A 57,685-nucleotide genomic window follows, 5' to 3' on the forward strand; every position below is an offset into this window, starting at 1 on the left:
AACATATTAACACCTAAAATTGAATAAATTATATAATAATTGATTTTTTTATGTGATTCATGTAAAATTGTAAAAATCATATTGGGATTCAAATGTTAAACTTGTAAACTATAATAATAGATTTAAAATTTGAAGTCGGAACTTGGAAGATTGAAACTGAATTGAGTACTTTATTAAATTGTATGTTTTTGTTCTCGTTTGTTGATTATAATATGTTTTTTCATAAAACCTATTAAAACATATGATTTTTATGTATAAATAGCTCATTTAGGTCTTATATTTAGTGATATTGATGTTTATTTATGATTTATTAGAGTATTTATAAGATTTTCACGTGTTTTTATGTGTATTCAAGGCATATCCCAAAACATCTCTTAAATTTACTTTTCTTAAACACACAACATTTATGTCTTTCTGATGCTTTGAACCCTGGATAAGACCAAGGCATTGGGTTTGTGTTGGCCCTGGCCGGGGCCCAGTCTGGTCCCTAAACATAGTATTCCCTTTGGAAGAAGATGGATACAATAAGGTTGGGGGGCCAGGGCAGGAGGGAGAATTGGGAGCGCCTCTCTCGCCCTGCTCAAACGCTTTCCCCGGCCAAGGCGGCAATGAAGGCATTATATAGAAGTGGGTTCTGGCCCCGACCGGGAGACAAGCTGGTGCTATATATGATTTGATAAAAAGATGGGATGGGACCGCTGCGTGGCCAAACTGGCTATAAAGTTTGAGACGTAGAACAACCCACCAGGCCACCACCATCCCTCCACCCATTCTACGTACCAAAACCAAACCGCTCCATGTGAATTGTACGGGTAGCTGAGTCCTTCTCAACCAGACACTGTGGTCCTAGGTATCAGAGTTCGGGGTCTGTATGTCTGATTAGCTAAACTGAACTTCATCCAACCAAATAAATTGCAATCAATTAGATTTAGCAGAAATTCAAATAGGGGGTATATCTACCTAAGAATCCAGAATATTCAAATTCTATTTGATATCCGACCGTATATATATTCAAATTCGATCCATATACTTATTAGGATTAGGGTGTGTAAAAAAACCGAAAAACCAAACTGAAAATTTGGTTAACTAAATCGGTTGGTTTAGTCTCGGTTCAGTATTTAAAAAAAAAAATCAAAAGTATCAGTTTGGTTTCAGTTAACCAAAATAGAAAATTGACGATTAACTGAAACAACCGATGTACATAAATTTATATATATTTTTTATGTATATTTATATTATATATATTATATTTTCTATACATAATGAATTAATAAATATGCAATATATAATATATTATTTATCATTTAAAATATAATATTATATATTTTTTAATATTTTATTATATATTTAAATATTTTTTCTACAATAAAAATTGTAAATAATATAAAACCGACAAACTAAACCGGCAGTTAACCAAACAGGTCAATCAGTTAATCAATCGGCTTCGGTTCGGTTTCGATTATCAATTTTCCAAAAATCAATAACCTAAATTTGGTTTCAAAAATTAGCTCATTGTTCCGTTAACCAAACCGTGAGCACCCATAATTATGATATCCTATATGATTGGAATGTCAATAAATCTGTACAATAATTAGATATTAAACAGTTAAAAATTTAGGTTTATCAAGTCCAAATTCCATTTAATTCTAAAAGAATTTTAATACTAAAAAATGTTGTTTGTACATATATAGTTGGATTGGATTCCAATGAATTGAATGAAGTAATATCCAAATTCAGATCAATTCATATAAATGGATCATATTTTCAAATCCGATTCTGTCTTCATTAAATTCATATTCAAATCGTCTGCTGCTAATCACAACACATTGATGGTCACATTCATCCAGCCACATATACGGAATATCAATTGTATTGTGGTCACCGATATTCTCAATGCATAGTTGGAGCCTGAATGAGCATAGCCAGCAATGTGTTGTAGTCAGCATATCCGAATTCATCCAAATCCAACTTAAATGAATCAGATTAAGTCCAAAGGACACCAGCACGTGGCTTTTAGGGCTATACAACTGGCAATATGAAATAGATGGTGCGGTGTTGAATTTGCCCCACCCTGGCCATTCCTATGTGTAAACATCTTTTATATATATATATATATATATATATATATATATAATAAAAAACGGATATTCTATCCGTGCAGCAAATAGAATCTAGTCGTGCGAGTAGATTCCCACGTGAGAGCATTCGTTTTTTATTAATTACTGTTATTATATAATTAGTGATAATTACAGTAATTACAGTAATTATTGATTATTCCAGTAATTACAGTAATTAATGGATAATTAATTATATAATTAGTGATTAATTATATAATCAGTAATTAATGGAATCTACTGATTATTACAGTAATTAATTACTGCAATTTACTGATTATTACATAAATTTAATAAATATATAATTAATAATTATTGTTATTATAAATATTCTTAATAACTAGATATTTACTTTAAAATTATAAATATTGTTATTAAAAAATACTGTTAATAAATTACTGATTATTACAGTAATTTAATAAATATATAACTAGTGATTATAATTAATAATTGCTGTTATTATAAATATTGCTATAAATAAATATTTACTTTAAATTAAAATTATAAACATTGTTATTAATAAATACTGTTAATAAATTTAGTAATTATTGTTATATTAAAACTAGTAAAAAATGTTATTAAAATTATTGTTATTGATTATTTAATAAAATATTATAATTACTGACTATTACTGATTAATAAATACTATTAATAAATTTAGTAATTATTGTTATATTAAAACTAATTAAAAATGTTATTAAAATTATTGTTATTGATTATCTAATAAAATATTATAATTTCTGACTATTACTGATAAATACTATTAATTTAATTTAATTTTGGTAATTATTAATTTAATGAATATTGTTAATAAATCTTATTCATAAATTTAATATTTACTGCTATATTAAAAATGACTAAATAATACTATAAAAACTATCATTAATGATTATTTAATTAAATAGTATAATTACTCATTATTATTGATAAATGTTGTTAATAACGTTCTGACAATTGAGGGTTCGACCGTCCGGTTCGAACAGATGGCCCGTTCTGACAATAAAAATTACAAGCAAAAAATTACAAAATCGTTCTGACCACCGATTTTTGAATCAACGGTTCAATTATCTGGATCAAACAGATGATCCGATCTGACAACAAAAATTATAGGCAAAAAATTGAGTTTGTGAGGTCCATTAAGTAGTATCATACGTGTTATGTCATTCGAGCATTGACTCATACAACTCAAAAACAAAATTGTTTTGGCCATCAGTTTTTTGGTCGACGGTTCGACCGTTCAATTCGAACGGACAACCCATTTTGACAATAAAAAAGTATAGAACCGTTTTGGCCATCGGTTTTTGGGTTGACGGTTCGATTGTCTAGTTGGAATGGATGTTCCATTCTAACAACAAAAATTACAAGCAAAAAATTGAGTATGTGAGGTCCATTAAGTAGTATCATACATGTTATGTCATTCAAGCGTGTGACTCATATGACCCGAAAATGGAACCATTCTAGCCACCGGTTTTTGGGTTGACAGTTTGACCGTCTGGTTCGAATGGATGGCCCATTTCTGACAACAAAAATAAAAATAAAAATAAAAAATGGCCATAAACCATTGAACAGGTTAATGTGTTAACGATTTGACCACTCGGGTCAATGGATTGTTGATCGATTCAACGGTTTTTAGCAAGGGACCGAGATTGGGGTAAAATGGAACTGGTTGCTTGGATGGTTCCCAATTAAATAAATAAAAGCACGGATGACTCGTCTAACAAAACAAATTATAGGCTAAATTTTGAGTGTTTAAAGGTCCATTAAGTAATACCATACGTGTTATGTCATTCGAGTTTATGACTCATACAACTTGAAAACGAAACAGTTCTGGCCACCGGTTTTTGGGTTGATGGTTCGACTGTTTAGTTTGAATGGATGGCCCGTTCTAACAACAAAATTAAAAAATAAAATAAAATATGACAAAAAACCATTAAATGGGTCAATGGTTCAACCGTTTGGGTCACGTTGAACAATTCAACAAATTTTGGCCAATGACCGAGATTAGGATAAAATGGAACCAGTTGTCTGGATGGTTCCCAAATAAAAAAAAAGGCCAAAAACCATTAAATAGCTCAACAAGTCGACGATTCAATCACTCGGGTCAATAGGTCATTGACCAATTCAATAGTTTTTTGTTAGGAACCAAGTCAATGGGTCAATGGGTCAATAGGTCAACGGTTCCATTCCAGGCCCCGCAAAGTAGGGCCCTTCAGCTAGTGATTTTTTTTTTTTTTAAGAACATATCATAAATATATGTCAAATTTATTTTATATATTATACAATATAAAAATATAAAAATATGTATTATGGGTTATGGGCCAGGCTTGGGGCAGAGTGGACAAATACTACCCTCACCCCATCCCCAATCTCCAATCATTAAAGTTTAGAGTATACCCACCCCGAACCTGATCGACATTTAAAAAACCACCCAATCAGAGTGGGGCAGATTAGGCTGTCATTTCTATGTATGTACGCATGTGAAAAGTTAATATTAACATGACAATTCCAATGGTTATAAAATCCTTCAAATAAACAAAGAAAAACAAGAGTTTTATGTATTTAATGATAATTCATTTTTTTTCATTTGCTTTTCTAAAATAGATTGCTAAACCCAAACGAAAATAGAAAATTAAAATATGTGCAACAAAACCCTCAAGTCCAAGCTCAACCTAAGTGGTTTTAGGGTTTAGTTAGCACTTTAGCTAAGGCTAGACTACATGGGCTGGGCCGGGTTTGGAATAGGGTCAATTCTTAAGGTTGGGTTTGATTTGGCACTCGATAGGATACGAAGGATAGATAGGGGTAGCCGCCGGGTAGGACGGGAGAAGTTTGTGTTGGGCCTGCGGGTCTGTCAAGTTAATGTTCTCTGCCATTGGGCTAAGCTGGCCAAACCCAAACGTACTAGACAGCTTATGTAGTAATGGGAATTGGGCCGTAAACAAGATTAATGGCCCAGGGTGAGCATTTGGATCTGGCAATAATGCCATGCCTCGGCCCATCAATCAGGGAGACCTTTACTGTCAAGTGTCACCCGTTGACGATCCATCCATTCAAATCAGATGGTATCTGTAGGAAATTTCCCCCAAGTGATAGAGAACTCATACACCGTTGGATCAATTGCATGGAGCTGGATGCGCGACACGTATTTAATAGATCAATGGTGAAGGAAACAGACACATGGTAAATGGTCATATCTCAATTTTGGCGGGTGAAGAGCAGCCATTTGTTTTGGGCCTTCGAACGGCCACCGCTTGTTCCATTAGAGAAGAAAGGAGGATAGATAGAATTAAGACTCACAGTCCATAGCAGACGCAGAGAAAAGGAGAAAGCAAATCAGAGAGAGAGAGAGAGAGAGAGAGAGATGGTAATGAAGATAGCAGCAGCAGAAGCATTTGGAGGGGGAACTCTCCTGTGCTCGTACCGATTCGGAATCCGTGACCGTCGATACCTGATCTCTCTGGATTGGCCTCCGACAACAACAACAACAACAACAGCAGCAGCAGCAATTCGTCTTCCTACCCGTTTAAGGACGAGAAGCTTCCTCGGCCATGCTTCTGCCTCTTTGAAGCCCCATCAGCCTAGACTTGTATTTGTCGCCAGAGCGGTTGATTCAACCCAGCCTTCCTCGGCAGCTGCGTCCAATAAGGCAGTTGTACCCGATAACGAGTTCTCGCTTGCTAAGGTCTCTTTTTCAATCCCACATGTAAATAGCTCAATTAAATTCCATTGAATTTGTTTAGTCTTGGGCTCTTGATATGTTATCAAGTTTGGACATTGAAGCAATTAAAACTTAGAAGCATCATTAAAGAGGACTTGGCCTGTTGATATTCTATTTGACTGGGCATTTGTGTATGAAAGTAGTAAGCGGCACCTGATACTGGATTTCGGCTTTTTAACAACACTGGGTTTTTAGTTGTGGTGATGAATTAAAAGACTATATGCGTAGTTCTTTGCGGCTTTCTTACCATTTTAGGAGTTTTGTATTTATTTACTATTCATACATATTTCAGAAAAAAAAAAGAGCCCTAGTGGTAGTACAGTAGTATGCATCTGCTGAAAACATTGTATATATTCACATTTTAAACTATTGGTTCGTAATAGTCTCACGTTTTTCTTTTATTTATTTATTTTTTACTTGATAAAATAGTGATGGGTGTTTGATGACATGATAATCGGTGCTGCAAATAGAACTTTGACAAAACTTTTTTTTTTTTTCTATAGGTTAGGTTTGTTTCATTCAATTATGCTGTGAAAGGGGAATAACCGTTTAGTGTTGGAATTATTCGTACATCAGACGACACAACTCTTTTTGGATTTCTTTTGGAATTATCCCGAATGAAAGCATTGTGTAGTTTTTCATTCTTTCATGCATATGTAACCCTTCCCTTTTTGGCTTCTGTTTTTAGCATTGTAATCCTCATCCCAGTATTTCTCCTTATGTACTCTTTATTGGCTTACATTATTTTTCAGAGAATTTCTTGGTAATTTCTTACATAAATGTTTGTAAATTAAGTGATAGAATTTGAAATCTCTGTGAAGTCTCACTTTCTTTTGTTTTAATTAAGGGATAAAGATACTTTGATCATGACAGTGAATATTAAGTCCATCTCCGTCAACTTTTCCATGCACTTCAAAAACATTTGTGCTCCTTACTCTGTTAATTGATGTTGCAGATTTGTCAATGTTGCAGGTCTCATTTGGTGTTATTGGACTAGCTTTTGGAATTGCACTTCTTTCGTAAGTTGTTATTTTACTTGTGTCATTTCGTTTCCTTTTGCTTATCTAGATACACTAAACAATGTTTAAGCATTTATATATTGGTTCACATGCAATATTTCAGATATGGATTTGGAGCATATTTCAATATTCTCCCCGGTTCTGAGTGGTCAGCATTAATGCTAACATATGGCTTTCCTCTTGCAATAACTGGTATGGCTCTTAAGGTAAAATTCTTTTTCTCCCCATTTTTGGAATTATATGTTGAGAATCACAGAAACAACATATGCTGTAGGTTTGAAATTTTGTGGTTAATCATTTTTTGTTCTCTTTGGAAGATGTATTCTTTGAAATGCTTTACAGTGAACTCCAAGTTGTATATAGTTATGTCTTCTTCTTATTAATTTTTGCATCATGGACATCATTAGGGTAGCTACATTTCTTGTAATAGATGAATATATGGTCAATGATATTGTACTAGATTGCAGTCATCTATAATATTCTACGCTGTCCATATTTTCGTAAATATTAATGTTCAGACCCAAACACTCCTTCCAGAACCCACTAGGGGAGTGGAGCAGGCCACCACCCATCAGCCATTCACAAGGAGACAAAGAAGACAGGCAACAGAGCCCCAGAATTAGTTACACTCAGAGTTGGTTACTCTGCCACCACAGGACATTCCATCCATGTTATCTGCCAGAGTTAGTTACCCAGAAATCAGAGGATATTCCCTCTGATATTACACCTGTAGGCCAGCTATATAAGGCCATCATCATATAATGAAAGCAATGAATGATTCTCCTTTAATTTTCTTCTCCCTGAGTCCAGTTTATTCCTTCCTTCCCTTCTCTTTTTCTCTCCATCTTCTGTTTTAGGAGGTCAAGCCTCCCTCGAAGAGGCTTCCGAGGTGAGCGGAAACCCACCAAGTTGGTATCAGAGCCAAGTCGCAGACCAGCTATGCCGCAGACAAGATCCTCTACCATGGAAGATAGAGTCGACCAACTTGAGATTGGGTTCCACCAGGTACTGAACGAACTCAGGGATCTCAAGGTGGTCATCTCTAACCTCGCCTCTCAACAACAGTCCGGCGAGACCAGTCATCCAACAGGGGCTGACGCCTCTACTTCCGGTAGCCAAGGAACTGGGTATTACCCCGCCGGAAAGGTCACTAAAATCAATTTTCCCAACTATTCCGATGGAGATCCCATTCCTTGGATTTTTAGAGCAGAGAGATTCTTCGAGTACCATGAAACCCTTGCACACCAGCACGTCGCCATCGCCTCCATTCACCTAGAAGGAGACGCTATTCTCTGGCTCCAGTGGTATCGACAAACCCATCCTCAGGTAACTTGGGCGGAGTTCATGGAAGCTCTGTGCATCCATTTTGGGCCGACGGCGTTCGTGGATTACGACGAACTCCTCACTCGACTAAAACAGACTGGGACGGTAGTAGACTACCATCTCAAGTTCAAAAGAATGGCGACCAGGGTACATGGATGGCCGGAGAAGGCCTTGGCAATTGTGATGACAAGTTTGGACCAGGCCATAAGTGCAGAGTCCAACGAGTGTTTCTCCTTCAGACAGAGGAAGAACTGGAAGGGACCGTCCCAGAACATGTAGAAGGCTGTGAACTAGTCTCAGATGAACCTGAACCTATTGGAGCCGAGATCTCCTTACACGCCCTCATGGGCCTCAACCCTCTTTAATCCATGCGAGTAGAAGGAAGGTTGGTGGGCCGATCTGTGATGATCTTGATTGACAGTGGCTCTACCCTGAATTTCATCACTTGCCGATTAGCAAGGCAACTAGGTATGACTATACAACCCACTCCACTCTTTTCAATCTATGTGGCTAATGGAAGTCAGATGTTATGTGATGGTGTGTGCAAGAAGGAAAAGATCCTTATACAAGGCCACTATTTCGTGGTAGATCTCCACCCATTGGATTTCTCAAGGGCTGATATTATTTTGAGAATTCATTGCTTACGTGGTCTAGGGCCTGCATTTTGTGATTGGGCCAAAATGACAATGGACTTTTATCAGGATGGTCAGACTTGCCATCTACAAGGGGTGCGGCCTCCGAGCCCCCAAGGTGATACTGTAGCTTCCATGTTACGGGCCTCCAAGGATACTGGACAACCCTTATTTATGCACTTAGGCATGCAGCCCACAGTTCCAACTTTAAATAATCAAGGCTATGACCAACCCACAGAAGCCCAACACGAGGCACTACGATCGATACTCGATCAGTTTGGTGATGTGTTCAAGGAACCAAGCCAGTTACCTCCCCCTCGGGCCCATGACCATCAGATACCCCTCTTACTAGATTCTAAACCGGCCAATGTGAGGCCATATAGATACCCCTATTTCCAAAAGCTAGAAATTGAGAAGGCCGTAAGAGAGCTAATGAACAAGGGGCATATACAGACCAGCACCAACCCATTTTCATCCCCTGTACTCCTAGTAAAAAAGAATGATGGTAGTTGGCGGTTTTGTGTAGATTACCGGGCCCTGAATCAGATTACAGTGAAGGACAAATTCCCGATACCCCTCATTGATGAACTGCTAGACGAGTTAGGAGAAGCATAGGTGTTCTCCAAACTTGACCTGTGATCCGGGTATCATTAGATCCGGGCTCACCAGGCCGACATCCACAAGACAGCTTTCAGAACCCACGATGGCCATTATGAGTTTCTGGTTATGCCGTTTGGACTCACAAACGCCCCCTCCACCTTCTAGGCCCTCATGGATGACATTTTCAAGCCATTCCTAAGGCAATTTATTTTAGTATTCTTCGATGGCATTCTGGTTTACAACAAGGATTGGGACACCCATATGGAACATCTGAAACTTACCCTCACCACTCTAAGGGAACATCAGTTACATGCCAAAATGACCAAGTGTTCTTTTGGACAAAAACAGATACAATACTTAGGCCATGTGGTTGCAGCAGGGCGGGTCATGGCAGACCCAGAAAAGAAAGATGCCATCCAAAAATGGCCCAAGCCCACTACTATAAAGGCTCTCAAGGGTTTCCTTGGGCTTACCGGGTATTATAGGTGCTTCATTAAGGGGTATGGGCTTATGGTCGCCCCTCTAACGCATCTGTTGAAGAAGGATTCTTTCAGCTGGGCTGATGAGGCCCAACGGGCCTTTGAAGACTTGAAGACAGTAGTTTCGAGCCCTCCAGTCCTTACTCTTCCGAACTTCACCCAACCCTTTGAGATAGAGTGTGATGCCTTAGGTGCAGGGGTAGGGGCCGTCCTGTTGCAGAAGGGACAACCCAGTCCACTTACTTTAGCAAGGCCCTATTAGTCGCTCACCAGAACCAGTCCACTTATGTCAAGGAGATGGTGGCAGTGGTAATGGTAGTCCAGAAATGGCGTAAATACCTATTGGGACGCCAATTTATCATAAGATCAGACCAGCGAAGTCTGAAGTATATAGCAGAACAAAGAGTGCACACCCCGGAGCAGCAAAAGTGGCTTAGTAAACTGATGGACTTCGACTACCGAATAGAGTATAAACCTGGGTCCGCCAACAGGGTAGCTAATGCCTTATCGCGGGTATAGGAGCTGGCCCAACTAACCTACTCTCAGCCCAGTTTTCCCTTGTTTGAAGCTATACGACAAGAGGCAAGGTCTAACCCGCAGCTACAGGACATTAGGGAAAAATTGAGGTAGGACCCTTCCCAGGTTGCGGGTTACCAAATTGTAGGACCAGATCTCTTCTTTAAGGGCAGGTTCGTGATTGCTCCAAATTCCAGCCACAAAACTAAACTATTGAAGTTGTTTCATGATTCCACTTTGGGGGGACATTTAGGAGTGCTAAGGACTCTAAAGAGGCTCAGCAGCCACTACCATTGGGTAGGAATGTGCAAGGACATGTTACACTATGTATGCGAATGCCAAACCTGTCAACAGCAGAAATACTCCTCACAGTCTCCCGCGGGCCTTCTACAACCCCTCAAGATTCCAGAGCAATTATGGGAAGACCTCTCCATGGACTTCATCACCGGACTTCCCCGTTCTTCAGGGAAGGAGGTTATCATTGGTAGTAGTTGACCGTCTCACCGAGTATAGCCATTTCTCTGCCCTGCCTCACCCTTACACCGCAGCAACGATAGCTGACATCTTCATACGGGACGTCGCAAAATTGCATGGGACACCAAGATCCATTGTCTCAGACCGTGACCTTGCCTTCCTAAGTTCATTCTGGAAGGAATACTTCCGATTGCAAGGAACCCAACTGCACCCATCCACAAGTTACCACCCCCAGACGGATGGACAGACTGAAGTTCTTAATCAGTGCTTAGAAGCCTACCTGAGATGCTTCATAGGGGAGAAAGCCCAAACAGTGGGCCCACTGGCTTCCATGGGCAGAATACTGGTACAACACGACTTATCAATCAACGACAGGAATGACACCTTCAAGGCTCTATATGGCAGAGAACCTCCTCCCATATTACCTTATGAATTTGGGTCGGCTGAGGTGGCAGAAGTAGAGACTCACCTACTAGCAAGAGACGAGATCCTTAGGCTGCTCAAGGCCAATTTTATTAAAGCCCAGCAACGGATGAAGGTCTACTATGACTCTCACCACTGCCCACTAGAGTTTCAGGTAGGTGATTTTGTCTACCTTAAGCTCCAACCTTACCGCCAGGTCTCAATGATGAGACGGGCTTGGCACAAGCTAGCTCCCAGATATTATGGGCCCTATAAGGTGCTGGAGAGAGTGGGCCTTGTTGCTTACAGATTGGACCTCCCTACTACCTCGAAGCTTCACCCGGTGTTTCACATCTCACTTCTCAGGAAAGCTGTGGGGAATCATACCCCTATCTCACCCAACCTACCCCAATTTACAGAGGAGGGGACATTTACACGGAGCCTATCAAGATTGTGGATTTCCGATGGGTTCGGCGAGGAGGGCAGGTTGTGCCAGAAGCCAAGGTGGAATGGGCCAGACTGCCTCCAGAAGAGGCCACTTGGGAACCTTATCTAAGGCTGAATGAGAGGTTTCCCAACCTAAACCTTGAGGGCAAGGTCAGTGCTAAGGGGGGAGGGGCTGTTGAGACCCAAACACTCCTTCCAGAACCCACTAGGGGAGTGGAGCAGGCCACCACCCATCAGCCATTCACAAGGAGACAGAGAAGACAGGCGACAAAGCCCTAGAATTAGTTACACTCAGAGTTGGTTACTCTGCCGCTAGAGGATATTCCATCCATGTTATCTGCCAGAGTTAGTTACCCAGAAATCAGAGGATATTCCCTCTGATATTACACCTGTAGGCAGCTATATAAGGCCATCATCATATAATGAAAGCAATGAATGATTCTCCTTTAATTTTCTTCTCCCCGAGTCCAGTTTATTCCTTCCTTCCCTTCTCTTTTTCTCTCCATCTTCTGTTTCAGGAGGTCAAGCCTCCCTCGAAGAGGCTTCCGAGGTGAGTGGAAACCCACCAATTAATCTATGAAAATATTTGTTAATCTTTTAAATTATAAAAGGATACTCTTTTTGAATTATTATATTATTATAAAGTGATAAAAAAATATACTTTTAAAATGATTACACCATTTTAAGATGGTTTCTTCCTCTACCTAGAATAAATTTGTATATAGTACCAACTCTTGATATTTTAGTTATAAATACTATTTTATTAGTCTTGTTTAAAATAAAAGTTATGGTTTACATATGAATATTCTTGTTATGCTATTATGTTATTCATCCTTTCCTAAGAGTTTAAAATATTGAAATGTTGATTATACATTATTAAAGTATGTAAATTTAAAAATATTTCATAAAGGAAAATATGAAGGAAAAAGTCATCTATAATGCTATTCTTGAAAAAAAAATAATGGGTTTAAAGAGAAAAGAATCATTAAAACAAATTATTTGGATGGTATGTAAATTGAAAACCTTGCATTAATATTATCAACAAAGTAAAGGTTGTTAAAAATAATATAAAAGACAAAATACTGGTGAATATATTCAGTAACATTTCATGTAAACAGTCGTGGAAATTGAAATATTTCATGTAAATATTAGAAAACGTTTGAACATTTTAAATCATGCTAGTTGGCATGGCATAAAGGTCATATGGCATGTGTAATGTGTTCTAGAAGACCATATGAAAAAATGTTTCTTAACAGTAGAATAGAACTTCTCTCTATTACATTTATGTAGCCTTTATCTATTTTGCAGTATGCAGAACTCAAACCAGTGCCATGCGTAAGCTATTCAGATTCTCAAAAGTTGAGGGAAGCATGTGCTACTCCAATTCTGAAACAGGTAATATAAAATTTATCTTATTCTAATTATGAACCTCTATTGAATGGTCTGCAAAATGTAATCTTGTTTAAATCGTAAAGAGTGTTGTATCAAAGCAAATTCTGAATCATATCTTAAATATTGAGATTGTTTCTGCTTTCTGGAAATTTGTTAAAAGCAATTAAGAATATGTGTACAAAAGACTTAAAATATAGAAAGTAAATTTATTTGAATTTCAATTGATATCCACCATTTAAGTAAACAATAAAACAAAATTTGCTACTTGTACACTATAAGCACGATATGATATAATTAACTTTGGTTTCAAAGTCAATTGCCAATGTATAATTCTTCTTTAACCTGCATATGATGGAAAATAAATGTAAAAGAGTCGACAGGTTTTAACTCAAAAGTCTCATTTTAGTAAGGGTTTTAAAGCAAAAGCCCATTGAAAAAAAAAATTGATAAAGAGGTAAAAATATACAGAGCTGGTTCACAATCAAATTGATGTGAATTGTAAGATTTTGACAACTACACTTTTATTACTCCTTGTTAAATTATACTTTGTTACTATTTGTTTCTTTTAGAAAATTGTGTGCACCTTTGATCTATTTTCATAGCTTGGGAAATCAAAAAATGTGTCTAGGAACCACATTAAGTTTAATAATTTTGTATATGGCCAATATATTCTTTCTGCAACACCCCTGTTTGGATTTGATTTAGAGTTGGAATGGTTGAATGGTTCAATTCAGCAAAATTAGATTGAATTGTGTCACAATGGTATTTAACAATTAGCTTAGCCATTGTACTCGGTCATGGAATTGTTGAGTAATTCATCTGTTATTGAAGTAGATGTGAGCTATCCAGAAGTCTTTCATGTCAAGATTAGGGTTGAAGAAATAAGGAAGAGAAGAGGAAAGAGATGGGAGTTATAGCCTTAAGGGGAGGGCATATACATTCATATGTTGGCTTAAATATTCACGAAGTGGGATTTAGAGAAAATAGCAGGTTTTCAATATGCACAAGGTAGGATTTGGAGGGCCACTGAACATAGGAGAAATAACAATAAATATGAGCAAGTTCCAACAGAGGAAGCTAGGTTTAAATAAACTAGAGAGAAATAGGACATGCATGGACCTATGGGGTAAGAGTTTCCTGATTGTCAGCCAGTATAGTAAAAATCAGAAAAGCTATAGACTGGGATGGGTTTTAGGGTTTAAATAGAAAGTAGTAAATCATGTATATATTTTATGTTTTTATATCTGTGAAGTTTCAGAGTGCTTTTAAGGTTTCCATAAGGAGAAGAAAAAACAGATATAGATGAATTAGTGGCTTACCTAATGAAAAGGGGAGTGAGAGGTATAAATATGGAACAAGAGTAAGAATTATAGAAAATAATGCCCAACAGAAAATAGTGTTAACAATATATGAAAAGAAGAGGTAAAAAAGTGAAGTAACTTGTTTTCTTTCTTTTTTTTTTTTAAGAAGGGAATGTAAACTGTGTTTTTTTCTTTATCTTTATCTAGAATAAATCTCGAGTTGACTTCTCAAGAGGAAAATCCACACTGGTCAAGGATTCATAATTTTTGCCTTAAATTTCTTTAGAAGCCTTAAATCTGTCCTTGCTTTCAAACTTTGGCTAAGTAAATATAAAGAGAATGGAAATATCTTAAAGATTCCTAAACATGAATTTAGTACCTTATTTTTTTTATCAACTGTACTAAAAATCACTAGTTTGAGGTAACTCCATATCTTAATTTTATGTACACGGCTTTAACTGTCATTATGCCCATTGTAAGATAAACTTTACAGAAAAACAATTCCTCTCTTTTACTCAAAATGGGAACTCAGTCCAAGACTAATGAGACACATAGTAGATATGTAGTTGTATCTAGTATTCTAGTCCACTGTTTAGGCAGCATTGCACTTGGTCTTGTAAGACCCTCTCATGCCTGTACTCAAACCCCACTGTCCCACACAAATGTTTTTTTTATCTTCCTTATTGGTTTTTCAAATTATGTTCCCCTCCTTCTGGTCTAGATCTCAATTCTCATAATGAGTTTGCTGCAAAGTTACTTCCACTAGCAGGTTGGATTCATGTTTTTGAAAGCTTCTTGTTATGTTATAATTTAATTTCGTGTTCAATGTATTGAATGTTCTCCTAGGTCAGAAATGATGTTACAAGATTCCGTTATGGAGATGAACAACATTTGGATGAGGCCTTAAAACGAATTTTCCAATATGGTCAGGTATGCTTGCTAATGGTATTTTTTACCCCTTTTTTCTTGTTTTATTTTCTTATCCTATAATTAAGTGTGATTGCAAGTTCTAGACATTCCAGGTCCTAATAGTGTACATTTTACTTGTATCAGCTGGTTCCTGCTTCTACGTTTGCCTGCCCTTTTTAGCACCTTCAATGATCTTCAAAGCAAAATTTCTTATGATGCTGTTATGCTTTTCCTACATTGCAAAAAGGAAAATGAACAATTGATGCAGGAGTAAACAAGAAAATTTGAATTTTCTAAATTTTATATGTATTATTAGGGGTATCTTCATCATTTTAGAAATTGTGTGTGGAATCCAGCCTTTCTATCTGATTTGCCTAGTTATTGTTTAGTTGTTTTAAAATGTCAGTCATTGGTTAAGTAGTTTATGTGTAAATGATTTACTTAAGAAAATTATTAAGATTACAAAAAAAAAATCATAAGACATGCTAAACATGATGTGTAAGAAAATATTTCCTTGAAATATCAAATTATAGAACAGAATTCTATGTCAATGTCACTAAGTATCAAGAATTGATATTTTTATCTTATAGAAATACTTATTTGAAATTTATGAGATACAAGATCACTTTGAATATTTTGTTTGATTTATTCTAACAGCACTCATTATGCTTTTTGACTTTAGGGTGGAGGAATTCCACGGAGAAGTGCACCAATTCTACAAATGATTCGAGAAGAAGTATGCTTTTATCACTTTGATTTATTATCACTTGTTTAAGTTAGTTTTTGCTTTTCTTTTATTAAATAAAGGCCTATTTGCATTTATAATAGTCTAAATTGAACAATAGGGAAATCTTAACCCTGCTGGTAAATCTATTAAGTGTTAGCCCCAACATTCAACACTTTAAAAAGAACCTAATGTTTCTTTCCTTCTTTCTACTTATTCAAAGCATATATTTTTACCCAAAAAATATTCGAATGATAACAATGACATCTAAGAATAAATATAATAATAAAAACAGTAATGATAATGGAACACCAACCTTGGGGAAAAGGATAATTGGTTATGGCACTGAACAATGTTGACTCTCCTGAATGGATGACCTGCTCACTGAATCAGCTTCCAACATGCCACAGATTCTTCAGGGATGATTTTACATATTTTTCTTTTTTCCCATTGCTTATTTTACATAAATGAACATCTAATGCACATGATGAAACATCATCCTTTCCTACAGAACATTATTAGGTAATAAAGACAAACTTTGATTTGTTTGCACCCATTTTTATGGGATGATCTTGGAACTCACAAAATATGGCTTCTTTAATTTAGTATTCGATGTATCCCCTACTACATATTTTTGCATCCTTCCAAGTCAGACGTCTGTACACATTTTAGGAATCCTACTCTTGTATTTATGTCTATGAACAACTGCCTCTGAATGGGACCCTAACCTAAGTTGGTAATGTAATATGTAGAGTTCTCAAGGTTACTAACATCCTTTTCAACACTATCCAAAATATATGCAATTCATATGATGTTAATTACTTAATTGAGTGTGTATTGGGCTACCAGTATTGCTATTTTTCTAATTTCTCTTCACCTCGACAAGTTATTCTTTCTCTTTATTTATTTATTTATTTTTTGTTAATGTTGCAACCATTGAAAATTAAGTACATTTTTTATGTTCCTGGTTAAGTGCACGAAGAGCTTTCACTGGAGTTCAGCTTTTTCCTTTTTTGCAAGCTGAACCTTTCTTTATCTGATTTCTCAGATCTTTTGTAAATTCCCAATGTAAAGGTCCTCATTGTACACGGCCCGGTGTATTTGGTTTCCTTTTGCAATACAATACATTAGCTTCTTCAAAATAAAAAGTTAAGCATATTTTACTGGGTAATAAAGGTATTTTGTGTGGGAAGGTGGTAATGCATGTTGTAATGTGGTGCATCTGGGAGGAACAGAAAAAGAGAAATCTTCTGTTAAACAATCTGTGGATGAGATCCAACAAGCTGTTTAAGGGTACTTGTTTTGGGGATATGGAGAGAAAAATCTATTTCAGATTCTGAACTCTTCTTGTTTAACTCCTGTTAGACCCAGCCTTCCTCAGTTCCTCCTCAGTTCCTTCAAGACCTCAGGTTGAATTTATCCTTAAGTTTGATGGTAGCTGTAGAAGTTTGACGAACCACAGGGGTCAGGCTAAGATTGGGGGTTGAATTGTTAAATCCAATGGCGACCTGATCTGGGCCTTCAGTGGGCCAATTGATGTGATAGATGCTGCAGAAGCAGAAATCTGTACATTGTTGGTAGGTCTGAGGTCTGCAGTGGCTCTCAGACTTACAGAGTTGGTAGTGGAAGGGAAACCCAAAAATGTGATATGCTGGATGAAGAACTTAAAGGAAGCTCCTTGGAGATTTAACTGCATATTTAATGAGATTAAAGAAACCTTGTCTTTTATGACATTTATGACTTGTTAATAAATTTTCTTTTTATTGATTACCAAAAAAATGACTTTTATGACATTATTTTAAATGGACTCCTAGAGAGCTGAAGTGTAGCCGACAGTTTGGTTAAATTTATTAACAAGTGTACCAACTCCTCAATGCCTCTGTAAATTCCAGGGCGGTCTTTTTTGGTTTTGGTTTTTGTAGTTTTGTGCTTGTACATCTCCTCATGTACATCCTCTCCTCTTTTTTGGCAATGAAAGTTACCCTTTTCTCAAAAAAAAAACACATTTTCCTGCTGCCCAATGGATGTAACCTTAGAAGTGAAGAAATAAGTACCAAAAAAGCTACAAGGACATATCTTTTGCATGTCAAAGATATTTTTATATGTTTATCATGCCATAAGCATTCCTAGGCTACCACTTTCTTACTTTACCATTGAATTCTTCCCAGGTCACTGAAGATGGAAAGTATTGTTTAGTTCTGGTATTTGAGGCAAAAGCGTTACAGCTATCAGATTTTGAACAAAGACAGGTGAAGAAAATATTTTATATTTCGAAACTGTACATTCAGTGTTGTCAGTTTGCCTTCATTAAGGAATGAGGAATCATACTAAGACATAATTATCAAAAAAACAATGGAATCATGCTTATTTATCAACAAGATCCTATGCTGGAAACTTGTATGTTGTTGGGAAGGCGTAATATAGTTCTTTTTTCTTGGCAAGTAGAATCTTTTCTTGCCCATTTAGTGTTGTCAGTTTGCCTTCATTAAGGAATGAGGAATCATACTAAGACATAATTATCAAAAAACAAGGGAATCATGCTTATTTATCAACAAGATTCTATGCTGGAAACTTGTATGTTGTTGGGAAGGCATAATATAGTTCTTTTTTCTTGGCAAGTAGAATCTTTTCTTGCCCTATCATCTCAAATTTTAATAATTGACCAGAAAATAGAGATATATATTAATTTTCTTATAATGACTTTTCAGGCAAAATTTGCATCATTCTTTGGACCCGGAATCACAGCAGAAATTGGTGAGTATGACTTGTGAAATGTGTTGATGTACAAAGTCAAGTCAAGCTGATCCAGCTAAGCTCAGGTTCACCATTCACCAACTAATGCTCGAGTTGGGCTTGTGACAAGCCTTAGGTGATGTGCTTAGAGGTGTAAAGTGGGCTGTGCCGCCCTCCCCGGTGAAAAATTTGGGGGTCGGACCGGCATGGCCCACGGCCTAGGCTTGTGCGGGCCTGTGCCATGCCACGGGCCGGGCTGTCCCGTGGGCCGAGCTTTGGGCCAAGTCGGGCTGTGCATCGGGCCAAAGCTATTTATTTAAAAAAATTACAAAAAACTTAAAATTTTAATTTTATATGAATTGTGTATACAATTTCTTATATATACAATAATTAAATAAATTAGTATAATAAAATTATAATTATTTATTTTATTAATAAAATATTATATAATTATAATTTATATAATATTATATAATATATAAATATATATAAATAATATATATGGACCGGGCTGCGGGCTGGGCTGTGCCAGCCGGTGGACCTAAAACCCCAGGCACAGCACTGCCCGCATGATCGTGCCGGGCCTGGCACAGCCTGATTTACACCTCTAGATGTGCTAGGTCTAGGCTTATGAAGTATTTGAGATGCTCAGGCTCAGCTAAGGTGTGGTAACCAAATTTTAAGAGGCGAGATGGGAAAACATTATAAATGTGATGGTAATAGAATTTAGAATCAATTATATATTATAAAATTTGATGGTAAAGGAATTGAATGCACTATTTACTTGGAGGGAAAACTGTGTAAAATATAAGATTGTTTTCTGTAATACTATTGAATGGAATAGAGTACTGTTACTCAAAAAAACAGGATGCAGCCTTTTCCCTTTTTTGATTAAAGTATTTAGATATATTTAGTACTATCACAAGGAGCTGAGGTCAAACTTAACTAAGCTTAGGGAGGCTGATTTCAAGATCATTTAGCTAACACAAAGTTAGGTTAATGTTTGGGCCGGCTTGCAAACTTGAAATTTGAGCTCAGGCTCTGCCACGCGAGCCTTCACAAACAAGCAAATATAGCTAAGTGGCCTAACTTGAAATGCTGAGAACGGTTAATATAGTTTTGGATATTTTTTTGTGCGTTTAAATAATACTTTGTCGATATGTGGATGCAGTGAAGGGCGAGAATGATCTATATGAAGTCCGTCTTATTTCCAACACAACATTATAAAAGGGTATGATAATTTTGTCTTACATTTGCTGTTCGAATTGCTCCTTCCTGAACATGTCCACTTAGTTTACCTTGTAAAACCATATGATGTTAAAATTGGTAGGCATTATGTTAGTACCTCTTTAAAAATCCTTAAAATGTTCAGCATTGATTGAGTAGAGCATTAAGCATTGATTTCTTTCCCCTTTTGTCAGAAATATTGTCCATTCTTGCCAAGCATCCTTTAGCTAATAACTTGTGAATGTTTGGGTGCAGGGAAGGACAATAATGGCCTCCGAAGTTTGGACTCTCTTCAACGCAATTCATGGCTGAACCGCTGAAGCATATAATTATTTCTTTGCACTTTCCACTTGGGTTACTCCATGATTTTGTCACTCATACTGTGGTTGTATAATGTATAAATTTAGTTCCACAGGTACTATGATGCCAAATCTGTAAGAAGCCCTATAATGTTTATTTGGAAAAAAAATGGGTTCAAGGTAGACAACGAAGAGCAATTTTTCTCTTCGTTTCTTTAGTGTTCATCAGCAAGATTTCTTCTATTTTTTCTTTGATCAGCAGAAACAATCATCCTTACATGTATTTTTTGTCAATTGCATAGACTGGTGAAATGGTAGGTGGTTAACTATGAGCATCTAGTGAGTGGGCATGGCAGAAGCCATCTTTTGCCTTGATATTTGTGCGTGGCAAGAGAAGGGGAATAATTATGTCAATAAGCGTGAAATACTGCTTTGTGTATGGTTTGGCCTGAGATTAGGGGTGCACCTTGGGCGGGCCCAGCCCGAGCTTGATCGGCCCAACCTAAAATTTTATAGACTGGGTTTGGATTTTTGGTTTTTGGGCCAGACTTGGGCTCAAGAAGTTGGGCTTTTAAATTTTTTGGTCAAGGCCCAGGCCTAGTCATTATGTAGTCTGAACTCGGCCTGATTCCAGCCCAATTATACACATTCGTACATACATGCTTTTATATATATATATATATAGTGGTTTTATTGGCCAACCCGGGCCCTAGCCCAATCCGTATCAAATTACATTGCGGGTTGGGCTCAGGTTGGGAAGACCGGGCTTGACCTCAGGCTCAGGCCTTAAGCCCAAACTTTAAGATCGGGCCCGGGTTGAGCATAAACCCAATAAAACCTGCCCAATTTGCACCCCCCACCTGAGATGGATACGCTTCACCACAGTTAGGGTATCATGGCACATTGGATTTGTACCAGGGAAGAGTTCAGGGACTACAAAACATAGATCATTATTAGTTGGTTCTATATATCTAGATCCTTGACAAGCAGATGGGTTGTATAAATGGCTAATTTTTATTCAATGCTAGAGGTAGATGTGGATTCTGCGAATCCAAGACGTTCAAGCTTTGAATTTGATGGATGATTTCCTGGTAATTTGAGCAGCTCAGAAGCTGAAGTGCATTCAAAAGAGCAAGGGAGTGACCATTCTTGTATTCTCAAGTCCAATGGGTCATGGGACGTTTCTGAGGCTGATGCATTCTCATGGATTTTTCTAATAAATATGGATAAATTAAAACTCGGAGTAAATAAATATATGGGTCTAAACTTTGATGATGGTCTCAGTCTCACCTAACAAAAGCCTCACCAAGAAGTCTAGCTTACCCAATTAAGCAAACTATGTCCAGGTTGGCCAGAATAAGATCACCAAGTATCCTGGTTCCTGAGTTATTATCTATCCAAGTTGTAGAGTCCACTACATACAAAAGTTAGAGCACGAAAGAGAATTCTCTGTTTGCAGTGCAAATCTAAACCAGATGTACATTTTGCACCTGGTTCAGTTTTGCATCCATTTGTTTGCAACCATGATTTGCGCTCTTATATGATACCAAGTTTGTACTGTCTCATTTGCACTCATGGCAACGCAAATTTTATATTCCAAAAACTGATGCAAAAGTTGCACCACCTTCCTCCTACCTTAATTCTCTCTTACATAAAAGTGGAAACCACATCATCTTGCTTCCAACACTAAAAGAAATAACCCCCTTACCTCCATTATCTTTCATATAAGATGAGGGCAACTGTATTTTACTTCAAATCTGAAGCAAAAGTAAACCAGAATTTGCGCTCAACATATTTCTGCTCAGGCATTTACACAGTGTGAATGAAGTTTGCACTGCAAACAAATTGAGCATTGAAGTACAAAAGTTATTACAGCATGAAAGAGGAATAAGAATCTAATTTGCATTTGAATTGGAATTTGTTTTTCCACCAAAAAAAATAAAAAAAAAATTGATTCAAATTAGGACAATATTCTGAATGAAGCCCAAAGCACCAAGTGATCTGAAAAACCACCGATTTGATCTTCAGTTATACAGCTTAGCATTGTGTGCCAACATCCATATTTACATATAAAAAATTGGGAGGTCAACTTTTTGTAAGGCAAGTTGGTTAGAAAAATGTAACAGTAGAAGCATACACCATTCGTCATGTCCTTTATACCTCTTCACTGTCTGCTTCATGACAAGCCAGAAAATACAAAACAGTGTTACTATAAGAAATCAGATTTCAACGTTAACCAGACAGTAGAATTCTATAAATCAGGCATCTCCTTCTTGGATGATCAGAAAGTTTATCCCAATCACAATACAAAAACAGACCACTCTTTCTCAGTGACTGAATATTCACAAATTAGAAGGAAAATATTCCCAACTTCAAAACATAAAGGCATGATACTGAAAAGTAAAAATATCTACCCAAATGTAAAAACAAGGAAATGCCATATACATCAAGTTGGAAGAAAACCGGTGCTGTGGGCTTCAAATTGCCAATTGGATTAGTGGGATTTCTTTGTTCAAGGAAAAAATTGAAATGTTTGTTATCAGACTAATTAGTTTGTTATCAGACTTTTCACCATACCTTCTCAATACCACAGTGGGACTCTATGATGACACTGAATCATGCAAACACTCCCAGCCACAGAAGATGGTTAGCATGAACCCAACTTGGCAACTTGGGCCAGGTTAGCATGAACCTAACTTACTTCATATTTGTATGAATAAATATTATTATAAATATTTTTTATGTAAGCACATACATACATACATATTTTATATGTATGTCAACAATTTAAGTTTAAAGACCTCAACCCTTGAGTCTGAGAAATAAGAAATAGAGAAGTTGAGCCAACCGGAACCCAACCCGAAATTTTTGGGTTGGGATATTGGGTTAGGGTTAGGGTTGGGGGTTCAACAGCTTGGGTTGACCGCAACCCAACTTAACCCAGCCCAAGTTGCACCCCTAATTTTCACCAGTTAGCATGCCTTTCTCTTACCTTCAACACCATATTCTTCTATTGTTGGCTGCTTTCCCATCATAGATTTTCTACATCATAATTCAACTTTTAGTTTTAGTTTTTATCTCCCTGTACTGATTTGCCATTTATCAGCAATATTCTACTCTCAAGTAGAGCAGTTCATCAGAAGAAAGAGTTTTCCACAAGGTTTTACACATAATTATTAGCCATTTTTTATTTCTTGGTGACATTCAAATCATCATCATCAGCCATGCCTTATCCCAACTATATGGCTCAGGTACATGAATACTGTTTCGCCACTCCGTTCTATTTAAAACCATATCCACTGTTAAATTATCAGTGCTTAAATCACTTCTACCCCTAGCTCTTCTAGCCCCTTTCCACTTGTAACAAATCACTTCTAATTGAAGCTGTTGGTGGTCTTATATGCATGTAACCAAACCATCTTAAGATTCTTAACCTACTCTCTCTTTTTATCACTTATTGGAGCTACTTCTAAGTTTCTATGGATGGCTTCATTCCTGATCCTATCCTTTCTAGTTTTTCCACTCATCCACCTTAGGGTTTGCATTTCTACCACTCATTTTCTGAACATATTGTTTTCTTGACTGCCCAACACTCTGCTCCATACAACATAACTGGCCTTGCAACTGTTTTATATAATTTTTTCCTTTTAATCTAAGTGGTATTCTCCTATCACACAAAAGTCCATATGCATCCCTCCATTTTTCCCAACCTGCTCTAATTCTCTGGGTGACATCATCCTCAATCTCTCCCTTGTTATGAATTATTGAACCAAGGTACTCTTGGTGACACTCAAATAAGCATTAAAAATGTACTTTCCATTTTAAGAAGTTCATACAACTAACAGATAAAAAGTAGTGTAACAAGTCATAGGTGCCTTTGTTTTAGAAAGGGTGAGGATTTTATTTATAAAAGGATAACAGGCTGTTGAGGGAGAGATTTCTTCCACAGCCAAGTACAACAGCATTAAGTTAATACTTTGCTACAGGAACTCCTTTGAAAAAGACAACTTCTCTTTATCTAGCAAAATTAAATATTGTAACCAAGTTCTAAAAAGATAAAAGCTGGGAAAGATCCATTTATATAACCATCTTGTAAAAGAAATGATCATGTACTACCTGCAACTACAAGATATGGTGAATCATCTAAAATCTCATGCTTTGGCTCGGCTTCACCACTGCCAGGTGGAAATACATTAGAACTCGTCTTTGTCCTAAGCCTTTTGCATCTACAACCAAATAAGAAAAAAAATGTATTAAAGATCCAACTGCAACAAAAAACCAGGAAAAAAAAAGATACAAAAATATAGAATCCAACATTTCTTGTCTTCTAGCATCAAGAGCATTAAGTCTATCTATATCCATAACAACTGAAGCATGTTTATTTAGTTTTATTAATCATAATATGAGATTTTGTAGCTTGAAGACATTCTACAATTTAATGTATATATGGACTTGTAAAGATCACCACAGTAAATGAACTCTCAGCAACATTTGGTGAAAATTATCACATCTCAGATTCTGACCATCATAAGGTTTCTACTAGGGGTGCAACTTGGGTGTGCTCAGGTTGGGGCTTCGTTAGAATTTGAATGAGCCCAGCCCAAAACCTGCGCCTGATGCAGTGAATCTTCAATCAGGTACCCAAGTTGCACTCCTATTCTACACAGTTCATAACTTTTTTGATAATAAAAGAAAATTGTTATTGAAACAAAGAAGAGTATAATTGGAAGGTGATGATAAATCACCAACAGTAAACCATACTCAAAAAAGCCTAACCCTTATATCCAACCGAAACACCATTCACTGTCTACTTGAAGACCTTTCTACTCCATTTTTTGGCAACTTAACAAGCTACAAAAACACACTTCAAGATATAACTCAAATCTCCTACCCATACTAATGACTAAAAACTACTTGCATTTATAGCCAACAACACTCTACAAACCTTATAGCAACCAATAACACTCCAGGGTTCCTCAGGCGGTCAGGCCCTACCACCTCACCAAACACGATCACACAATCATAGAAAATTCTCTTACAAAATAATATCTGCTAAACAATTAATATAATATCATTGTACAAGATTCTATGCAGTTTATAATGCATAATATGATCACTGTACAAGTTTTTCAAGGTTAGAACAAACCAAGTTTGAAAAATAACGATCCTTTCTTCTATTCTCTCAAATTGCACTTTTAAGGCTTGTGTAAAAGTAATCTTACTTGTATGCCAGTATAGCACAAATATGCAACTCAGCTTCATGGAAAAATGAAAAATATTGACCGAAGCATTAGAGATAATCATCCAAAATTAACAGCCATTAAATACAAAGATGGAAAGTGTATTAATTGCATATAGTGAAGATCCGGTTATCCACAAATTTCTGCAATCCCATTCCCCATGACAATAAAGCTACAGTAAATAGGCATCCTTAACTGGTAGCAAAAAAAGGGCATCCTTAAGTACCCCTAAAGCTGAAAAGAACCTGAGAAACACTAAGTGAGAACCAAACCAATCAAATTTACCTTACAGAAATATATTTTTCAACCACTTTCATCTGTTCATCATCATAAGCAAGCCACTTTTCTTTAAGTGCAGCAGAATCCAGGTTTCCAATATCTGAACATGAAAATAAATGAGAGGAAGAAGTGGCAACCCAAAGCCATAAACTACTATAAACATTAACAACTGCAGTTGACAGACCTTGTAGTAAAAGGTTCGGTTCATCACAATAGCCTTTTAATCTCCAAAGCACATGACCTTTTTCATTCCAAAAAATAGTCTGTGTCCTAACAGCATCTGGTATTTGTTTCTCTGAAAATTGTAGAAGGTTCAATAAATTACTCTTCAGGGAGAACTTTGTTCTAATTATGAGGACCCTAGAAAAACATTTCAGATAAATATAGCATCCAAACAAATTTCCCACTGCTAGAAAGTTTGTTAGAATGAGACAAGTTAGCTCACACCATGACAGCCCACTCCTGGTTAATGCAGCAGATTTACAATTTAAAATGTGTATTTGTATTTTAAAATCAAATGCTAAATAAAAGTTAGGTAAATGCTATGGTTCAGAAACTGCACCATGAAGCAAAAACACAAACCAATGAAAACTAAGGCGTCACATGTGACATCTTGAACATTTTTTAACATCTATGACACAAAGTCACAAACCAATGAAAAGGTAAGCAGACGTGATATCTTTAACATGATTGTTTCACGTTTTTGCTGCACGATGTAGTTTCTGCACTGTAGTTAAACTCTAGAAGATATTAGCTATGCATGAAAATAAGGGCAAGAAGTGAACAAATTATCCAATGAACAAACAGTACATACTGTTGGATGCCATCTTCATTGCTTCCAGTGTCTCAGAATGAGCTTTCGCTACCTCAATTCTCATATTTGCAACAATATCATCATGCTCAGAAATAGAAATAGGAGCACCATTTTTCAAGAGAATAGCTTTTGTTATCTCATCCCGTAACTTTTGCTTCATGCCTTTCTCCTATTTAACACAAATAAAAAGAGAAAACCACTTTAAGAATGCTTGTTAAAGATAAAAATATCAGATACTCTCAGAAGCAGTTACCTTATTCTTGGCAGCAATAACTTTCTCCTTTGCTTCCTTCTCGCTTTCAATAAATTTTGAATTTTGTTCATCAATCCAACTCCTTACTTCTCTGAGATGCAAAATAACAAAATCATATATGAAATTCCTGCCGAGGAGAGGGGGGACTGTAGGTCCACGAAACTTATCACTTACACAGTTTCAAGAACTTCATCGCATAGAAAATTCAATACTCTCAACTTTTCCGAGGCATCTAACTTATCATATCCATCACCACCTCTGTCAAAACAATCTGAAGGGAAACACTTCAATGCACACTGGGAATCAGAAATGCATTTAGCAAGAGCTTTCAACCAAGAATCTCCACCACTTGTTGGACTTAAGAGGGACCTGTCAACAAAAATAATACAGGTAATTGACTCATCTCTTAAAATGATATGCAGAACTTGTCCCTTCATGAAATCATTTCAGGAAAACTACATACTCTTCTCCTGCATCTTTAAGTATCAAAGAGAGCAATTGGATGTGAAACCGAACAATTGAAGAGTACATTCCTCCACGCCCACTGCGCCCACGCATTAGTTCTCGAAGAATAGACTCAGCCTGCCCTTTCTTCAGATCAAGAACCTAAAGAGAAATAAAAACAACTCAGAAGATAAAACTGCAATGAAATAGATAATAGTAACACGAAACAAGAAAAAGAACTCAGAGTGCAAATTAAGCAGCTTGATCTGAACTAAGCATGAAGCAGTTATCATAGAATGAAATAAGAAAAGTCCAAAGCTTAATAACTTCATGGTGCAATTGAGAAAAATGCAAAATATGAGCCTTGCTTGTTATATAGCTAGAAGACCACCAAGTTAAATGGCAGTTGGAAGCAAGCACAGTTAAAAGTGCACAAGTACATATTTATGGTAAAAACCCAAGCTTCAACTGTCATTTAACTGGGTTCACTGCCTAGAGTCAGTAATTCATCTTGTTAATTTCAATGCCATGCACGGGTTTGATATGATATGAGTTCCCTCTCAAACCAAATTTGTGTTTACCTGTCCAAAAGCTGCACAGAATTCTAGAAACTGCAAAGCATGTCCAACATCCTCAGGAGGCAGATCAATGCCAGCTACAGTTGTCACATCAACACCATTAGGCAATGGGATATCAGCATCAGCATCAGCATCATTTTTGTGGAATATTTTAGCTTTATTCTTGAGTTTTTGAGATTCAGGTAGCATCTTAGGCTTAATTCTTACATTATCAGCAATTCCAACATTTGTAATTTCCGTCTTATTGCAAACTGGCAATGAAACATTTCTTTTATCTGTCTTCTCTTCCTTCACAACAGGTTGTGGAGGGCCCTGATCACACTTCAGCACTTGAAAATTCTTTTTCTCATGCAACTGATTTTCTTCACTATCACTTCCGGTTTTTCCTTCTATCTTGATTGGAGTGATAGATACTTCCTTGGAAACTCGAGATTTCTTACTGATCTTCTCCTCAGCAGGAGCAACATCATCCCTGACTTCCTCATGCATATTGTCACTGCTGTCATTCTGTGACATATTTTTTCGTTTGTTTTTCCCTATTTCCTTTTCATTACCATCTGATGTCAAAGGGGTAGGTTGCAAGTTCAAATCAAATTTTCCAACAAAATTATTTTCCTTCCCCACATTTTTTGGTGAAGCTACATCAGTTTCCTATCAAAAAAGAGTATGGGCTTATCACCAAATTTACAGACCAAAAATTCCAGAAGCAAATTTTAAATCAGCCAATGCATGGGAAATGGGTTACCATCAGTACCTTGTTTGCAGCGTCCTGCTTCTTTGGAGAGGCAACCACATTTTTAAGGATCTTCTCAGAGACCAAGTTTTCAGGGCCTTTCACTTTCAGCATTTCCGAAACAGAAGAAAACCCGGTTGCCTTGGCTGTGTGCACAAGGATCCCAGTAGGTTGGTGGCCCCTTTTCTTCCTGCAAAAGCATACTATCGATCCATCAAGAAGCATTGACATACTAAACAGGAAAAACCAATTTTGGGAATCTCAGCCTTGGAAAAATAACAAACACTTACATGCAGAAACTGCAGTTGCAAATGCCTCTGCACTTGGGACACTTCCATTCATCCAACACCTCCATCTCTTCTGCCTTCTCTCCATATCTAAAATATCAAGATAGACGGTAGACCAGGTTAAGTGGGGAAGTAAAAAAAGAATATCCGGTGAACCATAAGCAATAGTAGGTATGTATGTTGTTACCTGTTCAAGAGGCATTTGTGACAGAACTTAATGGTGCACGGCTTGTTCTCTCTTTTATTCTTGCAAGAGGCCACGAAGTCCATAGTCTTCTGCCGACACTGCAACCATCTTTCACTTGTCAAAATTTGATCAATGAAACGAGACCATCTTCCTTACTGGGATTTCTGGGTAATTCGACCTCACCTGGTGACAAGACTTCCCGTTCTCGGAATCGTAAAGTCGACCGTGGAGGAGACGAACGCCAGGGGATTTCGTGCGCTTCGACGGTGAAGAAGAGGGAGGCTGAGGATATGATAGTTGCTCTTGCTGTTGCTGGTCACCGGCCCACCGTGCCACCTTCTTCTTGACCTCGCTGTTGGTAGAAACTATGGGTTTGGAAGTAGAGGTCTGGGAGACCGCCATGGCCATTGACCAGAGTTGAACCGAACCGACAAGTGAAACGAACTGAAAGGGGGGAAAACGGTTTCGGTTATTCTCTGTGTCGAGATTATGAGATAATTTGATTTGAAAAAAAAAATCACAGAGTTTTCATGCGTGTGGATTGGCGGGAGAAGGGAAAATTAAAGAGGAAAGCAGATGAGGGTTTGATTCTGTCTGTACTTTGGAGGGGTTTCTGGGGCGCCAAGACAACAATGTTGATTTGGGGGGGATTGATTTCAGAATTCAGATTTGGGGGTTCCTAATCCCATAGCCCATTCCCTTTCTTTTCAGTTATCGGTTTTTGGAGTTTAAACTAAAAACAAAATGAATTGGACCATCTGCTGCCTTACTGCGCATAAGACGTGGAATATCAATTTTTTTTTTACTTTTAAAACGTTGAAACGTCAAACGTCAACCTTCCGAATTGGGATCTGCTCCTTACATAGGGCGCCTCACAACAATCTCAAAGGCATTCCTTCCCAATGCACGGTGGGATGTGCCTGGGTGTGAGGCGCCATGTGTGAGGAACAGTTCCGGTCCCAACCTTCCTCATTACACCACACCTGCCATTTGTCAAGTTGCCTATCAAACAACCAACATGAAGGAAGTTACCAGGAAGCTCAGATATGCCATCAACACTGTTCTAACAAGTTATTACAATCGTACATTGGTAACATCTCTTCAAATCAATTGTGAGCGTTCTGTTGTTGGCAGTAGATTACTGGCTACAGAAATCAGGAAATTAGGTTTTTTCCCTTTTTTTGTGTGTTTATAAGGTCGTTAAGGGTTGAACATGCTATGTGAAGAGTCCGGATCTGCTCCTCAGAGAGTATGCCTCACAATATGTCCTGGCCATACATCGGAAACATCTCCAGTAGAGGGTGGAGATGTGGCTTTGAGGTCGGTGTGAGGGGTGCTCTATGAGGAGCAGATCTCAATTCTTCTGTGAAGCATCGAACATATATAATTCAATATGGCAATGTGCTAACTAGATTCCTAAGTGGAGACATGTTGGACTAGAGGTGTTTGACAGAGAATCCAGATTGGCTCCCCACTGAGCGCATCCCATGCATGTATGCATGGCTGCTGCTCATGGTACATTTAATCCCAAATACATCTGGGCTAACAAAAAACAACAAGTTTCTGAAGGAAATAGGGTATAAATTAATCCCAAGTGAGCTCACTTGGACAAATAAAAGGGAAGGTAAAGAAAATGTGCAGGAAGGAATATACATGGCCCTAGCTAATGTTGAATAGCTTGATTTGTTTCAAGAAGCAAGAGTCATGCACCTTTCTATGGGAGGTTCAATCATATTCCTATAGCCTTGGATTCCTCTCTTGGATTGCACTTATGAGGACTGTCAAAAAGTAATCAAGCAAATTTGGGAGTAGAATAATGAAGGGGAGGGTCAGAGTGTGGTGTTAAACAATTGTAAAAAGCTTATGATAGAATTGTCTAAATGGAATAAGCAAGTTTTTGGTAAAGTTCAAGATAAAATCAAGGCTTTACAGATGGAATTAAGTTGGGAAAGAAGTAGTCCTGCATGTTCATTCAATTAGTCAAAGGTTAAGCAGATGGAGCAACAGTTAGATGAGGGAGCTGAAGATAGAAGAATTTTATGGGCCTAGAAATCAAGACAAAATTGGCTAAAATTAGGAGATAAGAATACTAGGTTCTTTCACCAAGCTACTTTGAGGAGGAGAGAGCAAGGAATTGAATCTTTTCATTAAAAGGTGACAATGGGATTTGGGTTTCAGGTCAGGATCAGATTAGTAAAATCTTAGTTAACTTGTTTTTAGGGCCTATTTAGGTCTTCTAACCCAGGGGTGAATCAAGAAATTCTAAGGCATGCCAACACAGTGGTTAACCAAGAGGATAACAATTGGCTCCGAAGAGATGTAGATGAGGCATAAATAAAAGAGGCCTTATTTCAGATGTATCCTCATAAGGCCCCAGGCCCGGATGGATACCTAAACTCTTTTTTTCCAAAAATATTGGGATATAATTGGGCCAAGCTTTGTTAAGGCAGTGTTAGAGTTTTTTCAGCATGGTGTCTTCCATAAAGACACTAACAAGACCTTCATAGTCCTCATCCCAAAGTGCAGAAACCCTGAAGATGCAACCCAATTTCAACCTATAAGCTTGTTCAATACTTTGAACAAAACAACAGCCAAGCTTATGGTAAACATGCTCGAGCCCATTCTTTCAAAAATTACAAGTAAAAACCAGAATGCTTTTGTTCCTAGAAGAATGATTTTTGACATTGTGTTAATTTCCCATGAATTAATACATTTTATGAAGTCTACAAAACATAAACAGAAATTTATGGCCATAAAATTGGATATAAATAAGGCTTATGACAGGGTGGAATGGGAGTTTGCGAAAAATACTTTTGGGTAGAATGGAGTTTGGTGTTAAATTCATTAGTTGGGATATATAATGTACTTCCTCAGTCTCCTACTAGTTGCTTATAAAGGGGATCCCTCTTCCCCATACTTGTTCCTCATTGCCTTTGAAGTCCTTTTTTTGGCTCTCCATCACGAGCACTCTGTAGGGGCTATTTTTGGAATTAAGATAAATCACAACAGTCCTGCTATTATTCATTTGTTTTTTTGCAGATAACTCCTATATTATCTCAAGAGCCAACATTGCGGAAGTAGGTGCGATAATGGACATCCTGAAGCAGTATAGGGAGGCCTTCGGTCATAAGGTGAATTTCTCTAAATCTGAAATCTTTTTTAGCCCAAATTTACACCAAAATTTTCAAAATTCCTGACAAGTCGTGGGCATTAAAAAAGTAGAGAACCCTTATAAGTATCTGGGGCTTCTTTCATCCCTAGGTAGATCAAAAAACAGCATTTTCAATTATTTATGTGGGAAAATGGATAACAGATCCAATGGGTAGAAGACTACTTTTTTATCCTCTGCAGGGAAGGAGGTTTTGTTAAAAGCTATGCTGACTGCCATTCCTGCTTATGCAATGCCATGTTTCATGATCCCAAAATCCATCTGCAATCAATTAAAAATAACCCAAAAATATTTTATGTGGGGGAGCTCAAAAAACAAAAAGAAGGTGAACTGGATTAGTTGGTCCAAGATGTGTCAAAGTAATCCTTGGGTGGGCTAGGTTTTAGAGGCCCCCATCTGTTTAACCTGACCTTGTTGGCTGAGTTAGCATGGAGGTTTTGCATAGAGAAAGAAGGTTTTTGGGTGAAATTAGTGCAAGGTAGGTATTTGAAACGTAGGAGCTTTTGGAATATTGCTGCTCGACAAAAGTGCTATTGGGGATTTAGAAGTCTTTTAGCAGGAAAGAACATCTTAAAGGAAGGGGCTTGTTCGAGCATAGCCAAAGAGGAAAACATTCAGATTTTGGATGATCCATGGATCCTGGGTCTGCCAAATTTTAAACATTTGGGTCCTAGACTCAGAAATGGGTATGTCAATAGGGTCAATGATCTTATTAACTCCCAATGAAACTGCTGGGATATGAGGAAAATTCAGAGTTTGTTGATCGGGCCATTTCCAACATTATTAGTAAGATGGACCTTCCAAGATTGGGAAGGGAAGACAAATTGATCTGGACCCCAAATTCCAAAGTTAGATTCTCTGCAAAATCTGCATTCCAAGTGGGTTGTTAGATCTAAAGATGAGGAACTTGGTACTCTTGGCTCGTATACCTTGACCCCCTCACTTTGGAAGAAAACTTGGGCTTTAAAGGTCCCTCCAAAGTTAAAACATTTCATATGGAAATGTTGGTATAATAGTATAGCTGCAAAGCAAGTGCTTTTTGAGAAGAAAAAATTTAAATAATGCAATCTGTACCTTATGTCAGAGAGAGGAGGAAAGCATACTGCATGCTCTTTTGTTGTGTGACCATGTGAGGGCAGCATGGTTTGGAAGTTCCCTGAATGTTGTTTGTTCAAATTTTGAGTCCTTTGGTTCTTTTGCAAAATGGTGATCTTGGTGGTCGAGTCAGAAGGATTTGCTTACTAAATGCCATGAGTATGCTTTTGAATTATCTGTTATTATATTGTGGTCTATTTGGAAGGCAAGAAATGGCTTCACTTTTGAAGATATCCAACATAATCCGTATGTTTCATTATTTCATGTGAACAGACGGATGAGGCAAGTGTGGAAAGCTTCCCACCAAGAATCAATGGATTCTTCTCCGAATGATGCCCCAGCTGTAAAAAACCAAAAAAAAAAAAAACTTTTTGGTTTCTAGTTTAAACCCTGTGTTGTAAAGCTAGAACAGATGGGAGTTTTTGTTCCTCTAAATCCAATGAATTTGGCTTTTGGATTGTTGATGTTTCTAGGTCTTTTTTGGTTGCTAAATGTGGAGGTTGTAGAGGTGTTTCTGCTGAATATGTTGAATCGATAGCTATTTTGGAATGTTATTGTACTGCTAAAGAATTGGGTTTATCTTTTCTAAGTATAAAGAACGACTCTCTTAATTCGGTTACTGTGTTAAATCAGAAATCTTATGCTTGCTCTCCTGTAGTCTGGACTCTGTTGCAGGATCTGTACTCCCTCTTTGATTTCTCCGTGACCTTCAGGTTTATTAGTAGGTCAATTAATGGTGCAGCTCACAAGATGGCCTCTAAATGAAGTTTGGGTAGGTCAATTAAGCACTTGCTTTTCAAATAAGCACTCCAAACCTCGGCATAAGCATCATCCCTAGAATCATATATATAGGACTAGCAGGGTATCCTGTTTAGTTTTAAAGTCTATATATAAAAATTTTATTTAAGAAAAAAAAAAAGTCTATATATAAACAGGCTGGCATCATCAGGGCCATTAAGCAAGGGCTACCAGGTCAGATGTCCAAATTTAAGGGCCTGTTTGAAAGGGCTGAGCTGAAAATTCAGTTAAATTCATTCAATTGCTTTGAGAGCTCTCTGGATAAGCTATTCAAAGAGGCTGAAACTGGGAGTCAATTTGGACACTCTGGATTTTTATGAAATATAAAGCTTATAGGCTGTCAGTATGGGGACCACCTCAGCAATACAGAACAGAAGCCTCTGTGCTTCAGAGGTTTGTGAATTGCGACTTCTGAGGGCTTTCATGTAGTAATTCGTGGCTTTAAAAGTTGGGCCCCACCTGAACAGCCTATGGTAAGTCCAAAATATGACCTTCCACTGAAGTTTCTTTTAGTGGTGGCTTCTCTGTCTATAGCAGCTCAATCAAAGCTTTCAGCCGTTCCAACTCCCAAATGGGCTCTAAATATGCACTTCTGCAAAATGCCTAAACCTTCAACTCAATGAGCCCATGTAACATGCGTTTTGGGTTTTCGGTTGAAGAAAGTGATGTCTCCGTGCCTGAATCGGCTGGGCCAACCTTAGCCCATTTAGTTTGGAGGCATGTGTGCTTATTGCTTAGGCTGAGTGGCCACTGGCCTGGCCAACCTAAGTCCGAACTGGAACCCTCTTCAATTCCATTTCTACCCTCACAGAAAACATTTACACCCCACCGTAGCAATGCTTTCACTTTTGACACCTCATTATATGAAACTAGCGTTTTGAGACCCAGCTTTGAGTTTGAACTTTGAACCATTTTTCCTTCCAGGTTGGAAATTCAACTAATGTTAATCAACCCTCACTCCCTCAGGCATTAATGCTTTCAACGTGTACCCTCGTAAGAAAGCGATCAGAATCAGACCAAAGAAAAAATAATTATAGGAAATTGAATTGGGAATTGGGATTTGGGAATTTGGAGTTGGGAGTTGGGAGTTGGGAGTTGGGACCCTTCATAAGTTATAACCTTGTTGTGAATCCTCCACATTAGGACAATTGGCATGGATGTGGAGGGAATGAAACAAAGTTTGGACGTGTTGCTAAAATAAATGCTGTGCAGTTAGGTGAAGTCAATAATAGACTTTTGTGACTATGGCTGTATAGCAGTTGTTATCATCATCATCATCATTTCCCATGCATCAATTTTATCCTCTTTATGAAAATTTAAAATAGGGCAATTTGGTTGTTTGTTATCATGCTCGTCTTGTACCATCTAGCTATCTTATGTGAAATTGTCTATCATCAGCCATCCGTGTATGTTAATGGTTTAGTATCATCTCGACCCCCTCTCTTAATGGGTTATGTTGAGGATGAGTTATACATACTTCATTAGAAAGTGTGAATGTGCCTTGGAAATTTTCAATGAAATTGATGTTAGTTTTGATTAGGGGTATTAATGTTATTCGAAAATTCAAGATTTGAATTAATCAAATTGAATTTAGAGAATTCAAATATCATAATTAGTTAAATTTGGATATCTTATTCATACTATTTAAGTAATTTAATCAAATTTGGCTATGATGTGATTCAATTTGATAAATATCTGAATTCAATTGTTTATTTAATTCTTATATGTAATATATAAAATATTTAAATATTTTATATATAATATAAACTATATAAATAATTTATTTATTTTATATATTTATTAATTACCTAAAATAATTAATCGGTCAAATTCAAATTGAATTTGGACATTGCCTAATTCAAATTGAGTTTGATCCATTTATATGTCATTTTATTACTGGTTTATGTTTTTCTTTTTTTTACTTCACAATGTAATTCATGCACCATAGATTGATTACCCTCATTTTATTTTATTGTGATAGTAGAATTGCAAATTTGCAATTACTCATGTTTTGTTGTAGTGAAATTATAGGAGTGCAAATGAATAGAATGCAAAATTTGGTTTAATTTTGCTTTGGGTTTTACTTTATTCTGCTTCAGGTCTTACTTTACTTTATTTATATTCCAAACAAACAAAATAAGTCAAATTTCCAAACAAAAATAAATCAGAATTTACACCCAAATCATTTACAGTACCATAATTTTGTATTACTTCAAATAAATTTATACTGCAATCAAACACAGCTATGTTGAAAGAGTACAAATACAAATATGCATAGTGTAAGAACATATATTTTGTATTTCTAAATCTTATTTTGCACTGTACATATTTGTATTTATATTCCCTTCCAAACTGAGCCTTACTTTCAATGCAATGGGAATGTGGTAGAGAGTTCACCCAAGCAATGGGAACAAAAATATGTATGTGAACCCCCACCCCCACCCCACCCCCCACCCCACCCCACCCCACCCCATTTGTGTTTGTATCATGGAAAAGCCAATTTATAGTAACTATGGGATTCAAAGAAGAGCACAAGAAGCTAAAAAGCTTCAAAAGCAATGACAAAAAATCACTTTAATTAAGAGTATTAATATGGGCACGTGTTGGGTATCTACACACATGAGTAAATAAATATAAAAAGACTGAAACACCCTTGAAAAAAGCTTTTGAGTCAAACTTAAAAATTGATACAAAATGGCGAATACAATGTTCCAAGTGGATCCCACATATTGGAAAATAGGTTGCTTAAAATGTTAACCAACCATGTGTCAAATTTGGACTGGATCCAGGAGTCTGGGCCTAATTAAATTTATTGAAGCCTTATCATATCCTGATCCAGACACGGCAGACACTGCATGCAAATCCATATCTGATCCAATTTAAAATACCAAATCTTATCATATATAATCCTAAGCTTGCAAGTTGAGTTGCTCTATTTGAAAGTTTTCAATTACATTGGGCTTGCATTAGGGTTTGGGCCTGTTAAAAATTTAAGAAACTCTCGACCAAAAGTGCATCCAACCTCTTATATAACCAATCAGGTGTTATTCAGGAGATTTTGATTGATCAAAACTTCCCAGCATCATCGATTTACCCAAAAGCTAACAACATTAAAACATTAAATGGTATTACATGATTTACAAATTGCAGGTAAACATATGTAAAGCATTAGGCAAATAGGCACCCATATTTAATCCGGATCTGGACAAAATCCAGGAAAGCAAACCCATGATAAGTCCATTCGTGTTTCTTTCTCTCGCCGATTGTCTGCATCTTGCCTTCTAACCTGAGCATTTATCGTTGAATTTACCTTGTAAGGTATAAAAAAAAGAAGAAATTTTTTATTATTTTATTCTCATATTATTATTCTTCAAGATTATGGAGTAAAAAAATTATAAATAGCTTGAATAAGGGCACTCTTTTTTTTTGGTATTCGGTGCTATACACCATTAATTACTTCCCTGACTCTTTTTTCTACAAAGTGTTAATTGTGGGATTTAACAAATCAGCTAACACACTAATGAGCCAGCCCTCGATAAAGGACACTCTTATTTGAGGCTTACAAACAGTCTAACACTTCATGGTCTCCATATTTTGATGAGAGAGATCCACCAACGATGAATTTGCCTTGAAGGGGTTACCTCAGTGTTTTCAATCCATTGTTGATCCAGTGGATTGGCCAGTGGTGCAGTCACAATTCCACTTTGGCTCAATGCCTAACCCATTTTGTCCCTAAAACTTGTCAACCCGATCAACAGTCTGCCCTACCTGAATGGTTGAACCCATCTGATCCATTTGTATATTATTTTTATTTTTGAAATTTTCATATCTATGACATCATGGCTTGAGGGGGAAGCAGTTGAGCCTCCGGACCAGCCAGGTTTTAAAACACCAGTGATGAAGGAAGATTTGGTCCGACCTCATAGTTATGTAACACGTGGCAAACGCAACAGCTCGGCACAAAAACATGCCTAAGGCACGAGCACCAAGGGGAGGAACCAGCGGACCGAACTCCCCTACCAGCAGTCCAAACTCCCTACTAGGAGCCCGAACTCTCCCTTAGGCCCCAAGCCACTCAAAGGACAGTAACCCGAATTGGTCTGCCTTATAGTAGTTCGGGACACACCTCGCCGAACTGGCTCGCCTTAAAGTAGTTCGAGACACACCTCGCCGAACTGGCCTGCCTTATAGCAGTTTGGGACTCACCTCACCGAACTAGTCTGCACTATGGCAATACAGGACATACCTCCTAACTCAAGACTTCATCTCGCTCACCACTCCAGCACTTCGCCTCCAGGGCGCCAAAATGAACAAACTGCACCATGCCTGACACCGAAGAAGTTCGTACCCAGGGGTGGCGCACCTGACTGACTTGGGATTTGACGCTTGACGGCCGCACTCCAAATGGCCACCTGCCACCGCCACCTGACACTGCCATCTCCAGTTACAAAGACGACTCCAACAAGGAGCAATGGCGGTTCTGTCCCAGCAGAAAGGACGACACCTGAACTGGCAGAAACAGAGGTAATTATACCCGACCTAACAGAGGCCTCAGAGTGAGTACGCGAAATGGTTATAAAAAGCCCCCTACCCCCAACAACAAGGTATGTGAACTTTGCGCCATCTGGTCTTTACTTTGCCTTTGAGAGAATACTAACTTGAGCTTCGGAGTTATCTCACCGGGTTCCCCCCGGAGTTCCCTCATCTTCTCTGTTTCAAGCTCCCCGTTGCTCCAGTCAGAGGCGAAATCATTGACAGCTAAGACCGGCCGAATTGCGCTCCATCAATTGGTGTCGTCTGTGGGAACGCTTCTAAAAGCCTCCCTCTAAATCTCTCTTACATCTCTTACCTCTCTTACCTACCCTTCTTTCAAAAACTCCAACACCCATGGCCTCCTCCAACAATGCCGGATGTGGAACAGAAACGACCACCACCGGAGAGCATCTCCAAGTTCCCGTGGTGTGCATTGGGCAGTTCACCATCCCCCTTTCAGTAGATGGGATTCCCAATTTGAATGTGCCACAAGAAGTGGCACCCCTGAAGCCTCCTTCGTTGAACACCCCTCTTCCACTCCCTATTGAAACAAACTTCGCTGAACCAACTGTTGTCCCACTGGCAACCCGCCAGAACCAGCTGGACGACCTAATGCAAGCCCAAATGCAACAATTCCAGCAGCACCAACTCCAGCAACACCAAGTACTGCACCAGCCACTGCTTCCCCCCTCGACACCCTGTTTCGAAGCCGGTTAAGGCCTCCCCTCAAGGTGGACGACCTCACCGAGGAGAAGTTTCCCAACCTTGGAACCCCCCTAATAGCCAGGCCTCATCCCCGGGCCGAAAGGAAAGAAAAATTACCCCCGCCTCGTAGCTCGCAGGTGGGTCAGGAACTTCACCCACAAAGTCACCTCGGTGCTCCAAGCCCGAGTTCCCACTCATGGAAAACTGGTTCAGCGCCCTAGCAGCAGACCAATGTTCCGGGCCCATCAAGCTCGGCAAAACGGAGGCCAGCAGTGCTAGCACCAGGCTTGCTCAAAGAAGGCACCGGCGAAGTCGCCGAACTGCTACCCGTGTCCTACCCGAGCTCAGAGGCAAGGAAGAGATGAACTCAGACAAGGTAAAAACTGTCTCAATTCTCTCAGTTCCTTCCCCCCTTTCATCAAAACTTCTGGCAGTCCCCTTGCCCAGAGACTTCAAACTTCCATCGCTGGACAAGTATGATGGGTCCTTTGACCCCAACGACTACGTTGACACATTCCAGTCACAAATGCACCTCACTAGGGCCAGTGAGTCATGCATGTGCGTGGCCTTCACCACCACCTTCAGGGGGTGGCCCGCACTTGGTACTAGAACCTAGCTCACGGCTCCCGGGTCAATAAGAAGCTGGACCCAGTTCGTGCAGATCTTCACCGCACACTTTGTTACCAGCAAGCGGTGCCCCAGAACCGAGGAAAGTATCTTCGGGGTAATCTAGAGGGAAGGAGAATCCATCCGAAGCTACATCAAGCGGTTCAATGAAGCATGCTTGCAGATACCACGGTTAGACCACGCGGTACAGCTCACAGCGGCCAAAAGAGGGGTAACGCACAAAGAATTCAAATGGCACATGGTGGTCAGCCAGCCAACAACTGTGGCCGATTTCCTCAAGCTCGCGGACAAGTTCATGAGAACAGAGGAAGAAATCAACCAAAGAACCGAAGGTCGGGTCGAAAAAAGAAAAAGAGAAGGCGAGCCCTCCAACCTAGGTGACAAAAGAAGCCAGGTCCGAGAGGCGAAGCCAAGCCAGCCGTCCTGAGCTCCCTTAGCAATTCGGATGGATTACACGCCATTGAACACAAGGTGGACCAATATCTTGATGACGATCAAAGACGCCCCCTACATAAAGTGGCCACCTCGCCTAAAGAGTAATCCAAACGAGAGAAATAAAAATATATACTGTAGTTTTCATAAAGATCATGGTCATAGTACTGAACAATGTAATAATCTCCGGGATGAGATAGAGGGACTCATCCGTCGCGGATACTTGAGAAATTTTGTACATAATGACAATAATAATAAAGCAGGTCGGCAAGAGGAACACGAAAAGGATGCCCCTGAGTCCAGCAGCAGACCGGTCGAAGCCTTGCAGCGACCTCCCCTAGAAGAGAAGCCAGTTTGGGGAACCATCCATGTAATAGTGGGCAGTTCGGTGGTAGCAGGTTGCACTTCGACAGCAGCACAAACGTCAGTTCGCGAGGCGGCCCGAGAAGAGCAGAACCCTCCAAAGAGGCCGAAGACGGAAGAACCGATCTTTTTCACAGAAGACGACATGCAAGGTGTTCACTATCCCCACGATGACGCGCTCGTCATAAAACTAAGGATTAGCAACTTCGAAGTTCGACACGTACTTGTGGACTCAGGCAGTTCAGCGGACATCCTCTTCAAATCGGTGTTCGACCAATTATAGTTGCAGAGAAGCAAGTTGAAGCCCACGCACACTCCTCTGGTGGGCTTCAGCAAAGAGGAAGTCAGGCCCCTGGGGAAGATAACAGTACCTGTGGAAATCAGCACATGGCCATGCGCGGTAAGACTCAACCACGATTTCCTGGTGGTCGTGACCCCCTCCCCATACAACGCCATAATAGGGCGGCCAATTACGCATATTCTGCGGGCAGTGGTCTCCACCTATTATCTGAAAATGAAGTTCCCCATGGACTTCGGTGTGGGGGTAGCGCGGGGCGACTAGCTTGAGTCCCACAAATGCTATGTTGCCGCCCTAAAGGGAAAAACCAAGGCAACCGATGACCTCAAACTGGAGCAACCTAAGGAGCACGACGAGGAACGAGCTTCGCCCACTGAGGAAACAGTAATGGTCCCAACCTCGGCTATAGATCCAGCGTGAATGCTACAGATCGGCGCTTCCATCAAAGAGCCTCTACGAACTGTACTGGTGAGTTTCTTACTTCAAAATTTAGATATGTTTGCATGGTCTGCGGCGGATATGCCTGATATTGGCCATGGCCTTATAACTCACGAACTTAACATTGACCCTGTAGTCAGACCCATTAGACAGAAGAAACGCAACTTAGCCCTAGAGCGCTGGAGGGCGGTCGACGAAGAAGTCGAAAAGATTCTCGCAGCGGACTTCATAAGGGAAGTTCATTACCCGAGCTGGGTAGCCAACCTAGTGCTGGTGAAAAAAGCAAATGGCAAGTGGCGCATGTGCGTCGACTACACCAACCTAAACCGAGCTTGCTCAAAAGAATGCTTCCCCTGCCCTGAATTGACCGCCTAGTGGACGCGACCTCGGGACATGAGTTGCTAAGCTTCCTGGACGCCTACTCAAGCTACAACCAAATCAAGATGGACCAGTCCGATGAGGAAAAAACCAGCTTCATAACTGAGTTCAGCCTGTACTGTTACAAGGCCATGCCCTTCGGACTAAAGAATGTTGGGGCGACCTTCCAAAGACTTGTAAATAAGCTTTTTCGGCCCTTAATTGGCACGAAAATAGAATGTTATGTAGACGACATGGTCGTCAAAACACAATTCTCACTGAAATTAATAAAAGACTTAAATTTTGTCTTGCAAATTCTGCGTCAATATAGAATGAGACTGAACCCAAACAAGTGTCTTCGGTGTCACCTCGGGTAAGTTCCTAGGGTACATTGTCAACCGGCGCGGTATTCAGGCCAACCCGAACAAAATAAAGGCCATCTTAGATATGAGACCACCCCGAAAAGTAAAAGAGGTTCAGAGGCTAAACGGCCGCATAGCCGCTCTGAGCCGCTTCATGTCCAAATCGACAGACCATTGCCTGCCTTTCTTTAAGGCAATCAAAGGAAAATGGTTCAAATGGACCCGAGATTGTCAGCTCGCGTTCGACGAGCTAAAAACCTACCTCGCCACTGTGCCAACCTTAGCCAGACCTGAGGAGGGCAAGATCTTAGAACTATACCTCTCGGCGAGCGACGAGGTGGTTAGTTCGGTACTAATAAAGGAAGTAGGTCGGGTCCAGCGGCCCGTCTATTATGTTAGTAAAATTCTGCAGGGAGCAGAGACGAGATACCCGCAAATAGAAAAAATAGTGTACGCACTGGTGATTTCAGCTCAAAAGCTCCACCCGTTCTTCCAAGCTCACACCGTCGTCGTCTTGACTGACAAACCTCTGAACAAGTCTTGCTCAAGCCTAAGGTTTCCGGTCGGCTGACAAAGTGGGCCATCGAGCTCAGCGAGTACGACCTCCAGTACAAACCACAGACCGCCATTAAGGCCCAAGCCTTAGCAGATTTTATCGCCGAGTGCACATTCAGCCTCGAATCCCCTGAGCAGGTTGAGCCCGAGATTCCCAATTTGGGTGAACCCGGAGCTCCCAAGCCAATAGAGTCTGAACCCCATGAAGTAGCAACCAGTGTGACATCTCTCCTGGTCAGGCCAAGCGCGAATTGGGATGAGGAGCCCTGGATCCTTCACGTAGATGGTTCCTCAAACCAGCAGGGCAGCGGGGCTGGAATAGTCTTATGTGGCCCGGGTGGCACAAAATTAGAATACACACTATGCTTTGAGTTCGCGACATCCAACAACGAGGCAGAGTATGAAGCACTGATAGCCAGGCTGAACCTAGCGCAAAAGGTAAGAGCAAAGCACATAGTCATCTACAGTGATTCCCAACTCATGGTCAACCAAGTTACGGGCGAGTACGAAGCACGTGAGCTCTCCATGATCGCATACTTAGCGAAAGTAAAAGAGGCCCTGCTCAACTTCCAGTCACACTTCATCAGGCAAATCCCGAGGACAAACACTAAGGCTGACGCTCTATCCCGGTTAGCCAGCATGAGAACCGTGTACATAGAGGACTTACCTCGGCCTAGCATTCTTGGTGGGGCAGAAGAGGTCGCTCCCGTCCTTGAAGCAGAGCCGAGTTGGATTGACCCGCTCGCGAGCTTCTTGCTAGATGGAACCCTCCCTGCAGAACGAAATGCAGCCAAGAGGGTGCAGCGCCAGGCAGCCAAATACGTCATAATAGACGAACGGTTGTACCAACGGTCCTACACGCTCCCCTACTTGCGTTGCCTACGACCTGCCGAAGCCGAGCTCGTACTCCGCGACACTCATGAAGGTCTGTGCGGCGGACACCTGGGGGGCAAAGCACTCGCCCAAAAGGCACTTTGACAATGATACTACTGGCCAACAATGAAGGCAGAAGCCATCGAGCTTGTTAGAAAATGCAACAAGTGTCAGAAGCACGCTAATATCCACCATCAGCCTGCTTCCGACCTCAAACACCTCACCAGCCCATGGCCCTTCGCACAATGGAGCATCGACCTCCTGGGGCCATTTCCACCAGCAACAAGTGAGAGAAAGTTCCTAGTGATGGTAGTAGATTACTTCACAAAGTGGGTAGAAGCTGAACATCTGACAACAATTATATCCTGAAACATACAGAACTTCTTTTGAAAGAACATAGTGTGTCACTTCGGGTTACCTCGGGTACTGATCTCCGACAATGGCAAGCAGTTCGAGGATATCAAGTTCCAAGAATGGTGCCAGAGTATGGGAATTCGGCAGAACTTCACATCAGTTGCGCACCCGCAGGCAAACGGTCAGACAGAAGTAATGAACAGAGCCATCCTACGCGGGATGAAGACGCGTCTAGACCAAGCTAAAGGGTTGTGGGCGGACGAGCTACCAAGTGTTTTATGGGCTCACCGAACTACAAAAAAAATCGCCACTGGAGAGACCCCCTTCAACCTCACCTACGGCACTGAAGCGATAATCCTAGCGGAAATCGAAGTACCTACACTGCGACTAGAAACATATGACGATCAGACAAACGAAGACAAGTTACGTACCAACCTCGACCTACTAGACGAGGTAAGAGACCTCGCGCACAACCAGACTGCGGCCTATCAGCAGCAGGTAGCTCGGTACTACAACGCCAGAGTAAAGAAGCGAAGCTTCCGAGTCAGTGACCTGATTCTCCGTAAGATTATGGTGCCCGAACCCAACGTGGGCAAACTTGGTCCAAATTGGGAAGGTCCCTATAGAGTAAAGAGAGCAAATCAGGTACCCCGAGCGTGGGGGGGCATACGAACTCGAAACCTTAGAAGGCAAACAAGTACCCCGATCATGGAACATCGTCAACTTAAGGCGATACTACCTATAGACCGCCAAGCGAAGTGGACGAAATCTCTATAAGAGCCTAAGGGCCAGGATGCCGAGCTAACAAGAGGAACCTCGGCATAGGCAAGCAAAGAAAAGTCGGGCCTATTATCAGTTCGGCAAAATATCAGTCAAGACTAAAGCGAAGTAGAGACTAAGTATTAAACACCGAAACAGGTCGCGCAAGTGCAATAACCCGGGCAAGAAACAGATCAGGCATATTATCAGTTCGGCAAAATACCAGTTCGGAAAAAAGAACAACACTTAACTAAAAAGATTGTCTATTTCATTGCAAGAAAAGGAAGAGTACATTCAAAAAAAATTACAAGCCCGGAGCTACTTCTTCCCCATCCGAAGGCACTTCAACGACTCCCGAAAGCCCTGCCTTGCCCTTGGAATTCGGCTCGCCATCAGCAGTGTTGGCCATCTCCTGGGTTATATGCAAAGTGGATATGGCGCTAATATCGAGGTCGAGGTACGTGTTCCAGATCATCCACCGGCTCAGTTTGAACCCCCTTCTGTAAGAATCCACCATCAGATCGTCAAAACGCGGCGAGGTAATGTAGTCCTCAACGGCCTTCTTCTTGGCATCTTCGATACCTTGGGAAAAGATCTGCGTTTTCTCCCTAATGTCCTCCTGAAGATATTCGACATGATGCTGTAGGTTCAACCTCAGATCCGCCATATGCTTCACGACTACCCCCATGGCCTCGGCATCCCGCTGATACATCGCCTGCCTGGCCATAGCAAAGCGAGTAGCCTCTTCGACAGCATGAGCGGCCGCCTCAGCAGCTCGGGTATTCACCTCGGTAGCACGAAAAGCCTCTTCAGCAGCTCGTGCCTGCCTCGAGCTCCTCTCCACCTGGGCCGCTAAGGCATGAATAGAAGAGTTCACCTACCAAAAGGAACAAAGGATTAACGACAACAAGAAGGATAAAAAACAAAGAGGGCAGACGAAATTTGACTCACCACCATAGCATGAGTTACGACATGACAAGCAATTTGGTTCAAGGGAAGATCGGTCCACGCCGCGATCTCCTCGGGGAAAGTGGCCTCCCTACTCTTCTGAAGAGTGTAGTTCGGTGACAACATGCTCTTGAACTCCCCTTGAGCTCCCGAGCCCGAGGGCCCAGTTCGTGCATGAGCAGACCCAGAGTAAGCAGGAGCACCCGTGTGAGTGGTCTCGGCGTAAGGGGGCCTTGCCGCTTCCTGCATTGAAGGAGCCACCTCAGGCTCCCGAGGCAGATCCTCCGGCATGTGGTCTGAAACTTGTGGCTCCTTATCCTGAAGCAGCTCGGTACGAGTTCGCTTGGCGACCCGCTTCCTCCTCTTCATGCCTTGGAACAGGCCCCCCCACGAGTCCTCTCTAAGTCCATCACACCTGCAGAAATGAGTTTGACATCAGAAAAAATGAAGGAACAAAGCGAACAAGAAACCTCTGAGCAAGAAACCTACCCGAACTCAGGTCGGCCGCAATAAGCTTGGCCTCTGTTAGGTATTGATGGCATTTTAACCCTTGTTGTGCCCATTGCCGGAGGCCCTTCACTGTCTCTTTATCGAGAGTGACACCAGAATCAGGAGCGGCCTCCCCCCACCCGGTCTGAAAAGGCCACTCTTGTGCACTTTGCACCCCGAAGTAGTCCCGCTTCCATGTCGGGACCTCGTTGGGAAGTCTGTGCAGAAGCTTAAAACCCAGACGAGGAGATAGGTAATATGACCGCCTTCCCCCGGGAAGAGAACCCGCTTGTTTCTTGAGTACTAAAATAGAGGATAATATCTCCAAGTCTAAAGGGAAGCCCTGTTCGCAAAAAAGGGAAGCTCTCCCCACCAATTTTCGAATAGACTTCGGATGAAGCTGGCCAACGGTAACGTCGAAGTGGTTTATGACCTCGACGAGAAAGGAAATCGCAGCCCCGCAGCGAGCTGCTCCCGAAATATCACGATCTCATCAGGATCGTGTTCCCAAGGAAAACTACCCGAAGGAATGAAATAGGCGTACCCGCCAGACAAATTGTAAGAAATAATAAGAGATTGAAGCTCCTCGGGCGTCATGGTCGAAGGACCAAACCTATCTAGCATCCGACCTCGACGAGAGGTAGGCGCCAAATTGCCCAAAGTGGCTCGGCCTATGGGTTCGAAGTTGTCCTCAACTTCCACCTCAGGATCACTAAGGCCATCGGGGGATGAGACTCGGTTCATAGAACCTACATCAGACCTACTCGAAAAATCGTCTGAGCTATCCATGCTAGACATCGAGGAGAAAAGGTGGATTCAAGAAAGTACTCACTCGAAAAAATGGTTCGAAGGCTCCGGAAACTGAAACAAGCAAGAAGACCTTAGAGGCGAAATAACAAGCCTAGACGCGAACTGAAAGGCCTGGGCGCGAGTTGAAAAATTGGACGCGAGCTCAAGAAGCAAACCGCAGAAGTGACAAATCGACTGGGCTCCCCTATTATTTATAGCTACAGTAACCAAGAACCAATAGTGCAGATCAAAGCCAATCCGGCAGCCTGCATTCACGCTGACCCAGACCGAGAAGTGATTGGCACACGTCTCTCTGAAATGGACGAAACATCAGTGCATGTCTTTTTGAAATCGACGATGCACCGGCGCACGTCTTTCTGAAACTAACAATGCGTCACACACGTCTTTCTGCAATTGACAACTGCTAGCGCACGTCTCCTCAAAACGGCAGTGGCGCACTTTTTTCAAAATCAAAAGACCCGATGTCACGTCTCCCAACGGTGTGATTTTTTGAAATTTAAAATAAACGCGCTCCGCCACGTCTGTCAACATTTATAAGCAGGTAGGCGCGTCTACCGCCTTTTTGGACACTCCAAAAAACCGAAGAACCCTGACAAAGCACCTCGTGCTATCAAGATTCGAAGAACGGGACAAATCCACCTACCACATCGCAAGCTCCCTGCGCCAGGGCAAGACCCTTGGCGCGAGGAGTGGGGGGTAATTGATGAAGGAAGATTTGGCCCGACCTCATAGTTACGCAACACATGGCAAAGGCAACAGCTCGACACAAAAATACGCCTAAGGCGTGAGCACCAAGGGGAGGAACCAGCGGACCGAACTCCCCTACCAGTAGTCCGAACTCCCTACTAGGAGCCCGAACTCTCCCTTAGGCCCCAAGCCACTCAAAGGACAGTAACCCGAACTAGCCTGTCTTATAGCAGTTCGGGACACACCTCGCCGAACTGACCCGCCTTAAAGTAGTTCAGGACACACCTCGCCGAACTGGCCTGCCTTATAGCAGTTCGGGACTCACCTCACCAAACTAGTCTGCACTATGGCAATACAGGACATACCTCCGAACTCAAGACTTCACCTCGCTCACCACTCCAGCACTTTGCCTCCAGGGCGTCAAAATGAACAAACCGTACCATGCCCGACACCGAGGAAGTTCGTACCCAGGGGCGGTGCACCTGACTAACTTGCGATCTGACGCTTGATGGCCGCACTTCAAACGACCACCTGCCACCGCCACCTGACACCGCATCTCCAGTTACAGAGACGGCTCCAACAAGGAGCAGTGGTGATTTTGTCCCAGCATAAAGGACGACACCCGAACTGGCAAAAACAGAGGTAATCATACCCGACCTGACAGAGGCCTCGGAGTGAGTACGCGAAGTGGTTATAAAAGGCCCCTACCCCCAACAACAAGGTATGTGAACTTTGCGCCATCTGGTCTTTACTTTGCCTTTGAGAGAATACTAACTTGAGCTTCGGAGTTATCTCACCGGGTTCCCCCCGGAGTTCCCTCATCTTCTCTGTTTCAAGCTCCCCGTTGCTCCAGTCAGAGGCGAAATCATTGACAGCTAAGACCTGCCGGATTGCGCTCCATCAACTAGAATTTCATAAGATGTAGATTAAGTGACTTCCTTGAACTTTATGGGGTTATAGCAGATTTTCCCACCTTTAATATATTACGAATATATAGGGGTGGTAAATTTTCACCCAACCCGCTGAACCCGCCCAACCCACCCAGAATCTAACCCACCCATTTATTTGGTGGGTTATGTGATCAACCCATCATCTAACCTATCCATTTAAATGGATTGGGTTGTGAATAACCCTTGGATTAACCATTATAAACATAAGTATTAATTCTTTAACTTTTTTTTTTATTTTCTTCATTTAAATTAAATAAATTATAAATGGACTTGAGTATAAGAGTGGTCACTTTGTACAGAAAATGCCAAACATTATGACTGTTTTTTATCCACCTCCTCTCCTCTGCCGAGACCTGATATAACAGGGACCAACATTGGATAATGGACTCTAGTGATATTTTATCTGAGAAGAATGACACTTTGCCTGAATAAATTGTTGATGGACATCACAATTGTTACCATGTATTGCTGGCGATAATGCAAACACCAATGAAAGGATGCAATTTTCGTCATCTCTAAGTTGGAAAGCCGAACCGGACATTTGAGAACCCGGAATTCTTCCACTCTAAAAGCCATTAAAAAGGCATGAATAACGACAAAACAAGAATGGTAAAATTGCCATCCTAGTCAATATATAAAGTATCATTAAAGGTGTTTTAGCATTAGAATATTCCTCTTCTTTTGTTGTTGTGGGTTTATTTTTGCTTTCTTCCCTTTTCAATCAATCAATCTTTTTCTTATAACTGTCTTGTATTAGGAGACACCTCCTACAAGAAGCAGTGTCAGTCAGTCAGTAAGAAGGGCATTTTTTTGATATTTGCCATGATAAATCTGGCACAATGATATCTCTCTATATATATTAATATTGGGGTTTCTGTTGTTAGATATAGACACAAATTGGTGAATCATTAGCTATATTTCAATTTTCATTTTCATCATTATAGTGCTGTCAATGGGTCAAGTGTAGATCCAGACCTGATCAAGTATGTAAATGTGCAAACCCAGATCTGAACCAGACCCTAATCACGAATATGAAGTCTGACCCGATAAAGCCTAATTATAACTGGCATATACTTTTTACCTGTAATTTGACAATCAGTTCTTAATTGGTCCTGAACAACCAAAGCCAATAATGGAACATATAATGCTGACCCAGACCTTATATAATTAGATCAGTTTGATTCAAAGTTTAATAATTTTTTTTCGGTTCAATGTCAGCCTTACAACTAGGGGTGTCAATAGATCGGTTTTGGATTGGACCCTATTCAAAACCAAAATCAATTTGAATGAATTGGATGAACCAATAAGACATATTAAATTGGATCAGTTCAGGCTTAATGGTCCAAAATATTTATTGGATTGGATTTGACCTGATCAATCCGCAATGACTTTATATTTGATTGGATTGAGATAATGCTTGGTCCATTGATATATGTGTCAATGACCAGGTTTGAGTTAGAATTAATCTAAATTCAAAAAAAAAAATTGAACTGATTGAACAGTCCAAAGTGTTCATTAAATTGGATATATTGGACCTGATCCATTTGTAATGAACCCACGTTGGGCTAAATCGGATCGAACCAAAATCATGTTCAATTGACACCCCTGTTTACAAAGGCCTAAAAAATTCTCCCATTAAATAATAAATATATTAGATTCTTAATAACATTGGCCGGTGATTATCACTACAAAAACAAAATTTTGAAGGTTGATAATGATGGGCAAAGAAAAACTTCTCCATCAATTATATCATGAATGCAATTTGATTATGTTAGCTGATTTTGGAATAATTTGAATCCATCCAATCCTCCACTACCGTTAAAATCTGACTTATTGCTTTGCATATTCGAATCCCAATTGAGTTTGATCATTCAAATATTTAATCATGCCTCTGATCTAGGTATTTTTGTCTGAATCCAACCCCTTGACAGCCGTGTTCCTGCTGTCAAATGTGATTTCTTCAATTTTTTTATGAAAAATTTTGGACTTTTTTTATTTTTATTTTTTTTACTATAATTCCAATACTTGCCGAATCCGAATCTGCTCCCAATAAAAAATCTTCCAACACGCATACAACTTGATTTATATTCGTACATCTCAAATATGCTACATACATAAGGGTGTTTATTATACAGTCCAAACCATAAAATTGAACTAAATCAAACAAAACCAAATTTGATATTTGACTTAGTTTATACTTGAAAACAAGTTGGTTCGATTTCACAATTTCTTAAATTATGATTTATGGTTTATGGTTTTAGTTTATTTTATTGGATTTTATAAATCAAACCAAATCAAATCAAATCATAGAATTATAAAATAAATAATAAAAAAAAAAGACTTGGGGAAGATAAGGGTGAATTGGGATCTGCTCCTCACACTGACCTTACAGTCACATCCCATTGTGTATTGAGAATATCTCCTCATGAATAATAAATACAAGTATAAGAGATGTTCTCGATATGTGGTTAAGATATGCTGTGAGGAGCAGATTCAGACTCGGTATAGGTGTTATTTAGGCTCAATTTGGAATGAGTACAAATACACATATATAGAGTACAAGACCTTATATTTTATATTATTTTCTATACACTTATATCGTATATATTTGTATTTGTATTATTTCCAAACTTGAGCCTTGAATTTCTAATTAGGTTAAGACCAGTAAAATTATAGAATGACCCAAATTGTATTAGAAACCACATCAAACCACAATAAAATGGTTAATTTGTTCTAATTTAATTTTCATGCCACAATAATTTAGTTTGGTCTCAAAATTTTTTTGACCATAATTTAGGACCCGTTTGGCATGTCTTTTGGGGAAGATCTTCTGGTAGCTCTAACAGTCAAAAGATGCATTGAACTTTTGTATGAAGATCTGAGTAGTTCGAAGCATGTTTGGAAGATGCATGTCTTTCCGTGTGTCTTTCCATGCGAGAATAAAATGAGAAAGATGCGAAAAATTTATTTGGAGCTTCCCGAAATCAGTTCAAATGGGCTTTTCGTGTCTTTTCGATGCTTTGGCTTTTAACGACTGAATTTTTTACACGCCAAGCAAAAATAGACCGAAAATCGATCCGCTTTATTTATAAACAGCCAAAAAAATGATGCAAAAGGAAGCGCCAAACGGGCCCTTATTTGATCTGAAATCTTCTCCAAATAAACACACCTAACATGGATGGAGTCATACTTTTGACATGACAATCATGTTTTAGATGTGCCACAGTAGATAATGTTGGAAGCATTTTTTTTGGCACGTTACAGATCTTGACTCATACCCTCACGTCCAAACAATCATCCCAAAATTTTAGTCCATCTGCTTACCTCTAGCCACTAGCATGTGTCACTAAGACACAGCTACTTCTTCCTAATCAATCAACTCATGATTCTTATATGATTGACCTAACCTAAACTGTTTTTTTTAGTCATAATCTATCTATCCTGGATCATATGGAGCAATTATGTGGCTAAATATAAAATATCCATCAGTTGGGGACGCTGGATTCTCCATTTGTTCACATCCTTGGCCCAAATTTCCACAAATTGGACCTTTATCCAACAATTTTTGGCTATCTGTTTTGTTCAATTGAATGCTCAAAAGCCAAAATGGGCTTTAATGGGCCAGGTGGCAAGAGCCCTAATTTAGTAGTAGGCCTAACCTAGCCCACATGACATTGGATTTTAAAGGGAACAAGGGGGCCAAACCCGGCAGTGAAGGGTTACCCACCAAAACAAACCATTATCACTTGAGAGTTGAGGCACACATAACACTGTTTTCGGTTGTCAAGAGAAGGGTGAAAAGAAAGTGAGCAAGAAAGAAAGGAAGTTAAAAGTTGCCTTTTATGAGAAAGTAGGATCACTTTGTTTTCATTCAATCTCCACTCTAATTTTCCTCTTGAACATAAAAAATGATAAGAAGATTAAGGGTTCTTTTGGTTGAATGCAGAAAAGAATAAAAAATTTCTCAAAAGTTGCCCTTTTTTTTTTCTAATGTCTGGTTGGTAGTCGACAAAAAAAAAATACTTTAGCCAATCCGATATGAATACACATCCCATTTTCTTCCTCTAAATGACTCTTTATAGTGCATAGTGGCAGGACAGGATGGGTAGTGGGGATTAAGGTTAAATTGAATTGTTTTAAGTTTCTGATACGTAAATTAGTTGTAAAAAATAAATACTTTTTTATAAAAAAACGAATTATAGTATCACATTCCTTTTTTTTTTTTTTTTTTTTTTTTGTAACTCGTATTTCTAATATAATTATTGCCAATAGTATCCATTTGTTCGAATTCGAATTCGAATAAATTTAATTAAGGGTAACCTAAATTTGATCTATATGTATGTGTGTTTGTGCGCATGCGCTAACATGCTCTAATATCAATACGTGCAATTTATCTAAATGCCTAAATTAATCGACTAACAAGCCTCTCCAAACCTAATAAAACATGTGAAGGTAGTAGGGTTGGAAATAAAATGGATCGAATTCGGATAGGGATACATCCCAATAAGGTCCACAAGAATATGGCAGATCCAAATTCAATGCGATATTTGAATATCCATGGATGCGTAAAACACATTTATGAATTCGTTTTGTTTATATATCGAGATAAACTATAAAGCAAACTAGATAATTTATATGAATTTAAATTTAAATTATCCATGGGTCATAATTTATATGAATTTAACATAAATTAAAAAATTAAATATAAAGCAAACTAGATAATATAAACAAAAAAAAAGCATATCTAAATTCCCTATTCCCACTCAATTCAAATGAATTTTAATCCTAAAAGTTATATTTTGTTTACCCATTATATATATTCGGATATCTTAACCTGATCCGGTTAACAAGGACCATTCCGATTTAAGTGAAAAGATGACGTGGCCGATCTAAACTATTCATTAATAACCCGGACGAAATGCTGGTACACGTTGAGGGTTAGATTGACCGTCCGTCGTCTGTCCATGACCATGAATATACGCTCTGTAATAGGGTGGATCCAAATTCCATACAATAAATAGCGGATCTGATGGTTGGGATCCGTATCCGAGTTTATTTGGATTCAGACAATGGAAATACGTTTACGCCTCACAGTACGCTGTACGCACTGGCACAGTCATCATTATTTTGCCTCGGAGTTAATTTTTGACCCAATCAGTTACTTATTTTATTCTCTTTGGTGGGACCCGCACAACCACAGTCTTAAATATTAGTGGGAAACGTGAAAGCATTTGTCCCCACAGAAACAACGTGTGGAGAAAAAAATCCCACCATTCCATCAGTATCTTTATCTCTGGGTCTACGTTTAAGCAAGATTATTCCAATCAAAGGGTCACAACCTCGTACCTCGCCCTTTGAGGACGGGAAAAGGCAATTCTCAAGTCTCTCTATCTCTCTCCCCTCTTTCTCTCTCCTATTTTCTCTCTCCGTCGTTAATTTTAAGGCTCGTCCGTCCCATACGCGGCGTGGGCAGGAGAGAGCACGTTAATAAGAAGAAGATTCTCTGCAACGGTTTCTCGTGATTCTTCCAAACGTTTTCTCTCTCATCATTCAGGATATTCGGAGGGAGAGGGGGGAGGGGGAGAGAGAGAGAGAGAGAGGGAGACAGCTCCAGATGGAGATGGGTGTTTTTTGATCTTATCTCCACTTTCTCTCTCCTGATCTTCCTGATCCTGACGTCAGCGCCAGCACACACAGAGAGAGAGAGACACGAAAGAAGGAATCGCCCCCTCGAATATTCAACCCTCTCTTTCCTGAAATCCCTTCCCCCACCACCATCAAAAATTCGTTCTATACGCGACGCCCCGACCTCGATCCTTCTTTCTACGCCCTCCGATTTCTCTTCTCCTGCATCTCTCTCTCTCTCTCTCTCTCTCATCGTTTATGTTTCTTCCTCTCCAAGTTTATTCCTTCTTTGATTCCTGATACTGCTTAGATCCTGCTATTCTCTATCTTTTCCAGCTTTTTACGGACCTGTCGATGCTGTAAAACAAAAGCCTCCTTTTTTTAATGGTTCTCATCTACTCTCCATTTCTATTCTAGAATCAGAATTTCTTCTTCTTCTTCTCTTCTTATCCTTCTTATCCTTCTCATCAGAATTGATCGATAAAATTAGAATGAACCCACGACCAACCATGACCATCATGGCTAGTTATACAGAAAATGCGCACAAGTGTCAGACTTACATGGAAGCCTTGGAGGAAGAACGTCGTAAGATCCAGGTCTTCCGTCGCGAGCTCCCTCTCTGTCTGGAGCTTGTTACTCAAGGTATCCCTCATATACCCATCTCATTTTTCATGTCTTTTCTGCTCCTAAGTAATGAATCTCGCCACCCAAGTTGCGGGCAATGACCATCATCCTAAGATTACACGTTGAATCAGTCTTGTTTTTTATTTTTAATCATGTGGGTTGTTGATATATTGATGCTTTTTCTCTTCTGGGTTGTTTGTGTTCCAGCCATCGCGACATGCAGACAGCAGCTTGCTACCACCACAGAGTATTTTCCTGGACAATCTGAATGTTCAGAGGAGACATCAAGCGAAGCTCCTGTGTTGGAGGAATTTATTCCTTTGAAACGGTGTTTCTCTTCCGAAGAAGACGAAGAATCAAACAAGCCCAAGAACGAGGACATAAATGAGAAACCAGGCAAGAAGGCTGACTGGTTGAAATCTGTCCAATTATGGAACCAAGACCCAGATCCATCCCTAAATCAGGTTAAAAATCAGATATTTCTTTCTTTTTGTTTTCTTTTTCTTCTTTGGAAAACAAGAGAGGAACAAAAGTCCATCCTTTCCTTTTTCTTTTTGATTGATTAAACTAGAATTAGAAGAATTTACAGGATCTTAGTCGGAAGCCAACGGTGATTGAGTCGAAGAAAGGTGGAGGCGCATTTCATCCATTTCAGAGAGATGATAAACTCACAGCACCATCTATAACGGTGATACCATCGTCAGCCCAAACAACTGCTGCAATCAGCTCTACTGCTGAGACAATTAATGGCGACAACAGAGGAGAAGATAAATCACAGTCAAACAGGAAGCCCAGGCGATGTTGGTCTCCGGAACTGCACCGGCGATTCTTACATGCCCTTCAACAGCTTGGTGGTTCTCATGGTCTGTAAATTAATCAAACCATTTTTTTCTTCTCTTAAATACAGTTCTCGATTAAATGTGAATTGGTATGGTCACTAACATGCTGCTTCATGCTTTGTTTAATCTGTTCACAGCTGCAACACCTAAGCAGATTAGGGAACTGATGAAAGTAGATGGGCTTACAAACGATGAAGTCAAAAGCCACTTACAGGTTTGTTTGATCATCAATCTCTGTTAATTTTCGTTTTCCATCTAAAATATTTTTTTTTCTGCTGGACTCCATCTTAATAATTTGGGAATCTAGATCAGTTCATAGAGCATCTTCTAATTAATGTGATTGCTGAGACTTATCGGTTAAATTTGGATTGAAGCAAAGCGTGGAGAATCGTAAATGCTGATATATTTCTTTTAAGGGGAAAGATTTGCATAGGATTCGCTGATGTGATTCTTCCAATTTTATCAGTATAAAATACAGAGCTAGAGGATTTATTTTATTGAACAGAGGCAAGTAGATTACTTGAGAGTTGGGACTAGAAAACGATAAGGATTAGGGACCCACCATTTACTCCATTTGGTAGATATCCATGGTTTAGATAAGTCTTTGGGCATTACTGACGAGAAGTTCCAACAACCCATTGGAATTTATTCGCTTAGGATTGGAGGGATTTTGAGTAATTGGAATCATCCAATCGCCATCTGTTGAGCCAATGATCTATTGGCTGTATATGGACCTTGACACCATTATTGGTGAGTGGTGATCTCAACATACAACAGAGAATCGAGGGCATGATACTGTTTGGTGATTTTATCATTTTGCTTGATATTTACCTGTTAATTTAGTATAAAACACTGAAAAACTTTGATATATATGTTGCAGCAGACTTGCAGACAAGAGACAACAGCATCTCGAGGGAATAATTGTTTTAGACTTAGTGTGATGAGTTGTATTTTTGTTGAACTTTCAAGGTTTTCACCCATGTTCTACAGTTCTGAATTTCTTAATTCATCTTTTTTTGCTTGTTTCAGAAATATAGGTTGCATACAAGACGACCCAGTCCGGCGGTGCAGAACAACGGCAGCCCCCAACCACCTCAGTTTGTAGTGGTCGGAGGTATATGGGTACCACCCCATGATTATGCTGCAGCTACAGAAACCAAGGGAGAGCTAAATGGGGTTTCTGGGGTTACTGCTCATCCGACGATATATGCTCCAATAACTGCACCCTCGGTACCGACTTTGCGCTCTGAGCAGCGACAGAAGCTATCTCCAAGGTCGCCATTACAAGCAGAAGGGAGGAGCAGTTGCAGGAAGGATGACGACACTCATTCCAGTTCACCTTCTACCTCTTCTTCCAGCCGATCCTATTAATAGAGGCCATGGCCATGAGAGAGAGAGAGAGAGAGAGAGAGAGAGAGAGAGACTCTCAAGTTTTGTAACGTAATCCAAGTGGCGTTTTTGTTTTTTGTTTCTTTTTTTGTAATATGATAAATAACGAAGAAAGAAGATAGAACTTGATCTCAAGTTTTTGTTTCAATTTGTTGTTTTGTCTTATAATCAATCACACAGCATTTCCTGTTTTTGTCTTTTGTTCCATAATCACAACCTCAGGTCAGAGCTCAGGTTGATGTTTGGCTTTTACGCTTCAAGTAACCTTTGTATTTACTTTTTATTTAATTAACCTGTTTTTGCTGTCATTTGTTCACGAGAGGTGATTGCGTTGGCTTCCCAGAAAATACAAAGAAAGAAATTGCTTGTTTCCTTGCAAAGGTACAAATGTGAAGCCACCACTGATTTATTTCCTGTTTTGCTTGTGACTTGATTGAATTCTTCCTGTGTTTTTACTCGGAACTTGCTTCATCTTCTGCATA

At 39.6% G+C, this 57,685-nt stretch overlaps 3 protein-coding genes and 1 long non-coding RNA gene across 5 annotated transcripts; 3 read left to right on the top strand and 1 right to left on the bottom strand.

The window, feature by feature from the left end:
• Positions 1 to 5,320: 5,320 nt before the first annotated feature.
• Positions 5,321 to 20,534, top strand: APE1 (acclimation of photosynthesis to environment). The gene is made up of 10 exons (XM_088976009.1): positions 5,321 to 5,796; positions 6,805 to 6,851; positions 6,955 to 7,057; positions 13,033 to 13,119; positions 15,264 to 15,347; positions 16,009 to 16,062; positions 18,219 to 18,299; positions 18,759 to 18,804; positions 19,955 to 20,014; positions 20,266 to 20,534. The coding sequence occupies exons 1-9, from the start codon at positions 5,476 to 5,478 to the stop codon at positions 20,008 to 20,010; spliced, it is 879 nt and encodes a 292-aa protein (XP_088832135.1). The 5' UTR covers positions 5,321 to 5,475; the 3' UTR covers positions 20,011 to 20,014; positions 20,266 to 20,534.
• Positions 20,535 to 21,850: 1,316 nt separating this feature from the next.
• On the bottom strand, positions 21,851 to 29,957 carry LOC148863563 (uncharacterized). Of its 2 annotated transcripts, none has more exons than XM_088981396.1 (13): positions 29,308 to 29,869; positions 29,125 to 29,222; positions 28,941 to 29,027; positions 28,672 to 28,840; positions 27,921 to 28,568; positions 27,359 to 27,501; positions 27,070 to 27,264; positions 26,896 to 26,986; positions 26,643 to 26,811; positions 26,013 to 26,123; positions 25,835 to 25,928; positions 24,426 to 24,535; positions 21,851 to 22,143 (listed from the first exon to the last, which is right to left on the bottom strand). In XM_088981396.1, exons 1-13 carry the CDS (start codon positions 29,530 to 29,532, stop codon positions 22,061 to 22,063), a joined length of 2,223 nt encoding a protein of 740 aa, XP_088837522.1. In that variant the 5' UTR covers positions 29,533 to 29,869; the 3' UTR covers positions 21,851 to 22,060. The 2 variants fall into 2 exon arrangements, with proteins under 2 accessions (XP_088837522.1, XP_088837523.1); XM_088981397.1 differs by having other exon boundaries at positions 22,118 to 22,480; positions 29,308 to 29,957.
• Positions 29,958 to 32,050: 2,093 nt separating this feature from the next.
• Positions 32,051 to 34,012, top strand: LOC148863564 (uncharacterized). The gene is made up of 2 exons (XR_016110781.1): positions 32,051 to 32,255; positions 33,662 to 34,012. It is a non-coding gene; the product is annotated as an uncharacterized LOC148863564 (long non-coding RNA).
• A 20,229-nt stretch (positions 34,013 to 54,241) lies between these two features.
• On the top strand, positions 54,242 to 57,351 carry LOC148863565 (transcription factor HHO3-like). The gene is made up of 6 exons (XM_088976070.1): positions 54,242 to 54,738; positions 54,823 to 54,993; positions 55,183 to 55,439; positions 55,565 to 55,838; positions 55,952 to 56,028; positions 56,844 to 57,351. The coding sequence occupies exons 2-6, from the start codon at positions 54,843 to 54,845 to the stop codon at positions 57,183 to 57,185; spliced, it is 1,101 nt and encodes a 366-aa protein (XP_088832196.1). The 5' UTR covers positions 54,242 to 54,738; positions 54,823 to 54,842; the 3' UTR covers positions 57,186 to 57,351.
• The last annotated feature ends 334 nt before the right edge of the window (positions 57,352 to 57,685 follow it).

Source organism: Nelumbo lutea, chromosome 3 (genome assembly GCF_056320005.1).
Source record: "Nelumbo lutea isolate HS-2025 chromosome 3, American lotus-T2T, whole genome shotgun sequence".
Classification (NCBI taxonomy): Eukaryota; Viridiplantae; Streptophyta; class Magnoliopsida; order Proteales; family Nelumbonaceae; genus Nelumbo; species Nelumbo lutea.

Excerpts from the sequence above, each read along its gene's own strand:
- LOC148863565 (XM_088976070.1), top strand. The coding sequence starts at position 54,843 with ATGAACCCACGACCAACCATGACCATCATGGCTAGTTATACAGAAAAT. Across the intron at positions 55,440-55,564 it reads CAGATCCATCCCTAAATCAG|GATCTTAGTCGGAAGCCAAC; the intron begins GTTAAAAATCAG and ends AAGAATTTACAG. Across the intron at positions 55,839-55,951 it reads ACAGCTTGGTGGTTCTCATG|CTGCAACACCTAAGCAGATT; the intron begins GTCTGTAAATTA and ends ATCTGTTCACAG.
- LOC148863563 (XM_088981396.1), bottom strand. The coding sequence starts at position 29,532 with ATGGCCATGGCGGTCTCCCAGACCTCTACTTCCAAACCCATAGTTTCT. Across the intron at positions 27,502-27,920 it reads TCTGTGCAGCTTTTGGACAG|GTTCTTGATCTGAAGAAAGG; the intron begins GTAAACACAAAT and ends ATTTCTCTTTAG. Across the intron at positions 26,812-26,895 it reads TTATTGCTGCCAAGAATAAG|GAGAAAGGCATGAAGCAAAA; the intron begins GTAACTGCTTCT and ends TGTGTTAAATAG.
- APE1 (XM_088976009.1), top strand. The coding sequence starts at position 5,476 with ATGGTAATGAAGATAGCAGCAGCAGAAGCATTTGGAGGGGGAACTCTC. Across the intron at positions 5,797-6,804 it reads ACGAGTTCTCGCTTGCTAAG|GTCTCATTTGGTGTTATTGG; the intron begins GTCTCTTTTTCA and ends TCAATGTTGCAG. Across the intron at positions 13,120-15,263 it reads CTACTCCAATTCTGAAACAG|GTCAGAAATGATGTTACAAG; the intron begins GTAATATAAAAT and ends ATGTTCTCCTAG.